The sequence below is a fragment of the Barbus barbus genome, assembly GCF_936440315.1.
Source record: "Barbus barbus genome assembly, chromosome: 23".
Taxonomy (NCBI): Eukaryota; Metazoa; Chordata; class Actinopteri; order Cypriniformes; family Cyprinidae; genus Barbus; species Barbus barbus.
In genome coordinates, this window is record NC_136751.1 from 6,448,627 (window position 1) to 6,513,833 (window position 65,207).

Below are 65,207 nucleotides of genomic sequence, written 5' to 3' on the forward strand. Positions count from 1 at the left end.
CCTTTAGTAATAACTATCCCTTTAAGTAACAGTTTTGTCACTTAGGGAAAAGTACTGGCACGGCTTAATTACGTATGCCTTTTAATGCTCTTGTAAATGTTTAGTAGTATTTTAATAAATGCCTTTTTCTGTTTTTTTTTCTTTACTGTTTTTAGGTATGAAGCTGAGGAGTCTGCACAGGCCTAGGAATATCATTTTATCCTGATGTATTCAAGTATTTTTATCTTGTTTTTTTTAATGTTTTGTTTTACCCAATAAAAATGTGATTTAGAGACTGAGTTGAAGTCATTTTCTTCGTAGTTGAAATATTTTATCATGCAATTTAAAATGTATTGAGCACCACATAAAATCTACAGGTCAGGTACAGGTTTCCAAAAAAAAAACAACAAAAAAACAAGAGTTGGAGCGGTTTGAAAGATAATTTTGCATATTAGCACATTAACTTTATCCAGAGGAATTAATAAAGAAATATAAAGGGGGCACAGTTCCGACCCACTGTGGTCCCACAAAAACCCCATATATGGGCCATTTGTGGGTTCAGTGTGGTTACCCATTTGGGTCCCATAAGAGTTCTGTATGTGGCCCAGCTTGGCCCCAATTATTAGAACCCATTTGGGACCCATGTGGGCCCATATAATGAAAATCTACATGGCTCCAAGTAGAGCCGATGGACAAAATTGTATGGGTCCCATTTGGGTTGCCCATGCAGGGCCCAAGTGGCAGCCCATCAAAAACCCACATGGGGCCCACATGGAAATGTTGGCTGGGAAAATGCCTTGTTGATGTCAGAGGTCAGAGGAGAATGGGCAGACTGGTTAGAGATGATAGAAAGGCAACAGTAACTCAAATAACCACTCATACAACCGAGGTATGCAGAATACCATCTCTGAATGCACAACACGTCGAACCCTGAAGCAGATGGGTTACAGCAGCAGAAGACCACACCAGGTGCCGCTCCTGTCAGCTAAGAACAGGAAATGGAGGCTACAATTCGCACAGGCTCACCAAAATTGGACAATAGAAGATTGGAAAAACGTTGCCTGGTCTGATGAGTCTCGATTTCTGCTGCGACATTCAGATGGTAGGGTCAGAATTTGGCGTAAAGAACATGAAAGCATGGATCCATCCTGCCTTGTCTCAACGGTTCAGGCTGGTGGTAGTGGTGGTGTAATGGTGTCGGGGATATTTTCTTGGCACACTTTGGGCCCCTTAGTACCAATTGAGCATCGTATAAACGCCACAGCCTACCTGAGTATTGTTGGTGACCATGTCCATCGCTTTATGACTACAGTGTACCCATCTTCTGATGGCTACTTCCAGCAGGATAATGCACCATGTCACAAAGCTCAGATCATCTCAGACTGGTTTCTTGAACATGACAATGAGTTCACTTTACTCAAATGGCCTCCACAGTCACCAGATCTCAATCCAATAGAGCACCTTTGGGATGTGGTGGAACGGAAGATTCCCATCATGGATGTGCAGCCGACAAATCTGCAGCAACTGCGTGATGCTATCATGCCAATATGGACCAAAATCTCTGAGGAATGTTTCGAACACCTTGTTGAATCTATGCCACGAAGAATTAAGGCAGTTCTGAAGGCAAAAGGGGGTCCAACTAGCAAGTACTAGCAAGTGCTACCTAATAAAGTGGCCAGTGAGTGTATATAAATAATTTAAAAACCGTGCAGTGGAAAGGCCAAAATGATTTTAATTCAGTATGCAAATATTATAATAATTTAATAATTACTTAAAAAGGAAAATAAATATTTCTTAAAAAGGAAAAGATTAAAATACATGTCCTGTGGTATCTGGCACCAAGACATTAGCAATAGCAGCAGATCCTTTAAGTCGTGCAGTGTTGCAAGGTGATTCCTCCATGGATTGGATTTGTTCAGAGTTGTCCAATCCTGCTCCCGGAGGGCCAAAGTCTTGCAGATTTTAGGTCCAACCAGTTCCAACACACTTGCCTAGAAGTTTCCCAATGTGCATACTATCCACCCTATTTGCCCTAAATAGTATTGAAAATTACCACATAGAATTTAGGATGGATAGTATATACATTGGGACGCAGGCAGTGAGTCTGACCTTTATTAGCTAGTTCAGGTGTGTATATTTAGGGCTGTCACTATTCTCTGCAGGACAATGGCCTCCGGGAACAGGTTTGGACACCCCTAGATTTATTGGCCCAGCACATATAGATCAGGGGTCGCCAACCCTGCTCCTAGAGAGCTACCCTCCCACAGATTCAGCTCCAACCCCAATCAAACACACCTGAACCAGCTAATTAAAGTGTTACTTAATAATTAGGCATGCTTGTTGGAGCAGGTTTGGAACTGAAGTCTGTAGGACAGGAGCTCTCCAGGAAAAGTACTGGACATCCCTGTCATGGATGCTCAATCTGAGTGAGATCTGGGAAAATCTGGTGGCCGAGGCAAAATATTGAAATCTCTGTCATGTTCCTCAAACCATTCCTGAACAACTTCTACATTGAGGCAGAGTGAATTATCCTGCTGAAAGAAGCCACTGCCATCAGGTAACACCGCGGACATAAAAGTCAAAGCAACATCCACATGACGCTCACATGCCCATTGTGGGCACTTTTGGTGGTGAACAAGGGCCATCATAATGGCAATCTGGCCTGTAATACACTGTTCAGACACTTTTATATCATGGCCAGCATTTAGTTTTCAGTTTTAGATGTCCTTCGCTCCCCATGTGCATCAGTGTGCCTTGGGCACCTATGACCTTGATTTCCGTTTACCGGTTGTCCTTCCTTGCCACTGTTGGTAGCTACCCAATCACTCTAGCCATCACTATTTTTAGTCGTCATCAAAGTCACTCAGATCTTTTTGCTTGCCCATTTGTTCCACTTCCAACTCGTGAAATTTAAGAACTGACTGTTATTACTTTCTTTAGATTGATGTGCTGTAGTTATGTATGTATAAGTGTACAATTCTCACCAGGAGTCTTTTAACCCCAAAACGTGGAAGCCTGCATCCTACAAGAAACAGTAAAAGCTTCATAAATCCTTATGTTAGATATTTGCAAAGTTAATTTTCAATGACCGTTTTGTGTACACAACATTTAGACACGAGGCCCCTGACGTAGAGGCTCTCAGACAGAGTTGCTCAAGCTTGTCTTTCAGCTTTAAAGATGAGCACCACAAAGTGTTTGATCTTCAAAAGAGGTTGACCAGCGCTGGAAAGACAAGAGAGTGATAATCTCTAGATTTCAAAGAAGATGTGACATTTTCCAGCGACCTCAGCGAAAAAGCAGGTCATTACTGGTGGCATTTTAGCCTTGATCTGCCCAGTAGAATATTACAAAAGAATACTACACCTCTCCTCCAGTGTTTTCAAGCCAAGCACTTCAAATATTAGTTTCTCTCAGGTTTTAGCCCAGTCTCTGTCCTCAGTGGAAAGTCTGGAGTCAGGCTGGCTGAGCGGCGACGTGAGGAAGGGCAATTACCTTCTGCCACCCAATACTTCCAACAAAAACACCAGTGTGTGTAATTAAAGAATGAATGGCGGACCTCGCTCTTTACTCTCTCACCCTTTCATGATCGTCCCCATTACGCGTGGACAGGAGGAGAACTGGGGGCCAGCGCGGGAACGGTTGAGATAAACGTCTTTCAGTCATGAAATAAAAGACGAAGAAAAAAACCTCCAAATTACGACTGCCACACTTTCACCATGACATCTAAGGCCCTGTTCTAAAACATAGCTGCGCTCTTTAAGGAAACTACATACTTACAATCACACTGATGACTGATTTCAATAATTTGACATTAGCATGTTGCTAAGCTAATTACACCTTAAAGTACAATTAATAAATGCACAAATAAATATATATATATATATATATATATATATATATATATATATATATATATATATATATATACACACACATACAATTTTTGATATTAAAAAAAGCGTGTGTATCACAATTTTTGTTGATACTTCTGTTTCATCACAACTTTAACTTTAATATTTTTATGGCTCATCCACCATTATTTAATTTTTCTTTCTACTGAGTCCACTGAAGTCATGGGTTCAGATTTCACAAATTATGCAGTGTACTATAAACTTCAGCGAGAATTTTCTTTCCTGTGAACCTTCCTTAAAGGACACCCATAATTCTTTAAAACAAATGTAGGTTTTGAAATGAAGCCCAACTCTGATGACCCATTAAGATTTTTTTATGGTTCAGGTGAGAGAAACAGGACGGGATTAGAGACTATGACAAATTTGGACATTGTACAATGTTTTATTAAAAAGTAAAGAAATTACACAGAAAAAAAAAAAAAAAGTCGGTCCCCAAATCTTCCTGCTCCTCCCTCCCTCCCTGCCCCTTGCTTTTATATAACAAGATTTAAAAACTGGCAGTGACACTCAAGGGGTCTTTGAAAAAAAGAACAAGAAAAGAAAACACTTCCAGAAAACTGAATGAAGTCTTAGGAAATCTGTGGGTGCAAAAAAAGGTTAAGGATATCCTTAAAGTTTAGTTTCCCTACCAGACCGTGGAGCTATAAATACGAAAACAGCTTTGACCGCCACTACTACCTCCTAACTGAAAGAAAGCATTTACACCTGAGAGACAACTCACTTTCCAAGCCCACCAATCTTAAAGGTACATACCGTTCAGTATGATTTACTGATGGGAAGCAACAGGTCACGTGATGATAACATGCAGTAAAGATTACGAAAATGGTACTAAACAACAAATACAAATAAGGTATAAAAGAAATGTCAAGCCCAAAGAATATTATGAACCAAGACAAGAAAGTTATGATAGTGACCTTGCTTCTGAAGTTTAAAATAAATCTAATCTAGAAGGGGGGTTGGGATTAAAGCAGAAATCTCCATTAAAAAGGAGTTTTAATCCAGAATAAAGCCCTGAACAGCACATCTGCTGTGGACAAACATCTTAAACTGAGACTTCCGTGGCTGCGATCAAAAACCAAAATATAGTCAAAGCTCATTATTTACATATTCATATGAAAAAGGAAATCAGATAATAGAATTTCACTTGAGAAACATCTGACTTTAGGTTCAACTTTAGTGGGGATATAACACTCAAATGTCAGTTCTACACCAAAGGGAGCTGTTCTTTCCAAGACCACTGTAGTAGAGTGCCACCTACTGGTTTCAAGGGAATAAGAGCAGCATGAGGTTTTACAGGAATTGTTAGATGCCAATAAACGGGATCAGTGATCTCCTGCTTTTCAAAAACAGAAGTTGTTTAACCGAACGCAAGGATGACAGCTTTTTTTGTAAAACGGCAAAATAATATATGACAAAAGAAAACAGACAAGTGGTGGCACATTCAAAAATAAAGACTTTTAGTTCAATGTCATACCACCATGGGGGTTTAGTGCCAATTAAACCGCTCTTATGAGAGACAGAAAACACACAAGGTCAGTTTCATTGAAAGAGCCTAGTTCTGGACGGTCACTGGTTAATTCATTTAAAAGGCTGCAAGAAGGTCTCTGCAAAATTCTCCGTTTCATTCTGAATCGCTTTATAACATTTACAGGTCAACTTTTACAGTGAAACCTCTCAAGCCATCGAAATGAGACACGGCTTGGTGGTATCTGCAACCCAATTACAATCTTTTTTGGGATACAAGTGTTTTTATTTTATTTTTGTGATTTGTTTTCCGGTCAAATATCAAATGAAAAAAGTCTTAAGAGCTCAAGATGATGACGACATCTTTTTCAATGCAAATCTTCAGGTTGAAAAACCAAGTGTCGCCATTATTAATCAACTTACAAATATAAATCAGTTTTCTTTAATATTAACAAAAACCTCCAAAAAGTAAAATAAACAGAAACATCTACATCGGGGTGAGCAAAAGTTCCATCCGATATGCAGTGGGTATGGGGCGGCCCGTTTTGCCTTCTGATTAATAAGGAGGGGGTAAAAAAAACAAACAAAAAAAGAATACAAAGAACACAAAGCACCCTGGTCTTCATGAGCGTTTGAGTCTCTTGGAATGTCGCTGGACGCCCGAGTCCTCGTCACTGCTGGCCTCCTTGTCAGTCACACCTCGTGCAGTCCGTCTCAATCCAGTTCTCCTGCTGTCCCTCTCATTGTCGCTGTCCTGCTCCCGATAATCTTTACGATTTGTCCGCTTGCTCTTCCTTCTCACAGACTCGTCCTCCTCCTCCTCATCATCTTCCTCACTTTCGCTGTCATCTTGGATCCGTTGTCCACCGCGCTGTCTGCTCTTCCTCAGTCCAGAGTCTTCCTCATCTTCCTTCTGCCTGGATGAGGCTCTCCCTTGCTTCCCATTTTGGATCTTCTTTCCCCTCTCCTCTTCTTCTTCGTCGTAATCCTCATCGGAGTGAACGGCCAGGCGCTTGCGCAGTCGGCGTCGCAGGTAGCCGATCCTAGGGAGGCTCTTCTGCAGGAGCTCTGTGAATGCCTGCTCTGTGCGTGTCATGCAGGACAGGACGTCGCTGTCGGGCTGGTTGTATTCCTCCGCATTTGAGAAGATGAGCTTCACGTCCTCGAGAAAGTCGCTGGCGCTGTGGTACTGGGAGGATTTGAACTTGTCCTGCATGGTGGTGAAGTCCATCGGGCAGCTGATGATGTCCCGATAATCCTCGGCTTCTTCAGCAGATACAGGTTCCCTGGATGAGAGAAAGAGAAAGCACTTCTTCACTACTCACATTAACTGCGTTAATGATACACAATCACCAAATGGCACATCAAACTATTAGTAGTTAAAGAACACCCTGACAGGTTTCATAATTTTCAATATCACCAAAATAACAAACTAACACGAATTCATTCATTAATAATGAAAAACAAATTCTACATCTAACCTGGATACATACTAGGGCTGGGTATCGGTTCAAATGTCCCGATTCAATACCGATTCACAGTGAAGGATCCTTAGATCCTCGCGTTCAAATTGTGTTGTGTTTTTATTTATTTTTTTAAATTTATGATCATTTACTCAAATCATATGAATGACTGATTATAAAATGATTATTATTTTTATCAGTTATCATTTGAGTATTTTTATTGTTTATTCATTTAGGTTTCTATATTTTTTATTAATTTGTCCTTGCTTATGCATTTTCACCCTCAACTAAGGGTGTTTTCACACCTGGCCCGTTGTTTCGGAACCTGGCACGTTTCCCCCCTTAGCTCGGTTCGTTTGTGCATATGTGAACACGGCAATCGCGCTCGGATCCGCGCCAAAACAATCGGTCCGAGATGGCGAGAATGAGGTGGTCTCGGCTCGACTGAAAAACGAACTGTGCAGCGGTTCGGTTGTAGTGAGAAAGCAATCCGATCGAACGGACGAGGCTATAATCACAGTGTATAATGTGTAATAATCTAGAACACTATCTAACACTTGACGGCTGCTGCTGTGTCAATTCTTCTTCATCAGTTAGGAACCTAGGTGTGCTGTTTGATAGCAATCTTTCATTTGAAAGCCATGTTTCTAGCATCTGTAAAACTGTTTTTTCATCTCAAAAATATATCTAAATTGCGACCTATGCTCTCAACGTCAAATGCAGAAATGCTAATTCATGCGTTTATGACCTCAAGGTTAGACTATTGTAATGCTTTACTGGGTGGTTGTTCTGCACGCTTGATCAACAAACTACAGTTGGTCCAAAATGCAGCAGCTAGAGTCGTTACTAGAGCCAGGAAGTACGACCATATTAGTCCGGTTCTGTCAACACTGCACTGGCTTCCTATCAAACATCGTATAGATTTTAAAATCTTGTTAAATACTTATAAAGCCCTGAATGGCTTAGCTCCTCAGTACTTGAGCGAGCTCTTATCACATTATAGTCCTCCACGTCCGCTGCGATCTCAAAACTCTGGCCGTTTGATAATACCTAGAATATCAAAATCAACTGCGGGCGGCAGATCCTTTTCCTATTTAGCACCCAAACTCTGGAACAATCTACCAAACACTGTTCGGGAGGCAGACACACTCTGTCAGTTTAAATCTAGATTAAAGACACATTTCTTTAACCTGGCTTACACATAACACACTAATACACTTCTATTATTCAAATCAGTTAAAGCATTGTTAGGCTGCATTAATTAGATCAACCAGAACCGGGAACACTCCTCATAACACACAATGTACTCGTTACATCGTAAGAATGGTATCTACGCTAATATTTGTCTGTTTCTTTCTTATTCTGTTTCTCAGTCTGTGTCCGGATCAGATGGTGGATCGGCGCCGGGAGATGATGTCTCCCTGATCGTCAGAGGAGGCCGGACACCTGGATGAGCCCCGGGGACATATCCCCAGTGAAGACCTCGACTTAAATGACACTAAAAATAAAACAAAAACTACTATAAAATACCTAACTACATAATACTATTATTGTTAGAAATTCCAACAATATAAAAATGGCCAGAGGAGAACTGCCTAAAGCTGACTAATTGCGTAAGCTCCGTGAAAAGCAGTGGGTGTGCACGTCTTCGCCATTCAAAATCAAAGTGTGCCTTATCATTTTATAATGCCGTCTTGATGCTCTTTGTAGTAGGTGCATCTTAATGTTTTGCCGACGATTCCTGGACTCCTGCTCAAAATGATAATAAATATATGATCAACTACAAAAAAAACAAGCAGCCCTCAAAGTTGTTGTCGATCCATCCTGACTTGTGTGATTGTGTGTGTGTGTGTGTGAGAGCGAGAGAGAGTTTCTTTCCAAATGAATCATTAATTGTCATTCCAATTCATTCGTTTTTTTTTTTTTAGATAATGTAATCTTGTTAAAACTGATTTCATAAAATTGGTATTGAAAAAAGTATCGTTCAGGAACCGGAATCGAAAAATTTTGAACGATACCCAGCCCTGTGTGTTACATTGAGTCTTAAGACTGCACAATAGCAATATATTTCTGACACAGTTTCTTCATGTTAAACCAAACTTTTATTTTGACAGGTTGCCGTGAAGAACTTGCAGCTGCTGTGTATGTGATATGATGGTAGTTTTCTCAAATTTATGAAGTGTCTCTTAGGGCAGCTGGAGATGATGTGTGACCCTGGACCACAAAACCAGTCTTAAGTCACTGGGGTATATTTGTAGCAATAGCCAAAAAATACATTGTATGGGTCAAAATTATCAATTTTTCTTTTAAGCCAAAAATCATTAGGATATTAATTAAAGATCATGTTCCATGAAGATATTTTGTAAATTTCTTACCGTAAATATATCAAAACTTCATTTTTGTTTAGTAATATGCATTGCTAAGAACTTCATTTGGACAATTTTCATGGCGATTTTCTCAATATTTATATTTTTTTGCACCCTCAGATATTTGTATCTCGGCCAAATATTGTCCTATTATAACAAACCATACATCAATGGAAAGCTTTCAGATGATCTATAAATCTTAATTTTGAAAAATTGACACTTAAGACTGGTTTTGTGGTCCAGGGTCACATATTTGTGTGTTCATGTCGTCATACAGTGAGACGGCAGAGACTGAAAACACTGTGAGCGTCGTCCGCATTTTAGTATGCGTGTAGTAAACAAAACTGCCAATGCCATCTGCCATTCATTTGTGGAATTCATAGTACCTTATGCGTGAAATCTAATGCCTCTGCAGATTTGTAGTATTCACACATATTGCTTTGAATAGATCACGCATACATCACACATAGATCGAGTACATCACACATATTGCATATCACGCATATTGCTTTGATCTTGTCAACAGTATCTCCGCCATAAGCACTGAATGAATGACAGGCTTTCTGTTGTAACAGCACGCAAGGTAAATAAGAGGGTGATATCTAGTGGAGAAGACTAATGATAAGATTCACATAATCAGATCTTGTGTTAAATGTTTGCTTAAATACTGGAAGAGATTGAGAATCGATATTGAATCAACGTCATGAAAAAAAGAAAAAATTCCCATTAACTATATTATTCACCCTTGCGATATATTAAGGTTGAATATATAGTACATGCTTGACATGAGTATACTTTATGTATGCAGGTAAAGCAATATATTACATAGCAATAATATTCTAGATTTTTACTTCACCACAAAATGTGAATCATATATACATATGAAGCTGGATATTAAAGTACATCAAACTTTATCTGCATACATAATACTCGCAGAGGGTGAAAGCAGCAAGCTATACTGCTGCAAAACATAAACTATATTAATCGCCCAGCTCTAATCTGCTAAATTCTACTACCAGGCATAAAGACATTAAGATATAAAAATGAATAAATATTAAAATAATGGCAAGTAGCCTTTAGGTACCTTTTTAAAGTACATGTTATGAGACTAAATGTGATCAAATATACTGGTAAATTAAAAGCCACAAAATCAATCATGAGGTCTTGAGAGGGTGTACCTGAAGGGCCAGCTGTATCGGTATTTCATCAGCTTCTGAAGAATCTCCTCACATTTCTCTACCTCAATAGCTTGTTTCTTCGATAGAGGCTTGGAGCTCTGTCGCACCTGCACACAATCAACAACACTTAAAGATGTAGTATGTAAGATTGACAGCTAGTGGTTGAAATGGGTACTGCAAAAACGAAGGCATTCCGCCCCGGAACGCACATTACAGAGTAGAATTAATGGCTATAGCAGGCTTGGCGAACATCGGTCCTGGATAGCCACAGCCCTGCAGAGTTTTGCTTCAACTAAATCAAACACACCTGGACAAGCTAATCAAGGTCTGAAGGATTACTAGAAAGCTACATGCAGGGGAGTTTTAGGGTGTACTCACACTAGGCACGGTTGCCTTGAACCGAGCGCGATTATCTCACCTCCTCACTCTGGCCAGCACTCACACTAAACTTTCCAGGCCGGAGCACGCTTACGTCATGTGCGAGATAACAGAAACCCACTTGTGTTAATATTCTGCCGAATAATTAAATTAATTCATAATTTATGCCGTGCAGTGTTTTTCACTTTTGATGTATGAGAATTATTATGGAGGCAGCTGATGTTAATTAAATAATTTGCAGCTTTACTCGCAAACTACATTTCCTGTTCATCAATAAGGTGAGAACCAGAGCCATTATAAACCTAAATAAAACTTGATTTAATTAAATTAATTGAAAAGTGTAGTGTAGTATGCTAGTAGTAATAGAATTTGTTTGCTGTCGTAATGACAGTAGCGCCCAAAAAAAAAAAAAACACAGTATCTGTTCTGTTCTCCGGCGCGGTTAGCGCTCACACTCCAGGCGTACCGCGTCCGAGCCCAACCGAACCGCGCTCTGACCCACCTCTTCCAACCGGGCCAGGGACGGCTAAACGAACCGCACCCGAGCACAGCACGGAGCAGTCACACTAATCAAACAAACAAACACACTCAGGCACGGTTCAAAACGCCTAGTGTGAGTACACCCTTAATTAGGGTTGGAGCTGAACTCTGCAGGGCTGAGGCTCTCCAGGACCGGAGTTCGCCACACCTGGGCAATAGCATTATTTTTCAGAGAAACAGCTATGTAAACACAACATGATTCCTTGGGGCAGATCATACAGATTAAAGGTGCAGTATGTAATATTGCAAGCTAGCGGTTGAAATGGGTACTGCAATTCCAGCCTGGAATCTGTCCGAAACGCACATTTCAGAGTAGAAATACTGGCTAGAGCATTATTAAAAAAAATAAAATAAATTAAAAAAAAAGCCATGCAAACATGTTTCCTAAATATCTACAAACATATGTAACTTATATACAGCACATTTAAGAAACATGTATATGGTGCCTACAAATACTTTTCCCTTCACTCATTTTTTCATTTACGTGTTTTTTTGCTTCAGCACACTCTGTGCTACTGCTTAATGACAGCGTTCGTACAAAAACTGCAAAATGAAATTCCAGGTCTTTCAAGGATCTCACAAGAGATCTCACTTATCAAACAATATTGTTTCAAATTCTAATAAAACAAAATGGTACAAATAAAGTGCAGCACAAAAGCATGCAATGACTGTGGCCACTTTAGCATTTGAAAGGATGTTATGGCAAAGTTATCGCTTTCCTTATTCAAACTGATTTTTTCTTCATGAATAAATGATTGACCTGAAAAATGAAAGCTGTATCATACACTTGGGAAATTATGAGCTACTCAACACTAGGGTGTGTGACAATACACTTAGTTCACGAGATATACAGATACTTGGGTCACTAGAATGAGACAACATTTTAATCCTATTTTTAAGATTTTTTTTTTTTTTTTAAAATGACAAAATTTGTCTTTTAATAACAAATCGAAACAAAATATTTCAAAGCTCAACTGCATTAACTAATCTAGAGCTGCAACTACTGATTGTGACAATTGAGTAATCTGATATTTTTTAGTAATACAAATAGACCTAAGTGAAAACCAGGCTTTAGTATGACTATTTATATATAAACTAACCATGAGGCAATAATAATTGGTTCAAATAAAGTATCAAAACCAAGTAATTACATGGTTTTATTGAACAACACTGATATAATAGGCCTACATAAATGTAAAATGCCTACACAAAATATGAACATAACCAACTTAAGTATATTATGTATTATAACAAATACCTGCAGAGGGCGCCAACGGCCTCGCACTGCTTCACTTTACAGCGTGATTAAGCGATGTTTAAATCCATGTAATTTTAAAGTGCCCCTATTATGCCTTTTGGAATATTACCTTTCATGCAGTATTATGTGAACAAACCTTCTGCAAAGTTGTGAAGACGACAGTGCACGATAAATAAAGTTATTGCCTATCAAAAAAAAAAAAAAAAAAAAGTCGGCTTGCAATCGCCTAAACGAGTCGCCTTCGATTATGAACACGACATTACCTAGCTTGTCAGTGAATTACGGTTCTGTGTAGTAATTCCCACTCCATTTGAAAGCAGGTGATGGCGATTAACTACTAAATCAAGAAACCGGTTTTACTGACTAGATGCGCATAATAATCGAATTCGATTAATGGCACAGCCCTACGTCAGACTTTATATGCGTTGCCAAATGAAACCCAAACGAGCAGCACATGCAATTAAAGACCGAACAATATAATGCAAGCACCATTAAAGGGTTTACCACAAACACAACTTTATACTAATATTGCGAGACCGCTTTTCACTTCAAGGAGTAATATCGCGACATCTCGTAAAAGCCAGGCGAAACGGCTCTATTTAGATCAGACGCATTGCTTTGTTAATTTTGCGTAAAAAGATTTGTTTTATCCAGGAAAAAAAAAAATAACACTCATTTCATATATACTGCACTTTAAAAGTACCTTCTCAAAAATATGGCTGTTTTCAAAGGGTTTCCAGGACTTCATTTCAAAGTCAAATTCAAGTACCTCAAACACTTAAAGCACCTTGTACGAACCCTGTAATAAACAAACTCTTCTTTATTTGAACAGACTTTTTAATGATTCAGCTGAACCTGTTTGCAAAGCATTTGTAAAATAAATTGCCTTCAAGAATGAGCACAACCGAAAATTAACCCAACATTCATCAAAACCTAAACAACATGGTTAAATAATTCAACTAAAACTAATTTTCTGCAAACAGTACAATGTTGTGCATGAGAACAGTACTAAACACATCACACTTCCACATATCTTGTTTTACTCACCAGCTCATCGCTGTCTGCAGGGTTGCTTGGTGCAGGTCGCGATTTAGGTAATTGTCTGGGAGCAGGTTTAGGATCTGGGTTGGAAACAGATCTGGGAGCAGGTCTAAGATCTGGTCTGGAAGCAGATCTGAGAGCAGGCTTTGGGTCTGGTCTGGAAGTAGATCTGAGTGCTGGTTTTGGATCTGGTCTGGAAGCAGGCCTGAGAGATGGTTTGGCACTAGGAGGCGAATGCTTCTTCTGTGGTGGTTTACTCTGCACTTTGGGCTTCAAAGACGACTTCACCTTCTTCCTAGGTCTCACTGTGGCATCCAAACAAACAGTCAAAAGTAGAGTTAGTATATCATGATTCTACAGTACATTTGATGAACAAGGCAGTTGACCTTTTTTTCTCCTAAAATATTCTTGTGAAGAAAGAAAGAAAAAAAAAAATCCCCCACCCCCTAATGAAAACGTCTATCAGTTTTCAAAGCTCTCAGAGTGGCACTCACAGCTGTGGCCCGTGTCCCTGTATTCTTCTTCTGATTCTTCCTCTTCAGAGTCTTCTTCGTCTTCCTGCTCTGAGTCCTCCTCTTCCTCAGTGTCCTCATTATAGTTTCTGCAATCAGAAATGTGTAAATGAATTATGAGGGACTTTGAGCATATATATATATATATATATATATATATATATATATATATATATATATATATATATATATATATAAATATAAATAAATTTACAAAAATTCAATGAAGGAGGCCCAATGCGTGCGTGTTCTTACCTGCCCCTGGAACTGCGTCGGGCGGTAGTTGGCTGACAGGCTGGGCAGAGCCACTCACCCGCCGGTATACGGTATAGTGCCGGCCGCAGACAGAACAGATGGAAGGCTTTATTACACTCATCACAGAGAATCAATTTATCATCCTCTCCTACAGAGAAAGACAATCATAAACCAGATCAATTACATGTTAAATCTTCCTGTTACGACGCAGTACTTCCTTTTGTGTGCCGCTCGCATTACGGCAACAGGTGCCGTTTAAATCTCAGACATTCTCTCTTTGATGGTTGTTCAGTCCCTTGTGTGTTTCACTCTATATTTCATATTCTAAAGGTCTAAAGTAACTTCTCTCCGAGTCTGAAGGTCATGTGTTTCCCATGTTTTTACGAGACTATGGTAGGTGGACCTTGGCATAAATTTTTGTACATTTTGACGTTTAATGCATCAATCTGAGAGACTGAGACATGTATAATTTCAATTATGAAACTGTGGAAGGCCGCTACAGTCTAGGCAATTAATGTGAATCACTCAACATTACCTAACAAAGTTAGAACACACTTGAGATGTTTTATAGAGCAATACAAACTGTGCCTTCTTAAAATTAAAAATAATTAATAGAGGAGGAAAAGCAGTCATCAAGTGTCCAGCACACATGTGAACTTGCTCAATATGGTATAAAAATCATCCTAGGACGCAGCCCAAAAAGTGGGTTGAATGAATGTCCAGAGCGCGCACAGTTGGAATCTAGACAAAGGGTGGCAACTCTGAAAATGACTAAATATAAATTTTTTGGTCACTACATAATACAAAGTGTCATAGTTTTGCAGACTTTATGATGTCCAGACTTTTGCCACTGTATAAAACACACTTTAAAGCTTCTAAAATGCACACATCAAATAACGCTTCACAGCTTTTGAGGTTGAACTTCAGGTATCTCACCTTTCCTGCGGCACACTTTACAGCGAGCGTTCTCTGCAGACATATCCCACTTGATGCAGGCGTCCAGCATGCCGAGCAGAACGTGCATACGAGAGAAAGTCTGAGCTTCGCGGACGGCAGTTTTCCACTTCTCCACCGCGGTTGCTACCTAGAAATTCAATATGCAGAAGTTTAGTCTTGCGTGAGAATGTGAATCCACACATACACTACCCTTCAAAAGTCAGGGCTCAAAGAAATTACTACTTTTATTCAACAAGTATGTGAGCATAGGCATACTCCTTTCTCAATAATATAGCTTAACACCAGATTTCCTTTCAAAAGTGAGCTAAACAATCAGTTAATAGCCCTATATATTTTTTCTTAGTGTTAGCATTCTAATAAACTACATTGAAGCTTTTTTTCTAGAACTGTGTATTTTTTCTTCTTGTGAGTGCATGTTCTTGACAGAACTTGTGATATTTCATAGATACTGACATACTTTTAGAGTGAAGTGAAGGCGAAGCAGCGTTTCTGTTAACAAGGGAGAAGTGAGCGGGAAATGGTCAGCAGAGAGGAGTGATTATTGAATGCTTGGAGAGCGTAAAGGAAATTGTTGCCGATCCACTACACTCACTTTCTCTGGCAAGGACGCACAGATTTTTTTGTAAAAATTTATCTTTGATCAATTTAAATAAATGCTGTTCTTTTGAATTTTCTATTCAAAGAATCCTGAAAAATATACATCACAATTTCCAAAAAACATAACGAGTGTTTTTGATCATAATAGTTTCTTTGCAATAAATTAAATGCAGCCTTGGTGTCTGTTTTCTCATCTCGTTTCTCCCTCTCATGTTTTTGCTAGTACTAATGAAGACAAATTTGTTTCTTATCCCTTTGTTCATTCAGTGCCTACAATGCTACAATGTTCACCTCACTAGGACATGAAGAATGCATGCCATTGTTTTAGTTTGTTATTATTTAGTCACATTTATATATTTTCCCCATATTTTACCTATATTATATATTTTTGGCTATGGTATTGAGAATCATGAAATAAGCTACTACAATGTTAGTATCTTGAAACCCCACTGATCACACACACACTCACCCTAGCCTCTTCAGCCAGTCTCTTCTGATCATCCACTTCCTCCGCCGTCGTGCTCTCCTCTCCCCCGGTCTTCTTTTTCTTCTTCTGTTTGGGTGCCATGAAGCCCTGCAGAAACTTCTTGATCACGCTCTCTTGCAGGGTGATCACACACTCTCCAAAGTCCTGTAGCTTCTCCAAGTCACGCACCTAAAAACACAAGTGAGAGTTCAGGTAGGTTCAAAGTGACGGAGATATCCATGCAGCTGGCCGGCGAGTAACATGTACCATTACCAAACCGTGCAAAAAGATATTGGTTATAGTGCCCACCCCATGCAGTCTTAATATCTCTCACCCTTTCTTCAAATTCAGATGTGTCCTCCATGTACCCAAGGCCTCCTTTCTGCAGACGAGATGCTACCTCGATAATGTCACTGCACAAGAATTTGAGCAGCTCCTGGTATCCGTCACAGGTCTTCAGGCCTGGGTTACCTTTTTTCGTCAGATGGATGGAATGCAAGATGTCCTGGTAACTAAAAGACAACATCTTATTAATCCATTTTCCTGGGATTGAAAGCAAGTAAGGCGTGAAAAGATCCGTTTTCAGGAAAGGAGGAGATGAGTGTGTGTGTATGCTCACTTAATCTGGAGCCTGAGTTTCAGTTCACTCTCTCTTACTCCCTGAGGGTGAAGACTTTCTATTAGTTCATCGAGGTCTTTTTGTGAATCACACACAAACCTGGGAAAACAATTTAAGAACAAGCATTTGTGTTGCTGCCCAATACCGATGTCCAGACAGATGTCATGCCATGTCCTGATCCATGGGACTGTAAATCTTCATTACAACTCATTTTAGTCCATTTTTCTTTTCGTAATTCTTTGCAACAAAACAATGCATAGTCTCATACAAAAAGAGCTCGGAGCCACAAATTACTTAAAGGCTGATTTCCCAGACACCAACGATACAACTGGGAATTTGCAAGAACACTTACCAGAGGTTTTGGCCTTGTTTGGGCACAGTGGTCTCAATACAGGACTCGGGCACTGGTGCCCCCTGCTGGCCATTTTCATTAGAAGTGCTGACTATGCTGCCCTCGTCCTCTTTCTCTCCGTCCTCTTTCTCTCCATCTGAACGGATACATTCAAACATTTTTTTTTTTTTTTTTCTGTAAATAACAGCATTTTTCTGTATATTCTATATTACACTGGTTAAATAAAAGCTTAAATACCAAGCTGGTTAAATACCAAGAACCAAAAAGTGTTTGTACCAGCAAAAAAAAAAAAAAAAAAAAAAAAAAAAAATAATAAAAAAAAAAACTTACGAACAAAATCTGTGAACAACAGATTTATTACTTTAGCAGAAAAGTTAGCATAGCAAATTTATTTCATGTGGCCAATATTTACACTCTTCCAAGAAGTATTGTAATCATCTTATACCTGTTAATTTTGCCCTACAACTACAAAACAAAGGTAGACTAACCTTCCGCCTCCTCCTCTTTGTCTTCCTCTGTCAACACTGGCTCCTCTTCAGGAGGAAGAGTGAATGTGTAGTCTATACTCTCATGAACCCATCCCTTCTCAATATACAGGCCGGGAACCACATCAGAGAACAGCCAGTACCGGTTGTGATTGCGGTCGGTACCCAGTGGTGTTCTCCTCAGCACAAGCTTCGCTTTAGTGACGGCATCCTGTAAGGCTTTCTCTGCTGCGGCTTTCTGCCTCCTGATTCGCTCCTCCTCCGCTTCCTTCTCCATACGCTCTGCAGCAGAGGCATATACAACAGCATATTAGAAAAAAAAAACACAGTAAAAACTGTAGTACTCAAACAATTAAAAAAAAAACAAATTTTTCTATTATACTTTAAAATAACTTATAAATTCCTGTAAGGGCAAACCTACATTTTCAGCAGCCGTTATTCCAGTCTTCAGTGTCATATGATCATAAATCATTCTAATATTCTGATTTGGTGCTCAAAAAACATTATCTTACAATCAGTTGTGCTGTAAAACATTTTTCAGGATTCTTTTATGGGTAGAAAGTTCAATCCATTTGCTCAATTTATCAGCTTTGCTCAATTTAATGTGCCTTCCCTGAATAAATGTACTTGATTTTAAAAGTGTAAATGTTAAAGCGCAGCATGAAACTACTTTCACAACCCATTTTACTCCAAAATGAGGAAAGAGTCAGGTTATTTTCAAAGAGGGAGGGGGGGGGGGGGGCATTTCACATTTTAAGTGCTGCTTTGAGACTGTCTTCATTTTCTCCTTACCCAACTTTTCTCTAGTGCTGCTGGTTTTATTTCTTTCTTAATTTTTCTTTTACACGTCTCTCACCTTTATTTTGCCGCTCCTGCTCTTCCTTTTCCTTCTTGGCCTGAATGGACATAAGGCGTCTGCTTTTCACTGTGCTGATCATGTCCTCCGGCTCTGGTTCCACTTTGGCAGGGACCTTAGGCGTCTCTTTTTTCACATTAGAATCTTTCCTCTTATCTGCCCTATTTAGTACCTCTCCGCTAGCATCGGTTTTTGCCTCCATCTGCTCTTTGCGTTTCTGCTTCTCTGCCTTTTTGCGTTCATTGACTTCTTTAAGCGTGGCAAGCCGCTCCCGCCACAGCTCGGCCGAACGCTGATGAATGGCCTCCACGTGATCTTCCACAGAATAGGTCATGAGGATACGATGACACAGCGCCACCAGCAGGCTGACCTTCTCCTGAGAGTTCAGTTCAAACACCTCCGACGTCTCCAGCTTTTCCAAGAACTCACTGCTCACCACGTCATCGTAGCCCACACCGGGCTGCCAGTCATCCGAGCCGCGTCCGCTCTCTTCCTCGTGAGCATCCGATGGCCGCAAACACAAGCGCACCAGCTCGGATACGGAGTGCATGGTCAGAGGAATCTCGGATAACGGCATGTCCAGTTCACTGTAACCTTCTGCCAGCTCATCTTGCAGAAGTGTTTGCAGCAGCACCACCAGCACACGGTTCAAGTAGAGGAAACCCGCCTTCTCTCCAGCTAAAGCCTCCATCAGAGCAATAGAGGTGATAGGATACTGGTCATCAGGCATCAGGAGGCCAGAGAAGCAATGAAGGAACTCGACTACCATGGCTATGTCGCCAAAGAGGGTGTTGGGAAGCCCCTCGGGCATGTCGAACAAACGGAACGTAGGCAAATTCTTGCCTTCGAGATCCTGGTCTTCATAACGGCGTGACATCTCCCGTCTCATCTGCAGCTCTTTCTCTCGCCGCTCTTTGGCTTTCTCACGAAGCTTCTGCTTGATTTCCTGGCGCTTCTGCCGCAGAACATCCTGTTTCTCCTCCTCGGTCATAAGGGCCCATCGGCGTTTCTGCTCAAGCAGTTCCCAGCGTTTTTGCACCAGCTCTCTCAGCTCCTCAGGAAGCCGGCCACGATCTTCTGCAGACAGTGTTTTTGCCGCCTTAGACACCAGTGAAGATAGAGTGGTCTTTTTGTCTTCTTTGCCTTTATTCTCTTTGTAAAACCGAAGGAGATGTAAGGCCATGGGCGGCAAAGGTTTGCCCAGCTTAGTAGAGCCAGTACTTGAACTTCGGCCTCGCTTTTTGGGGCTAGCTGCAGCAGGTGGGCTTTTGGCAAGATCCAAAAGGGTCATCTGCTTCATTTTAGGTTTCTTGGCGCTTCCAGCGCTTTTATCCTCCTTTTTGGAGAGCTTCTGGCTATTGGGAGTCTTGGTGATCCCACTCTTGCGGTTCTTTTTGGGGTCAGTGGATTTTTTGTCTCCCTGCTTCTTATTTGATTTTGGGGTGCTGAGGATGTTTTCCCCATCACATTTCTTAGATGTACCTGAGTTTTTCATTTTTAAGGGAGATCCATTAACTTTCTTCACCTGAGCAAAAAAATACAGAAAAATAAATCCAACAAATATTTAAGGAATAAATAATATTTATATCTCTTGAAAATCCCATTAAAGAACATAAGATTTACGTTTTCCAATTACAAGTCACCTTAAAGACAAACAACTGACAAAAAAATACATTTCCAAATATTATTTATACTGCAAATGTTAGTTTATCCTATATTGTCTTCCTTAGGAAAAATTAGTCTTGAGCAATCAAGAGGCCAGGTCAACAAGTCAAAGTGTTTCCATACAAAGTGAATCTAATTATTAGCACCAATTGATTGATCATTATCACCCCTACTATGTAGACAGCATCTTAAGACATCATAGTCTTGTACTTGCAATAAATTCTGTTCCAAACAGTAAACAGCAACATTATGATACCCTGTTTAGGTTAATATTATTTATCAGTATAATTGTGTGCCATGCATTTTTACACTTAGAGTATCCCATTGAAAAATGTAAATGTGCAGTATTTCTGAAAAAAAGAATACTTTAATATAACATCAATTAATTGGAGATGCTTTTTATTATTAAAATGTAATGGAACAATTAAAATGGAATCCAGAAAATAATGGAAACCAATGTAAAACTCAATTAATTGGATAATAACATTTAAAAACTGAATTTGGAAATAAAACTGATTTCATAGGGCCCTATAATTATAATATTTTTTTGATGGTAATAAATGTATTTAAGTGAACAATAGCTTTTAAAATGACTTAAAATACACATATAATAGCAATGATGCAATAATAATTAGTTCAATTGAAGTATCAAAAGCAAGAAATCATATGGTTTTATTGAACAAACTGTTAAAATACATAATGTATTATAAACAATAGAGCTAATGTAGATTATGCATTACAACAAAGGCCTACAGGGGCGCCGACGGCCACATTACTGTTTAATATTGACCAAGCACCATTTAATTCAAACGTACACTTAAACTTTAATATTTGGCCATTTCTTTAGGACAGCCGCTGTAATTACATGAATAGGTGGACATCAAACCATGTAAACTCAGAGTGAGGGTTTGAGCTTTTATTTTGAAATCGCAATGTATTCTCCTGTGTTTGTGTGGATTTATAAATGATTTACCTTACAAATCTGATGAAAAGGCACGCGTTGCGTTCCCAGATGAACGCTATAATAAACACAAACTCACAAAAACATGCAGAGATGGAGTATGAGATGCTAACTCATACTCCATGTAAATGTATGTAAATGATAACAGTTTCTGTGGAGCTACTGTGAACGGAGCCGTTGAGAGACACACGTACTTAACCTACACGCATGGAAATAATTAAAGAGCATATACTGTGTGAACTGCATCACACAATTAAATCACAGCGTTTGTGAATTCACAATTATGCTTTTTAAATGGGTTTAATATATCATGCAGCCTTGGAAAATAGTCTAAAAATGTGTTTTATGGATTCTCGTACGTGAAATGCGCCACTTCCGGTATTTTGCCGGTTAGTCGACGTGAGCAAAATGACGTCGAGCTCATTCGGAATTACGGGAGCGTCGGTGATGTTAAAGAGAAAACCGATTTTCATTCAAACAAATCTACGTAAACTACACATTCGAGTTAATCGATAAAATCGATTTACCGCCCAGCCCTAAATGTATTAGAATCCTTTTTTTGGAAGACTAACAGAATCGAGTGATTTATGAAGAGTGCTTTTATGCTTTGGTTAGTATTATACCTGCATATGACCCCAGAGAGTTGGGCTGAGAGGCATGTTCTGGGAATCTTTTTTCTTCTTCTTTTCCCCTTTTACTTTGACTCCCTCACTGTCTTTTCCTGTCTCCGCAGTCTTCAGCTTCTTGGGTTTACCTTCTGGTGAGCTCAGGCTTTTCCTCTTAGCTGATGGGTTTTCTGCCAAAAACTAAACAGAGAGAGGAAAATCTAATATAATAAAAAAAAATTCCACAAAAAACACTTTTTTTTCCCCTGAAGCTTCACATTTATGTAACCCACCTTGTGAGGGTCCAGTAAAAAGTCACTGAATTTGCTTGGCAGGTTGTACTTTTTCACCAACTCATCCTCCACCACCCAGGGGGCGCTCTCTCCCGAGCCCAACCTCAGAGCGTAGTGTCTGATGAAGTAGCGCATTATTTCTTTGTTGGGAGGCCGCTCAGTTCTGAACAGGCTGTCTGCAGGGACATCACTGATAACTTTGTCCTCATTGAGAAGTTTGACATCATACTTGTGTGGCAGAAATTTGGGCATAACCCATTTCTTCTTCTCTTCTTTCATACTAGTTGGGAGTTTTCTGGGCGAGCGCCGGGCCCTATCAGCTACAGACCCAAAACAAAACAAAAAACACAGTAAAGCAAAAAATATAAAATTTTAACTCAAAGAAATTCATGTTATACTTCAATGTAAAAGTATAAAAGATTACAACTGGGCTACTAATCATTTGAATATGAAACAACAATTATATTGTTATAATATATGGTGAAGAGGATGGCCATGAAGAACAGCTAAGACTCACAGAGACTCTCTCTCCTGCTGTCCTCCTCTTTGGGCTGTGGCTCCTTCTTCAGGTTCTCCTGACTAGCATTCTCTTTATCACTGGATGGAGAATCACAAGCACCTTCCATCTTTTTCTCCACATTTTCTTCTGGAGGATTCTCCAGCGGATGAATCTTTATCACTTTCACCTGCAACGTCTTATCCTTGCCAACCTTCCAGAGAGAGAGACAGAATTACTTTTTCCCATCCATAAAGAGCAAACAGAAGAATCGGAAGATGGGAACTGACCTCGCCTTTTCCATTAGTTACTCTTACATAGATAATACTTTTACCATTGTAGCTTTGATCTAAGCAAATACTTTGAACTGAGCATAAGTAGACAGAAGAGGAAAAATGCCAGTTATAGAGTAACTTTAAAAATTCCTTGACATTTGCATGTTTTCCAGGACAATGGTAACCCACTTTCTTGGATTTTAAACAAATTCTAATTGACAAAATTCCCACCGTACATAGTTTTATTCCAAATATTAAATCGAAGTACATACCAAGAAGTCACACTCCTCATCCACAGCATACTTGGTGAGAATCTCCAACCAGACCAGATCCACTAGCTTATCAAGGGATACTGTGTTATGGTGCACAATCTCTAGAACAGGCTTCTCAAACCACACTGGGTACTCTTCCTGAAGCCTGCCATAAATCAGACCAAACAATGGCAACATGAGTTTAAAACAAAGTTACTGTGACATTTGAATTATGATAATATGCCACCACAATTGATAAAAAAAATGATCTTGTCTGTAATGATATAATAGAGCATGTAGTGTATGTGACAGCCAACGATTTTAAACAAGTTATGGTTAACCAGTGCTGGGCTTGACAATAAGGACTGCCTGATGGGCAGCGTGAAAGACGCTCAGTTTCCCCCATACATAACAAAACAGTGTTGTTTTATGAAAACAGAACATATGTAAATGTTAACAGTTTTATTGGGCATTCAGTTGTATTAAAGCATGTGACATTTTAGAAAGCCAAAACTTGCCTGAACACAAACCCGGTGCAATGACATCATAAATATGTTAATTAATGCGTGACGTCACCTGCCGCTACAAGTCTCACAAAATCCTGTGGGAAACACTGGATGCTCAAGAAAACAATTATAACTGGGCCAATTTCTTCCCTGAAGCCTACCCGAAAACTAAAGGCACTGTTTATTGCATCTTTGCTCCACTGTATTCATTAGTGCTATTGTTTCTAATTTGTTTTTATTTTATAACCGATTCTTTACTTGTCTTTAATAATGTTTGAACTTTGTATTATTCAGGCTACAAATTTCGCTTGGAATCAAGAACTGTGATATTTCAATGGTATCTAAAATATTAATGTTATGACAGTCTTACTAACCATATTAGAAAACAAGGTTACCATTTATGTCATGAATATGTTTGTTCCAATTTCCCACCAGAAAATAAAGTGCAAAACTTGAATGTAAATTTCTTCTAAAAGTGAATAGTAATATGTACTTAAAAAAAAAAAAAAAAACCTGGTCACAAAACCCAAACGTACTTGAAGGACAAAAAAAAAAAAAAAAAATCATTGGCATTTGATAAGGTCTCTTGTTTATATGGCCTTCCTTTATTTGGGAAGGATTCATATCTGGTCAAGCTCATATGAAAACAAAATTACTTAATACACTTCATTACCAGCAGAGGGAGAGAAGAATGAACTGTAAAAATAGCTTCAAAAACACACTGACCCTTACAGCAGCATCATGCTCTATATGGTCTGTACAAGCGTCTGGTTACATAAGCAGCTTATGAGACTAAACCGTTTTCAATCTGTCACTCACATAGAAAGCTGTTTGTACATCAGTTGAGCAGGTCACATTTTTACTTGAAATTGTTTTACGAAGTAAAAACGCAAAGCATTTATCTACCCTGCTTGCTGATGACTATCAATAATACACTCTCTTATTAGATTGGAAGGGGTTGAAGGCAAAAGTGCACCAATGAGAGAGCAGAGGTTTGGTCATATGGCATTCCTCAACACAACAGCCTGACAATAGTTTAGTTTACAAGCTCTCTGCTGTATACAAGCAGACTAGCAGGAAATTAAAGGGTTCCCACACCCAGTGAATTTCCGGGCCTTTAAATAGTTACTAATTATTACTCTTTTTTTTTTTTTTTTTTAATTGCAAAAAAATTAAGCCAATAACATATTTCAGAGCTGGCTATAGCTATTTAAAAAAAAAAAAATACTGGATGAAAAATAGGATACAATATAAAATGTGTTAAGGCAGGTGAGACAAATGACTGATTCAAATGTCAGTAGCAAAAACAGTGTTGGCACCAGTTGGTAAGACATTTCTTTGAATCAGTTCAAACCGCCTGTCGCACTGAATCAATTCTTCTATGACTGAAGATTTGTGATTTTTTGTGACTGATATTTCCAGGTAGGTCTGGGCGGTTTGACGGTATATATTATTACCGCAAAATATACATGAGTGGGCGTGGTTAACTAACCACATGAGACTGAGACGCTGCCAATGCCATGTGTCAAAGAAACAAGGAGAAAGACTAAAGAGCAGATCAGGAGGATCCACAAAGGATTCAATTTTCTAAACAAAGGTTTGTTAATAACGTAATATTGTCGGAACAAAGGTGCAACACCCGGAAAGTTTAGAGGAGCGCACAGGCTAACAATGAAGGATGCATTATGAATCTTGACTACAACAGTTCAATTATCAATGTCGTAACGGATAGAAATAGCCTTAATGTATCGGCATCTTTCCACCGGTTATGCATACAGTTTATTTTTACACAAGAGCATCGTATTCTACGTGGACGTGCAAACGGTTGCCGTGGTAATGAACAACCTGCTTGTTAAAGCAAATCTATGCTGTATCGGAGGCAAAATTACTAAATATTGAGAAAGCAACAGCCTGTATTATATTTTTCGAACTCCAAACGATTGAACACTAATAGTATCCAGCTGATAACAACCTCTTCCGATTCGATACGTCTCTCAACTTGATGATGATGCAAATAATGATGCGGTTATAGGCGTGTTCTTAGTCAGCATTAACAGTAGCTGATGTTCAGTTTGCATACTTCTGAACTCTTCCCTCTCTTGATTAAAGCTCCAGGTGAGGGGTTGCCAGATATTACAAAAAGCTAAACAAGCCTCTTAAAATGTATTATAATAAGCAGACATCAGGAAACAGATTTAAACAACTATTAATAGTACTATACAAAATTAAAAGGAAATTTAATTTATTATTAATAAAATATTGTAATATAAAGTATTTATATTATAAACTGAAGTAAAACAATAACATGAGTTGTAAAAATTATTTAAGGTTTAATTGTACCTAAAAGTAGCATTTAATATCAATAAGCTGGGGGCAGTTAATGTACAAGTTGAATGCTTTTACTAAAATAATTGACCAAATAAAAGAAAAATTCAAACAAGGTCAAGTATTTCTAAAGTATTTGAGTTTATTTATCATATAAATCCTTTTGTCTGTTCAGAATAACTACATATATAAATAACTATATCATGAAATACACTAGTCAACATCTGAAGTGGATCAAAACCTTTCAAAGTTGTCCTAAAACCAAAACAATACCCGCTCTTGTCTTAGGACAACTTTGATTAACTTTTTTGATCCACTTCAAATGCTGACTACTGTACTGTTACCATGAAATAAAATAAGTCATACCGAGAAACTGAATTTGTCATACCGCCCAACCCTATTTCCAGGTATTCTCAAAACTGCATTATTTTACGATCACTGCAACACAAAGTTTTTATTACTATTCTGAACAAGACTATTTTTCCCCCCTATTTTCTGTTTTATTTTATTAGTCAAATTTTAGGGTACCTACTCAGTATTTCTGTAGTTCGGACACCCAAAAATGCTAGGTTAGGCACTGATGGCTTGAGACACAACCAAAAAACGGCTCAGTAAATCTCTGAATATTGATGCATCCAGACTCAGAGACACTTTGAAAACAACTGACAACTAAATGATGCTGTTGATGCTTTTGTTCATTCATTCACTCGTTTTTGTTACTTACAGCTCTGTGACCTCCTGCTCTTCTTCCCATGCCTCCTTGTGTGTGAGCTGGCTGCTGCCGGTGCTTTTACACGTCCATATCCGCTCTGCATACCTGCGCAGTCGAGCTTCATACTCTCTGAACAACAGTGTTAAGGACGCTTCCAACTCTTCTGAAATCTCAAGCAGTACTTCCAAAGCAGAGCAAGTGATGTTAGCTCCACTGTCCGTCCTCTGAGAGATACTCATTCATAATTAATGCAGGAGTGTAGCACAGCAGCAGATACCGCATGAACACATTTTAATAATTACACTGCAATTAAAAAATAGTTACCAAAAATACAACAGCCTCATGGGCTTTAACGCTCAATGTCAGTATATCTAGAAACCTGGGTGTTTAATGACAGCAAACGAGATTTAGACACAATTACTACACAATTATTTTTTACTATGAAATAGCTGATTTTACAACTGACAGCAAAATGATGCTTCTCAGATGGTGTCACACTTTTAATCAGACAAGCAAAACTTAATAGCAGATAGAGAATCTCAAAACGGCCAAATATCTGATTAACCAATATATTATCCGATGTATTATTCAATCATTACATGTATAATTTAAAGCAATATGACACCTCAAAACTTGATTCAAACACTAAATTTGGCAGGTCTAAATTATGGGAAAATCGTCTACTTTTAGGTGCTGACTTAAATGGATCTAAAAGCAGGCCTAAAGTTTAATCACGTGGTTAAATCTTGACGAACGAGTCAGACAGTTTTGATAACCCGCAAACTCAATCGTTTTGCAATCTGAACAAAACTTGCCTGCATCCTTTCAGCAGCACGCCTTCACTCTAAAGGCCCGCCCTCCGCAAACACGGCAGCCAATCAGATGCCTCAAACCCCGAACGCGCAGAGTGATTGACAGACAGCGAGAGTTTCTGATTAGCTAGTTTTTTGATTCCGTAACACATGCGGGTCACTTTCCTTTTCTCTGGAAACTTAGTGCGGCGATATCTGTCAGATAAAGACTGTGTGTGGGATAAATAAAAACACGCTTAAATAGCAATTCAATTTTAATCTGTCTAGAGCAAGGATATAGTTAGTTACAAAAAAGTTTAACAAATGTCACACCAGAGAAGTAATATATTGGTTGCTAACGCCCTGAAGTTCATCTGTACACATCCTGTCAATTCACTCGACCTCGCGCAGCTGCACATAAACCTGTGTACACAATCATAATCACACTCTCCCAGCATATACATAACTATTACAGTCTCACTCAACAGATGGTTGGCTGTTCAGGAGCATCAATATTATGTCTCTGCCTGTAAAGAAGCGCGGGCTCGTGTGTGTGTTACACAAGATCGAGTCACTGCAGCTTGGATGAGAAACTGTTCAGCCAGACGTCACACACACTGTGCGTCCTCAAGCTAGCTCGCTAGCACTAGCTCGCTCTAAAATATATATACACAGGACAACAACACCAAGTAACCCATCATGCTTCAGTACTCAAAATCAGACACATTTAGCCCTATCTTAAGAGTTAAGCCCCAGCTGATGTAAACGTCATGGTCACCTTTAGCCGGTTAGCGTTACAATGAGATGCAGCGCGCAAGATGAAAACAATAATAAACGCATAAAAGCAAACCCCGCGCTCGCACACGCTCAGACTCCACGAGGCGCGTGGAAACAACGGATCGAGACTCTTGCGAGCACGTGTTTGGATGTCTAGTGCTTGCAAGTGTATGGTGGAGACAGCGAGAAAGGATACTCTTTGTTCCTGAAGGCCTCTTTAGTGTGCTCGATGATGAACACCTCCTCTCCTGGGCCCGGCGGCTCCGACAGCGGCTTAACCAAAGGGTACGGCTTCCGGCCTAGTAACGGTGCCATGGCGGGCTCGCTGCGGTCCTGGATATGTCTTCAAAGTGAAATACTGAACTAACCCCCGCTCAATCTCAGCTTCAACTGAATATGCCGTGAATCCGCGCGTCTCAGCGGCGTAGCATCGGGCTAGGCTAGCGCGCGCTGCTTTACTTACTTTTAGGAAAACAAAACCCAAATAGAAGTACTAAGTTGTCGATCAGTTACATCTCCCGTGTTAAATCCGCTGGTTTGAGGGAGCCGGTGGGGTCATGGTGAGGAGTGAGCGGAAGCTCCTGGGTGCCGGGGATCGAAGCGCGAAAGGCGGCCCGTCAGAGCTGGTATGGCGGGCTTTCTTATGCCGCTCAGGTCCGTGATGTAACGTAGTCGATTCTCCAGGCCAAAGCGACGTACCAATCCCCCGTCCGCAGCGACTGCAGACCGCGTAGATGCTGTTTTAAGGGACTTGCTGATTACATAAACAAACAAGAGGGTTTATAGCTGATTGAAAAATGGCGGGAGTTCCTGCTACACCGGCAACATTCCGTACAACCTCAAAACTCCGTTACCCCGGTAGCAAGCGGCGACGCAAGAATAAGTCCCACCCATCCTCTCCAACGATTGGTTACTAAGAAACTACGACACAGACTGAGATATTTGATTGGCCGATTCAACTGTCAGTTATACCTACTCCACCTTTTGTCAAAGCAACACCCCTCCAATCACAAATACAAGGGGTGTTTGGAAGCGTGGCTAGAGGTCAGTTTATGGTAAATTCATAGATAATTTCAAAATGACAGTATGCAGGTTGACTCATACACTTTAGTATTAATAACGGGCATTTTATTTTTATTATAACATAGTTGATATAGCCAAATGCTTAGAGTTTAGCTGAAAGGGGCAGCGGTTGTAGAATTTAAAATGAGACAATAGAGCATGCACACGACACTTTTGATCCAATTAAAGAGACAGTCTTGATTAATGTTAATACCAGTCTTAGCAGTGGAGACGGTCCACACCAAATACCTGTTTCGCAGCCACATATTAAATAATAAAGCTCTGTCTAAAGCATATAAACAACGCTAAATTATTAAATGTATAAAAACTAATTTAAACATTGTAACGTTATAGGAATCATAATATTATGAATCGCCCTTAAAATCATTTCATACGTACAATAGTGTTATATCTACCATACAGATGATGCAATCAGAGGAAAGCCGCATAAATCCAAAGTGGTTTTATTTCCATCTGTCTAGTGAAAATGTTTACATTGTTACCAGGCAACACTACATGGATCGTACACAAATATTTCTTTTTTATTATTATTTGAAAAATACTTCAAAGACCATGGAAAGTGGAAGTCTTCATATTTAAAATACAAATATGTGAGTGACCTTACCATTTATAAAAGATAGGCATTCCTTCTTTTTTAATAAAAAGTTTGGTAATTGGATGCAGTACACTGAACAATAATAAACAAATCAAGAAACCGATAACACGGATGTTATTTAAACCTGCACTAAATGCATGTATTTAAGAATTTTTACAATAAAACAGGCCAATAAAACTTATTTGTATAATCTTTAGAAATGCCACAATCACAAAACAAGCAAACAGTTTAAAATTAAACTGTTTTGCATACTGTATGCCAATCATTACTCTAGGCAGTCACATGTATTATGCTAGTCCTTTAACAATTGAGAAACATGCAATATAACTGTTGATTTTTAAGATGCAATACAAACTGCTTTACATTCATAAGAAAATACCTGACAAGATCTAAGATGATCTTTTTAATGTCCAAAAAAAAATTCAAGCTTTTTTTTTTCTTGATCATATACTGTAAAGGTGAATTTCAGGCATTTGGCAGGTTGTAAAAAGTCTCTTAAATGTCCAGTTCAGTCTCTTTCAGAAATACTTCTATACTTTTGACCTGCAATGTTCAGAATAGTGGTGCTAACTGAGAGTTGAATTCTGCTCAGTGCAAACTCTTTTAAGCGGTGGGGCTCCAATCACTTCCTCTTCCTCCTGTGATTAAACAATAATGTCACACATGAAAAAAATCAGGTTTGCTTAGTATTTGCAACATATATTTTAATTCCCATAATGCATTAGGTGAACATCTCTTTGAAGACTATTGGACGCTACCTGAGTAGAGAGAGACAACACATCTTCTTTAATTAGAGTCGGGGGCTCATCCGTCACCTCACTGCTGGTTGTTGATGCCTCTAAATATGGGGTTTGATCATCAAAAATAAAATGTGCAAATACATGTATGCATGTGAAATGAAGGATGCACCATCATTACGGTTATCTTACATACTTGGGTGTATCTAACAAAACATGTCAAGAACATGCATACAATAAATCATAATTCACCCCCCCCCAAAAAAATAATTAAATTAATTAAATAATGGCCCGGTTTCATAGACACGGCTTAGACTAAACCATAATTAGGCCATAGTTCAATTAGGACATTTAAGTAATTTTTATAAATGTGCTTAAAAAAAACATTACTGGGGTGCATCTTGAGACAAAACAAAGGCACTGATATATTTTAAGATCAGTCCTTTTCTTTCAGTTGAAACAGCTCTGACTTACATTTTAGTCTAGGACTAGGCTTAAGCCTTGTCTGTGAAACCGGGGGGAAATGTATTAAATACATTTTTAAAAAGTATTAAATATTAAATTCAATGGTCTATATAGATTTGTTGTGTTATGGCATTACTTTATGACAGTTCAGCACAATTATACCCTAAATTATCATTTCAGAATTTCATTATTGTAATATGGGGATTTTGTTTATATACATACATTATATACAAATTACAGTAATAAGAATCACTATAAGGATAATGGATATTAAAAATTAAATCCAGGATAAAGGATATTGAAAAAAACTCAAATGGTTATATATATGTATATGTATGTACATGTATACTTAGAATAAATAAGGTTTATAATGTATTAAAAGAAGTCTCTTCTGTCACCAACATTGCATTTATTGATCAAAAATACAGTAAAATCATAAATTGTGAATTTTGAGTCTTCAGTTTCACATGATCCTTCAGAAATTATTCTAATATGCTATTTTGCAGGTCAATTAATATTGGTACTCAATTATTAATATAAATGTTGAAAACAGTTTTTACTGCTTAATATCGTACCCCATCAATACACTATATGTTATTTAGATTATAATACTAATTTGCATTTGCTTTGAAGACCAATATTTTGTATCCGTCTTGTCAGTTAGATAAATAATCTTTTTACTGAATGTGTTTTCACTGGTCTGTCTCACCTCTCTCGGCATCCATGGTCTCCTGTCCCAGGGTGGGCGGCTGGGAATCCTCTGTACGGAAGTAGGGTGCATGGGAAGGGCTCACTGCTTCACTCACATGCTGTGGACTGGAGTTGCTGCTGCTGTCCACTTTGGTATTAGACTGATAGGCATCTGATAGGAAACTCTGGTTACTGTTGTCATCTGTGTAGGAGAGTGAATTAATGAAACATATTTGTTTAAAGTCTCCTGAAGAAATATGTCAATGATGTTTAAGTACTTTAGCACACTGTAATGTAACAGTACATACTATGCTAAAATAAATATGCAAACCACACTGTCAAGGTGCAAGGTAATTTATGTAACTAGAGCATAACAACACAAACCAGTGTTGCTATATATATATATATATATATATATATATATATATATATATATATATATATATATATATATATATATATATATATATATATTAGAGAGAGAGAGAGAGAGAGAGAATGTTCTGAATTGTTTACAGAGGAAATATCAAGTTTCCAAGTCCTGTATTACCCTGAAAATCCAGTAGCACGGAGCGGGCGTTTTCCAACACTACATCTGTAGGAAAGCCCTTCAGTTCCCTCATTGCAGTCCCTGACACTTTAGGCTTGTATATCTACAAGAAAGAAAAAAATGACATTTTGAAAATGAACACTGTATGTATATATCTGAGAAGTGCTTGAGATGACATAATATACTGTACACACCTGTTTAGTCTCTGTAACCGGGACCCATTTGAATATCCGTAATGACGTGTCTCCCACCGTAACCCACTTTTTTTCCCTAAGAGGACAAACATGTTTCACTACAAATGGCTTTATTAAAAAAAAATTATTTCTTTTTACATTTTGAGTACTGTTATGCAGCTGTATGTTTTTTTTTCTTTTGAGGCTTTTTGCCATTTGTGTTATTTTCAGTTCAGTGGTACTTATATAATTTAGTATTGTATTGCGGTATAAGACTTCATTTATATTGAAAACCTACCACAGAATTTGTGAGATTCACTTATATACGTTACAAGGATGTTCAACAGAGACTAACTAAAATGAATATATAAAACTGCTAATTTTTACATTTCAGACATTCCAAGCAGAAATATATATGACAAAATCACTTCACCCCATTACAGACCACCAACAGATTGTTCAATCCCAAGACACGCCCACATACTGTATACAGTGAGGCCCATTGGTTGCCCTGCTTGTCTGTCATGTGACTGAATGACGTCACCCTCCCCGCCACTCTGAAGTTTATTTTTGTAACGCAGAAGAAAAGAAACTTGTCTCCCTCTTCAAACAAGCAACTTACCACCGACGGACCCTATCAATTGCCGCCATCACTTTTTTGATATCATCTTTTGCACGGCTGCGCGTCTCCGCTCGCACGGACCTTCCCGACATTTTAATGGCTTTTATTAGTTTATCAAGATCTCCCTCTTTTTCTTGCCTTCCTCCGTCTGCGACTTGATCTCGCCTTGTCTTCGTCTCGGTCTCGCGAGACTTCATAACGCGCCACTGGCACTGCCTCTTTGCATTTTTTTAAATTTTTTTACATTAGCCCCATTTAATTTATTTGTACATTTATTTTCATTATTAAACATTCTTTAGATTCTGTTATCTAATAACCACAATATGAGTGTGTATCACATTATAAGAAGCTGTCACGTGCCTATAATGCCCTCATCACACCACCAGATGGCAGCGGTTTTCACTTAAAAATACTTTCTGTACTTCATGTTTATCATGTTAATATTTGATAATTATGTGACAAACGTGTTGGACGAAATATTACATTGTTATTTAGCAGACGCTTTTATCCAAATGAGGACAACAAAAGAGCATTTTAAATATGTAAATATTTTTAAATTATGTTCTATATAAATAAAAACTGAACATAGGATTTAACTTTAAACTATTTTGTCCCCAGTTTAAACTCACTTCTAACACTATGCAAAAGTCTAAATTGTTATTTGTTCATTATATCAAAATGTTTTAATATTTACTTCATTTTTTAAGTTTAAGTACTACATAACAGAAATGTTGTAAAAATCTCATAAAATATATTTGCCATCTCACTTTATCAGTTATTTGAAATGGCTGTGATGTTCAAACTGAGTGCCACTGGCAACTAATATTAAAAAATAAACTAAAGACCAAACACAATTCATAATTTTTTTTTAAATAGATTTTATTGATACTCTCCCTCTGCATGTTGACAGTCAAACTAAATTCAGTCGTTCAGAAATTATCAAACAACCTTCACACACACTTTACACTGAATCTTTTGATTATCAAACAAACTCTAGTTGTGTTGTTACACCATAGAACTCCACTGCAGCGATGAATAAACCACATCACCCTCCACACTCTCACTGAGGCTCCGTGGAGAGCAAAGCAATACTGTTTTCTTCACATTAGAGCCCAGACGAGCTGTAGCTAGAATATCACAGAGACGTAGCTCTCCATCCATGGAGATGCATAATGCAATGAAATGAGCATGAAAACGCAGAGGATCACCTGCAAAATGTCAAAATAAAGATCTCAAATGTTAAGCTGCACCGAAAAGACATTTTATATATCTGTAATCAATGAAAACAATAGGCCTTTTGATATTTCTGGTCGACACAAACATACCTGGATAAACCAGGAAATCTCCTCCAAACTTCCCTGCAGAGGTCAGGTAGAAGCCTTTGTTTCTCAGATCTCTGTATACACACAATCTAGTGTTCAGGCGTTCATCTCTAGGCATTGGCCAATCAGTGGAATGGAAACTGCGTTCCTCCGGACAGTGGCTGAAGCCGGCGCGGGCAGTGCAGAGCTGGACCGCCATGGCCGACCACGGGAAGCGGAAAGCCTGGTCCAGTGCGTTAAGACGGTCTCTAATTGCATTTCCAGAGTCATCAGTGCCTGTGGGATCAAATACAGTATATTACTGCTCTAATTGCAACAGACAAAAACATGCAAAATTATTTCAAAGCACCCATCTTGCCAATTAGCCTCATAAACACAGTCAGTACCGACTAAAGTGAACCTAAACAGTTGAGAGAAAATCGGATACGAGGATATATCTGAGCATAAGGTATACGTGGCAACAGCCTAATAAACCTGCTGCTGTCTGTGCCATTAACGTTATCAAACAACAAAAGTCACTCCTTGATCCTTGCTGTCCATGGAGAGTCTTAGCTCTCAGATTCCATCAAAAACATCTTAATTTGTGTTCTGAAGATGAACTCTTCATCTTCTGAAGAAGATGAAGACTTCCAAACCCAAGTCTTATGGGTTTGGAACAACATGAGGGTGTGTAATTAATGACAGAATTTTCATTTTTAGGTGAACTATCCCTTTAAGATTTCACTTTGGATGTGAGGTTTGGGCAGCTAAGAAATAAAGAAATTGGGCAGTTACATTTTTTTTTTTTTTTCATAAATAGGCCAAGAGCATTATTTGGGAGGTGGATATTGCCACTGACCTGTTTTCAGTAAAAGGATTGAACAAATTTCAAATTATTATACGTGAATTGTAGACTTGTAATATATGTGAAAAAACAGGTATAATAATATTTATTCTAACCTCTCAATCAACTGTAAAATCAGCAGAATGCCACATTTTTTCAGCAAATCTGACAATTAAACCTGGAACAATATGATGTATTGTGATACAAATATGGTTAATACATTTTTGTATGAAATTCAAGAAATTCCAAAAATCTTTTCTGGAATTCAAGTCTTTTTTTAGTGTAAATGTTCATATACTATTGGCACAAAAGTCACTAATGCCAAAAGAAAATAAGCATCTGAATACGTAAATAGGAGAAATGAAAAATAATTTGGCTTAATGTCTTCTATTTATGATTGGACCAGACCCTCTCTCACCGTTCTCCTTCTCATTCATGATTCTCGTCAGCACTGTCTTCTTGTCCTCAAGGGCCAGAGCACGCTGCTCCTTATAACTGCTCTCCAGACCGGCCTCATACTGTCTCACCGCCTCCGAATGCCTCTCCTCATCTCCACAATCCTGACCAAAATAATAATAATATACAGTCATTCTTGAGAAGTGGGATAAAACAGGGTGCAAAATTTAAAAAATAAAACCTTGTACTCAGTCAAATGAAACTACATTTATGTATCTTATATGTACTAAGCTACTGAGCTATGCTTTGATGCAACCTCCCAACTTTTCTCTTTTTTTAACAAAATGTGCTTTTTACCTTGGACTGTGTAATAGAATTTCAACTTTAACAGCATTCAAGATGTTTTTAACATTTCAAAACACATTCTCATGTTAGCAACAGATTACACTTTCACATGTGACCAACAATTCCTCAACAAATATAAAATATCTTAATGAAGTATCAAAATATTCATCTGACGGTGGTGGCGAAAACCTGAATTTGGATTCTTTTTTACTATCAAATACAATGAATAAATCAATTACCGTATTAAAACAAACACAACAAACAGCGAGTATGTTATTGTTCATAAAGCTTTTATTCAAGAGTCACTTTTAAGTATTTTGATATATTATTGGAACGGTGGTCACATCTGACGGTGTTAAAATAAAGTTCATGTAGTAGCCATTTAGTTTTTTCTGTTGATGCTAGATGCTAATGGAACCTGCTTAAGGAGAATAAAATTATCTAAATATTTCAAATAATTTCTTCAGAAATAGGAAGATGGTGTTGACATATCATGGTTGTGACCAGGAAATATTAACATTAGGATTTAAAATATTATAAAATTTACCAGAGCCTGTCTGACACTGTGGCAAGGGGTTCGTTTAGAGTGACAGCTGCCCCTGATATTCCCTGATTTTATTACATTTTTATAAATGTCTGACGGTGTTGACAAAACGTGGGGACGCAACTTTGAAACCTTATGAAACATGCATGTGTCACTGAAAAACAACCTTGCTTTTTATACGAGACATTATTAAGTGTTGCTTTTCATAAAACAAGGTATTTTTCCATCATTAAAAAAATAAATAAAAAAAAAATCCATTTTATAGCATATGAATGATTGAACCCTTCTCTGTGCACACTGTTTTAGATGTAGTGAGAAGACAAGTGTCAGATTTCACATAATAATGATACATTTAAATTGAAGGGGATAATTGTGTTAAATTATATTAATAATCCCCATAACATTTACAATTGAAAATATATTTTTTAAAACTAATAGCAGTTACAAATGCTGGACATGTTTTGTTCCATGTCTCACAAAGTGATAGATAGATGGATAGATAGATAGGAGTGCACCTGAGGTTGCAGTGATGCAGCAGCAGAGCTCGTCTCCTCCAGCAGCAGCGCCTCCTCCTGCAGGAGCTCCAGCGGTCTGCCCAGCCGCACGTTCTGCCGAGGCTGACGGGCCAGAGAGCCCACCAGAGCACCGATCACACCCGCAGATCTGCACCTTTTCATGTCCGACACCTTCCACAACAGAGGAGTGGATCCGCAAAAGCGGATGTCAATCAAAGCATCTTTTGATGGCTGATGCTCACTTTCACTTTTTGTATCCATATCCTCATTCACTTCCACGCTTGATGACTGTTGTGATATATTCATTCCTGCTTGATCCCCATCCATCACGTCTCCAAAACACACACCTGGGTGTCTCAACATGTGACTATCGACTTTTAAGCTGTGCTTCCGCTCTATAATGCATTTGCCGAGACTTTATGTATCGGTACTAAATAGGATAATAGTAAATACGTGGCGATCATACGAAATGTATAATTATAACAGTTACAAGAAGCAAATTTAAGTAAGATGATTGCGCTGATGGCACAGATAGCCTGTTTGAAAAACAACTCATGGTTACGTTCACCTCGCGCTGCCTAATTACAAAGAAATAGAACACAAATCACATTTCGATTTAAACACGTGTGTTCTACACAAGTTACTTCCCTTGAAAAGCACACCACGTGACCATGATCTCTGAATAACTCTACTGATCCCATAAATGTTACACCTTCGGTTAGCTTTACATGCACGTTTTTTTTAAAGGCCTCACATGGCAAAACATTGGGAATGTTGTATAACTAATATATTTTAATAATTCAAAAAGTCTCGTTATCTCCCTCGAAAGATCCAGAACACGTTATTATCATGTGATAGCTGTTACTTTTGTCATCGCTGTTTGGGATGAACCAATCACATAACTGGATAGTATTTCAATTTGAATGCTTTTAATGTGTTTAAAACCCTACTGCATAATGAACAAACGTCTCCTCCAAACTGAAGAGAGATGCCGGGTTCAGTCTTCTGAGACATCCATTAACCGAATTTAGTCAAAACGGAGTATAAACAAATATTAAAAATGATCAAAAATCAAAATGTATCAAAGTACATCCTTGATGATATGTACATATTTAGTTATTGGATAGTTTCAGTATAAAACATACACTGAAAATTAGCGTAAACATCAGTGGAATTAATAAATTGGCACAAAATCATATGAAGAAAGATGAAAGCCTAAAGAAAAAATGAGAGAGAGAGAGAAATCAAATACAGAACTCTAGTTCCGCCCATATTACAAGAGTTTTAACATCTACATTTAAAAAGTGATTTCATTCATTAATACAGCAGTCTACTACACACACCCCAAAACAGGCAAACACTGTTTAACACCAACAGGCCCTCTTGACAGCGTGTGTTTTTATTGGTCGATGACTGGCGAATATCTGCAAGTGAAATTTTCCATTTCCTCCATAACTCTTAGCCGAGGGCTGTGGGAATAGAGAGACCCATGGGGCAGTGAGAGAGGGCTGGACATCCAGTCTGCACCAGCAGACACACTGCCTTCAGTGCAAACCTTCATTAATGCCATCTCACACACACCAAGGCCTCGCATCACACACCTAGAGGGAAAAGATAGAAGTGTGATGCATGTGGTTCAAACCCAACTGTAAAGCTCTGAATGTACAGTTTTCAGAATATTCTTCAAATCCCAATGCATCTGGACCAGGGTTTCTGCAGGTTTTAGGAAGGTACATTTAAGACCAAGTAAAGAAGATTTAAGGAAAAAGAAACTCATACATGTTTGGAACAACATGAGGGTGAGAAAATTATGACAGAATTTGCATTTTTGGGTGAACTATCCCTTTAAGACCTTTTAACACTCGCAGAACCCCTGTGGACACATACAATATCTTTACATGGTTGCATAAAAACTACTAGACTACCCACAAGCCACAGCCAGTCGGTTTAGTTCCTACATCTCTACTAAGCCCGTCGGTGTGGGAGAGAGTCCATGTGTGCACTCAGCTTCATCTCATTCTCTAGAATCTGCACCAGCTGCTGCATGGAGGGCAGGTGTCCCGACTGCAGCTTTGACCATACAGGCATATCTGTGAACACATAAACATACACACGCAGAGGAAAAATCACTAATATTAAGGAGCTTAAACATCATGTAGTTTTAACAGCATGAAATCACTGCGCTGCAATATTTTGATCTGTAATTAATCATCAGTCTTACCATTAAGTGTGATTTCAAAGGCACCAGTGGACATACACTGGTTTTCTATCATGTTGCTGAGGAAGAACACCATCATGCAGGCATATATCTTAACAAAAACACAACAAACTGAGGTCACAAACACATCTAGTACGCAACTCAAACATTTGAAATGTGCACTGTAATTTCTGAAGATAGCTATCGGTTGAGCAAGCACGGTCAAATCAATCAGCGACTTAAAAGCTCAAAGGTTCTTACAGGAAAAGACTGAGTCTCATTCACTAAACTGTGTACAAACATTTTCAACAAACAAACTGTACTTTAGTACTAAAATGTATTCTACGTTTACTAAAGAAAAAAATGAAGGAACAACTGAAAGCACAGATATATTCTCCAAATTCATTAACATTAGAATGACTTTAAGAATAATAGAAATTCATGCAGTCATTAATTTGTGACCCTGGACCACAAAACCAGTCATAAGGGTCAATTTTTCAAAACTGAGACTTATAGATAGACTTATAGGTTTGTTAGGATATGACAATATTTGGCCGGGATACAACTATTTGAAAATCTGGATTCTGAGGGTGCAAACAAAATCTAAATATTGAGAAAATACAGGGTAATTCACATAAATTTAAAAGCAAAAATGCATAAAATAGTTTTAAAACTGAATAAGTTAACAAAAAAGTAACAATTGATAATAAATGTATTTATGTAATTTATGTACCCCTCAAGGAATTAAAAATTAATGATTAAAAGGAGGGATATCAAAAGCAGACGCAGAGAAATTACACAGCTACACAATTATGAATGGATGAGACCCACTATGAATTACATAACCCAAAATATAACATGACATTTTTGAACAGAAGTAGATATGCACTACTTTTCCAGACCTCTCAGTAGATTTTTTTACTTAATTGGCCCTCGCTGACCTTATTCTCTTGTGCCCAAAGCCAGATTCCTGGAGTCTCCATGTTGAAATATGTGAAAGGGTGCTTGCCCAGGATAATTAAAGCAATCGCTGCAAGCTTGAAGACAGAGAGGAAGGAAGCTACGTGTCTAAAAATAAATGAATAAAGATCTTAATTTCAGTTTCAGTTCATGAATTAAAATCACTACTATTTTAATAAGAACTGTCCATAAATCAATATGGTCTACAATACAAAAGTTCTTGATGAAATGAGAAATGCACGAGAAAGGCACCTGTATAAAGGCTGTGGCAGGAAGTTTTCTCCCTCAATGCGGATGTCTGGGTACCTCTGGCTGAGAACCCGGGTGTACTCTTCAAACACCCGCCTGTAGCCTCAGGATACACTGCAAACAGAGAGGTGTTGTGTTTAGCAGGAGACCCACAGAGTGCTAGCTGCTAGCAAGAAAAACTGCATTCATAATAGCAATATTGTACACGAAGACTGTTTGCATATGCAAAACAAAAGTGCACTTGGGCACTATACTATACTAGTATCTCTTTAATAATACTAAATAATATTAATTCAGTAAACGTCATGAAACACTATGGTATATCGCATTGTTTATATATGATTCTTGCGCACTGATGCTTAGGCCAGTGTACTCGCCTAACTTAGATGAAGAAAACGAATAGGAATTGTACATAACTCCCTTTTAATGAATTTACTGAATGTGGATAGTTAAGATTAAATCAGCTGCTTTATCGACACCGACCAGCTCGCGCACTGACAGGAAACGGAAAGACATAACGATTACTCACCACATCTGAAACTTCAGCAGTGGCATTCCTGTATATTGCATTTTCATCTTTTTAACGCTGCCATTGTCGGCTGTGGCATGACTCAGTGACAGCACACAGACCAGCAAAAGACATAAACACCGCGTTTCCATCCCGCACAGTCCGCTCGCGGAAGCCCTGCTCAGTGCTCTGACTCCACCCGGAAATACACGCGGAGTATATACAGCCTGTCAAAATAAAAGCCCCCCGAGTCTGAGTGATGACGGGATGTTATAATGTGCGTACCTCTCTGTAAAATAAAACCGTCATATTGACTACATGCACATGTTCGTGTTAACAGCAATTCAACTAAATTATATTCATTTATCGTACCGTGCATTAGTTTTGGTTTGAACAGGTCTGGATATTTTTTCAGGGACCCCACTAGACAGCGACACTGAGTGAAACATTTAACCCAGATTCATTCGTGAAGCAAATAACACCACCACACTGTCTTCAGGATCCTGCCCAAAGTAAATACACTGAGTGCATTATGATCGAGGCTGATGTAGAAGAGCTATTAACGGTGGAGGTTTATTGTAGTTTAAAGCTGGAAAGATGGCGGATAGAAACCACATAATCACTATAAATGGGGGCCTATTTCTACAGGGGCCCAATGGAATACTGCACAAATGGCCCAGAAAACCTACTGAAGAACACCACTGGGTATTTGTTTTTCTTGTTTATTTACCATATCCATTTGTTGAGATGGGTAACTAACATTTAAAGTGGATCAAAACCTTTCATCAAAGTCTACATAAAAGAGAGAGAACATTTAAGATTGGAGGCAATTCTCTAGAATTAATCAAACTTTTTAATGCTACATCTCTGTTTCTACTGTTGTGATATTTTTGTGATAATGTGGGTAAACATCAAGGGATTTTAATGAAGTCAGAGCAAGAAATTATTTTTAATTCATAAATCCAAGTTCCATAGAGTACAAAAACAACAATTGACAGTAGGAATAAGTCACTTTTTATTGAGTAAAAATCAGACATGAAGACGTGCAGACTGAAAACCAGTGTAACAAAGTCACCATGATCAAAAAAAAAAAAAGTCTGCATCCAGTTGTAAAAAAATATGATCTATTTTCAGAGAAACCAATTTTCTTCTGCCTGTAGAGCATCTTTTTTTTTATTTTTTTTTCTATAGCTGTGCAAAGTATTGGTGTCTTTCCTGAAAACATTTTCCATGTAACTAGTAATTTTCCCACCTTCTGAAAAAGGTTGCTTTTATAAATCAAAGCATTTCCCATATTACATCAACACTGAACCCATCTTTACACTGTAAATATGTAGTTTCATATCCTTTCAACATTTAAAACTAAACCGCCAAAATAACAAGAGAAAAAAAAATTAAACAGACAACTAGGTCAACACTGACCACTTTAAATCAAACACAAACTCACTCACACAGACGTGACGTAACTGGAAAACACTCAGCGTCTGTGACGGCTGTGGCTTGAATGGCTGCTGCTGTGGTGTTTGCTTTTATGAGAGCGTTCATATGAGCGCGAGCGTTCCCGCCGGTCGCGATGATGGCCTCCACTGCTACGCTCGTGCTTGTGCTTCTTCGTTAAGTCTGAGGAACCTCGGTCCCGGTCGCGCTCTCTCTCCCGCTCACGGGGCTTGCTGGTGGAACGAGAGCGGCTGCGTGAGCGTTTCCTCTTGTGTCCGTGTCTGCTGTGCTGGTGCAGGTCGTCTGAGCGCTGCTTTGACTTCAAGTGTGGCAGGAGGGGAGATGGAGGGCCGTGGTTGGCGTGTCGTCGTGGGGATGGGCTGCGGCTATGAGAGCGGCTCTGGGACCGTGAGCTGTAGGTGCCTGAGTGACTGCGCCTGTTATTGTAACTACAAGAAAAAAAAACGGTTGAGTATAGACACCAACATTATAGAGCATAGAGCAGTGCATTGCAAGAGGTACTTACTGTCGTCTGGGAGAGCGCGATCTGGACCGGGATCTCGTTCTGGAACGACTCGCACTTCTACTGTTCCGACCTAACTTACTATCTTTCCTGAGTCTAAAGAAAGGACAAGGAAGATTCTTAATTAGTGGGTATTAATTAAACAAAACAAGTACTTGATGAAAGTCAAGCCAGTCAAACACTCACCCGTTGTGTGGGCTCTTAGAGCCCTGAGGCCGATCTTCTGGTTCTTTCTTCATGGCCTTAAGCATTTGAGGGTTAGGAGACTTCTCATCTGCTTTCATTATATTAGGTGAACCTAACAGGAAGAATCCAATTTGATGAGGACAAGTTTAGCAGAATGTTCCTGCTGCTCTTTTCCAAAAGTCAAGCTCCAACAATCAAGAGGTATTAAAACAGTCCACACGACTCCTGTGCTAAGTCTTCTGAAGCCATACAATAGCTTTATGGAGGAACACAAATGCATTCCCATAAAAACTTTGGGTTTTACGTGAATTGTATAGAAAAGAGCAGCCTGGACTAACTACTTCTTTTGTGTCATAGAAAGAAAAAAGTTGTGTGTTTGGAACAACAAGGGTAAACAATGCTTAAAAGTAAAGCGAAGGCAAAGACCAAGATGGTTTTATCTTTTAAAAAAAGGTTAGACTGCACAGTAGGCAGTGGAAGTGACAACTTACATGGTTTGGATCCAGGAGAGAATCCACCCAATGTGGAGAGAGCAGGAGTGCCATCTGGATTCAGTCCTTTGGCCTTCAGTTTGGCTTCCTGTAGAGCCACCTTCCGCTTGTCCACTTCCTTCTCCAGCAATTCATAATTTGGCTACAAGTCAAAAAGGAAACAAATTAGAAACAGACTCGATATAACACACGTGAAGACCAGCTAACTCTAAAACGGGAGCGAGGGCAAACGAGTCTAACCTTTTTTCTTGTGTACAACTTCAAAGTGGTTACACATATATCTTTGATCTCCTCCTCTGTGACACCAAACAGCAGGTACCATTGCGGCCGAGAGGGTAAAGATATCTGAGAGAAAGAATGATTGAAAAAGATCATTAAAAGGCATTAAAAAAAAAACTGAGCTTAGAGTAAACGGAGGTGGAGATGAAGATGGCCAGGCAATGGTTTTGTACCTGTAGCACTCGTGCAGCGAGGTAAATGCAGGCACAGGCGATGGTTTCAGCTTGAAATCTCACAAATACATTAGTGCGAAGGCTGTCGTTCATATAGTTCCTGCAACACAAAAGGTGAACCACAAAATTGCCATTTCCCTGCATGGGTTGTTCATCTATAAGTTTATGTACGAGGTTTGTCACATGATGCAAATAAAAAGATCAAATATAAATGGAGGCTTGAGTTTAACTTTGCCCTTTCCCTCTCTGCCTCACGTTCCTCTGTTGTTCAACAAACGTGTAAAGGCAAGCATGCAGTGTGGACAGACACATGTTCAGTGCACATGTGCACAGACAAGCTCATGGGAGCAGGTTTGTCAAAAATAGAACTGGTTCCACTAGTTTGCATGCAACAAATTACTACAACTCCATTTCTTGAAAACGTCAGAAATAACAGATTAACTTTCCATAAAATAAGCAGATGAGAGAATGGGGGTGTAGCACTGCATGCGACTCATAACACTAAACGGCATGCATGGTGACTAGGAGTCAAAGCGGGACTGAGAGCAGCTGCTCTGGGAATGAACAAATACACATCTCAGACTAGATGGCTAAATGGAGACTTGCAGACAGACAAAATCTTTAACTTCTGAATGACGGCCAGATATGGGATGCAAACAGGCAGATGGACACTGTGGACCCAGCTCTGTGGGAAATACTACACTGATGTGCATTGTGCTGGAACGGAAACAATAAAGAGTTTATGCTACAGGCCATTGGATTTATGTGGAAAAGCTGAGCTTCAAACAAGTCATTCAAGCATAAACTGAGGAAGAGAGAGTTCCCGTAAGACAACGCCTCGCACCAAATTATTGATAACAATCGCATATTTAAAGGAATGGTTCAACAAAAATGAAAATGGTCATTTATTCACCATGTCATTCTAAACCTAAACTTTCCACAGTGGAACACAAAAAAGGAGAAATATTTAACAAGATCAAGATTTAAGATCCTCCATATAATGGATGCAAAGTGAATATAAAAGCACGAAGAAGCACATTGTGCATCATATTACAAGTCTTCTCAAGCCATATGATACCTTTAAATGTGAAGTTGTTATACCATTTGGTTACACGTTATTTATTATGCAAACTTATCAAAATAAGCACATCAAAATAAGACAAGACCAAATTTGAATATGCATAGCTTAAATTTTTTGTTCAGAAGACTTGGAATAAAGAGAATCTTTGATCTGGACACTATATGCTTTCAATTTAAGGGAATGAGTAATGTGAACTTTTTCCATTGCTATTCTACGAAGAAAAAAAATCATATAGGTTTGAGAAGACATCACGGTGATTTTCATTTTTGGGTAGTTTACCCTTTAAACTGGATTATATTTAGAAAACAAAAGACAAGACTACTTACACCCCCTAAATATAGTAGTTGAGGTTTAATAATGAATTCAAATATTCAGGCTTTAAAACTACCTTTAAAAAAAAAAAAAAAAAAAAAAGAAATCTTGAGACTTGAAGCAAAAACCAAAATACAAATCCTTTTGGACAACCGCAAGAAAACAAGATGCTGCTGGCAGCTGGAAAAGGCCCCCTTCAGTGATTCTCGGGCAGAGAGCTCTCACTGGATTGGCTGTCACGAGAAGGGCAGCCAATGGGGGGAGATTCCTGAGGTCATGTGGTTGGAGGAGCAGAGTTCAGAGGTTCTTTATGACACTTACCATCATGGACTACCCTTTAATCAAAGAGTAGAAAGAAAGGACAAAGTTAAACTAAGCTCTCCACTTTCTTTTAATTACAGCCATGAACAAGAGATTTAAAACAGAAGACACACCAACACACGAGTCACAAATACACCAATCCATCAGATGAGAGGACAGAAAAATTACATAAAGGAGGCAGAGGGGTTAATTACTGGTTACACCTCAGTGTCTAGACACCCAATGCAGGATTGTTTATTTACTCACCAGGCTGTCTGGACCAACGTTTGGTTCTTCTCACATTCAAGGACTTGCAGGTACATGACGATAATCTACAAGGCCGATGAAACTGCATGTTAAAGTTATTCCTTTTCATTCTACTAAAAGTTTAAACTCTAAAAACAAAACGGCAAGAGCAGGAACTGAATGGTACGTACCTTGTGTGGGTGTTTGACGTGGACGCAGAAGCCCAGCTCCTTCAGCACACGCCGTTCAGCTTTAATCACCTGGTTTTTGGTGTTTATGTAGTTCTGATCAAGTATCAATGGACTTGGATTCCTGATTTGTGAAGGAACGAAAGGAAAATCGTTTCCCCTGACTCAAATATTATTCAAGACAATGAAAAAAAATGCTTTTTTTTGTTTGCTTGCTTCATTTTAAATTCAAATCATTCTGTTTCCCTTCCAACCAACTAAAGGCAACAGGTCCAGTTTTGTGACTCCTGTAATTTCAGTGTAAGACTTTCAGCACTGCCACAAGTGACCGTCAGAGACGAAGAAAAAAAAAAAGCTCACCTCTCACCACATCATAGCTTCGACAGAAAGAAAGAAAAAAAAAGTTCTGCTAAAAACAACCAATATCACAATACACTAACCAGATAAATCTTGGGGACCAAAAGCACCAAAAATCTCAACACAGTATACACAGACTCAGTTTAACAATCAAAAAACGTAGAAGAGACGTAGTGAGCTCTTCATCATAAACACTGCTGAGTCATGATCTGACAATAGCATGAATGAGCCTTCAGGTGTGTCAGGTAATCATCTTTCAACCACATTATCTAAATATGCTATTCAAAATTAAGAAATACTCCCTAACTGCAAGACATTCTTTTACTCCTTTAACTATTGAAATACTATAACTGTCCAGTTATGATAAAAACAAACACTTCAAATGTAATTTTTGACTAAAACCAAGTTGTATACCTAATATTCCAAAACAAAATATTACCAGTCTAGTCTTTATTTTACTAAACTAACCAAATTTAAATATTTCTCTCTGATTTAACCATTTTTTTTTTTTCACAGATCTTATCTGAAATTTATTTTCACTGCACCCATCCACAAGTGCGTGAATATTTCATAAAGCACAAATACAATCTCTTTAGTTTTATGTTTTCACACAATTACATCTAAATTCATAATCATAAAACATCTAAATCATCTACACTAAACATCTTGGTTAGTTATTTCTAAGAGTGAACACACACAATGATCTCAAAAATGAAATGCCAATGACAATTCATGACTGTTCTACATATAACGTAACATTTCATTGTGAATTTTAGACAATAAATTGTCAAAGACACCCAATCTAAACAATGCTTACATTGTGCTTTTTTTATTTTTTTATATTCTCATTATGCAACCCTCACGGCTCCCATCATGTGAATATTTAAGAGATTTTAAAATCGCATGTGAAGCATGAAATATTTCTGTGGAAGCTATGACGTTTGGTGAGGTGTCTTTTTTAAAAATGAAATGAAAATTAAGATCGTCACCTGTGCTGGCAGAGACAATAAGCTTAAACTGAGATACAGGAGTCACCCAGACGCTTCGGACCAGCGGCCAACCTGTCGATCCCCGATATCCCAGTGACCGCTTTCAGACCACTGGCTTCTCCCAGGGGAGGGGGGGAAGCGACACCTCGCTCACTGTTGCCATGCCGACTGCTTCATCTCTACGTACCATTCCACATCACCCAGGCATTGGTAAATGTAGCTGGTCGCTGTTAGTTGGTTGCAAGGGAAAAAAGAATTCAAGTTAATACCGCATCCTTGATTTCAGATGAACAATTTTTCCTTTTTAAATTGTTCTCTACTTCATTCTGGAATTCAAATTATACTAGCCAGTAATCAGCCACAATACAGCTCAATTGGAAAATCCCTTGCTCAAGTTTACACTTTTGAGCCGTCTGAATGTTTTTACTTGCTCAGGTAATCAGAATATCCTGCTGTTACTACCAATTATGACTGATGAAGGAACTGAAAAGCTTTAAAATGGTTTAGAATAAAGCAAACAAAATCAAGACATCATATCAAAGACAAACAGAAGTGCACAGACTACTCACAATTAACATGTTAAAGTATACCTGAATCGTTTACAATTTGAGGTGATGACATTAAATGTTATCCAAAGAAAAATAAATCGGTTAAGGTGGGAGGTTGCTTGCACAGGTAACGGACAGAGGAAACGGTGTGACAGAAACTCTGCGAGAATGTGCCATGCTTACCTTTTGCCTCGGAGCTGCCTCAAATGATGAAACACGTTGATGACGTCCCTAATTCGTCGAGGGGCTTCTTCGATCTTTGAAGCCAAGTTAACACAGGCCATGGCCACAATCTAGAGAGAGAGAACAGATGACAGAAAGAGCGGTCAAAAACACTATTACAGAGCATTTATTAGTTAATAGACTGATAAATATATCAACTTGTTAGCAGACAATACCATTTTCTGATGATAAATGGCTAAAATATGCAAATGTTTGTGTAACATGCATTTAATTTGTATGGAAAAAAACAACAAAGGTCTACTACAACTATATACAAAATGTACAATCTTAATTGTATAATTATAACGAGAGTATGTATGTATTATGTACACACACACACACACATATATATATATATATATATATATATATATATATATATACATAACTGTCTAGCTAAACAGTTAGCCTGTAATGCCCCAAAATATCGTCTAGTTAGGCAGTTCTCTGGTATTTGAAAAACAAAACGCCCATTATAACTATCCTGTTATGACGACAGCGTTTAAAATATAATATTTACACACCATGGCGCAATAATCCGGTTGAATGTCATTTACAGAAACGTTAACTCAAACAACATGGCTGCCATCCGCATTGCTTGTAAACACGGCTTCAGTCTCTTACCTCAAAACTGTGTTTCACGAAGGACTTCGAGTAGAAGAATCGCTGAAAAAGCACTTGTCCGGTCGCCATGGCCACCTGAAACATAATTACGAATAAACAAAATTTAATATAAACGGCCCTGTTTCGTTTCAAAAGCAGCGTCCGCCATTTTGTTTTTGTCTAGCCGACGGACGCCGCTCGCGAAAGCCGTTCAAACTCATTTAGATTACACACATTATATACACTAAATATCTAATTAAATTGGGAATGGGTTGTTTAGTCCGCTGACATATCTGGTGTGTTTTGTTTTGTTCATGATTTACCTGCGGCAGTCGCAGCAGGATCCCGGCGGCCTGGATGAGCTCGCAGCCCAGGATCCGCAGGTCCGTCTCGGTGTACAGGTCGAGGCCATCCTGCATAGACGGGGTCGGGGAGAGATTTTCCTCTGGAATCAAAGAATTATCGATGGTGAGGAAGACTAGGGAATATACTTTATCCCCTATTAATATGCCCTCGCTATTAGCAGGCGCGTTTGCGGCGGGACCGGTGGCCATCGACGCCTCCATGATCGCTGTCGTCGGTACCTGCCGAGGACGCTTCACTCTAGAACCCAGAGCGGAAAACAGCACCGGACAGCTCGCTGATTGGTGCAGAGATGTGTCACGTGACCTCAACAAACCAATCGCTGTCAGATGGCTGTTACTTTATTCAACGCTGTAACCCACCGTATTACTTTAAAGTACGTTTTTGTGCCCATAAATAATTATACGTTTTAAATATATTCCTGGTATGAATTGCGAGGGCTCTCAAACAGGTAGAAATTATTACACGAATTAATTTTTTTGTTGTGTGTTATTTACAACACCAAATTCCTAACACTGTGCCTAGATTTGAAGTCTTCCTTGCTGAGATTTCCCATCAAACTCATAACAAATTCCCTTAATCTATTGTTTACTTTCTTTTTTGTGCATTTTTCCTTAATATTTCGTGTTACATTATTGTAATTCAATGCTGTGCTGTTTCTTAAAAAAATTATAATAAAAAATAAAATAAATATGCATTATAGGTTTTATATGAGTCTATTCAACATCAACGCATTATGAAAAATAAATAGTAACGTACACTTAGTGGACTATATACTTGTCTCCTTGGAGAAAGTAAGCTATAGGCTATTATGTAATATGTGGATTTTACTAAAAAAAATAAAATAAAAAAAAAATACTACATTTTTAACAAAATAAAATAATCTGCACAACTGGGACCCTTTTGTCGTATTGTATTCCATAAAACTGAGGAAGTAACCATGCTAATGTATTTTCTATCAGTGCAATCAGATTTTCTTTGGGAGAATATGAGTGGTTCAGTGTGATTGAGAGTAACTAGTTACATGTAACGGAATTACATGATTAAATTACTAAATAAATGTAACTAATCTGTTACAGTTACTGAGAAAAATGTATAATTAAATTACAGTTACTTATGAAAATGTTAACGATCGCAAAGGGGTTTACACCTGAATATTTTCACACGCATACAGATTTGATTGATTTCTTCCTAAATTGCATTGACTGCTCTATGTTTCAGGAGTTTAGGACACATTTGTTTGTTAACTGTTGTATTTCCAATCTGGATTTATGTATATGCTTTATTTTTTTAAGATTAACTCCTTGTTTTTCCAAAGCATTAGATGCCAGTGTTTTCATAGCTAGTCATAGCTATGCAAAGATTTGATTTTCATTTTTTTAAATATCATAGCTATTATCGTCATATGATTTTAAATCTGTAAAAATGATCTCAACGTGAAAAGAGATGTTAATGTCTGATTATGTGGTGGTTGTGAAATTTTTGTCATCTTATGTGATGATAAAAGTGATGAAGGATTTTGAGAAGTCTAACAGTAATCACACTAAAAATGCTGGGTTAAAAACAACCCAGCGCTGGGTGAAATGTGGACAAAACAGTGATTAGCTTGTTTTGACCCAGTGGTTAGGTTAAATGGTTAACCCAACCTTCTGAGTATTTTTCTATTGCTTAAAAATTACTATTTCTTGCTTAAAATGCACCCAAAATAGGTTGAAAATTCAATAAATATGTCCACTAATGCACATTTATGCTCTGAGTGTGTGTGTTCATGGTTTGTGTGTGTGTGTGTTCACTTGGATGGGTGAAACGCAGAGCACAAATTCTGAGTATGGGACACCATACTTGGCTACACATCATCCTTTCATTTCCTTTAATGCTTCACCTGTTTTATTAGAAATTGTCACCCAGCCTAGTGTCTGAATTTTAAAGGTGATTTTATTCCATAGAGACCCTTAAAAATATAACACACTTTACAACAAAATACTATAGGCACTACAGTTATTACCAGAGTATTTATCCACCATCCAAAAAATAAATAAATAAGCGTCCCATGATTTGTAGCAATGGCTCTAGTCATAATTATGGTATATACAGCTCTCACAGAAGTCACTTTCAAACCAAGGAGCTTTCTGTTGATCAGTAAATGTGTGTGACCACCTTGAACCCGAGCAAAATCTCCAATCTTTTGAATGAATTGTTTACATGAATTACTATTACATTTGCCAAACAATGGTAAATGTGACCATACCCATAATATAAATATTCTTGGAATATTATTAATTATTATTATTATAAACTGTTAGGGCCCGTTCACACTAAGACGGTAACTATAAAGATAACTATAACAGCAACTTGAGGCCTTTAAAGTCTTCTTGGATTTGGATTGGCTGTCAATGTTTTTATCATCCATCAGCTGGAAAGGAACATTATTCACCAACGTCATTAAAGTTAGAATTAGAATGATTAATAAAACATTATAGTTATCATTCTAGTTTTAATCCTCAGTGTGAACAGGCCTTAATTCACGGTTGTTATTTTTTTTCTCTCTCCACACTGTCCTGAGCTTGATCTCTCATCCTGACCGCCTGGTGTTGCTGCAGGAGCTGGACTACACCTAGCTGATTGTGTGTCCTTGCAACATCTTCTGCTGTTTCTCTCCAGCTGCTCCTTATAGCGGGATCAGCCCCTTTGTCTAGCAGAACCTTGAGGACCTGTGGATTGAATCACAAGTGTAGTGAGAAAGGAAAGACACAGGTAAACATTTATAAAGACACTGATTTCCTACATTTTCCTGTATGAAAGCGGAATCACATCATCTCAATTGTTTTTAATATTTCATAACATTACAGTTTTTACTGTATTTTTAATCAAATAAATGCAGCCTTGGTGAGCATAAGAGGCTTTTTCCAATTCAAATTATCTCAATTATTACAAACTTTGGATTGGTAGTGTATGAACTCATGGAAACCATAAAAATGAGAGCGAATCAACACACCTTGCAGTGACCCCTCTCAGAGGCCAAGTGCAAAGGTGTCTGTCCGAGCCTCTCCACTGCATTCTCATCTGCCCCATAGTGCAGCAACAGTTTGGCAGCCTCAGCATTGTCCCTGAGTGTTGAGTAGTGCAGTGGTGTCATTTTGAGGTTGTCCCTGTCCTCAAGTCCTGCTCCATTCAGAATCAACAAGTGCACCACAGCCCTAGAGCCACTGCGGGCAGCCAGATGCAGCGGAGACGCCACATCTCCATCCCTGACATCAACCTTAGCCCCTACTGTTAACAGCTGCTGGAGGATCTATGGGGAAGGGGATGATATGGTTTAGATGAGACAGATGAAAATTATAGAGTAAAAGAAAGATCAAATGGTGCTAAGGAGACAGGAACAGAACACTGCCCTTCACCCACACAAATGCCATCTGTTTCACAGCACGCAGTTGGCGTGACTCTGACAGAACACAGCCAAAAGGGCAGCAAGACCTTGAATTCACAGTCTTGGCAAATGCAAGCTATGCTGCGGTATTAGGGTTGATTGGAAACAAATGCATCGAGGTGTTTATAAGACACTTCATGTATACAGATTTTTTTTGGGGGGGAGAAGATTACATGATCAGTGCTGGATAACATTGGATAGCATAACATTAGTATTATTACAGTAGCTGTAAAGTAACTAAGATGTCACACTGCCAATTTTCTGTATCATTTTTCTGTGTCATCAAGCTGCATTTAATATAGTGTCCCACTAGCCAATGTTCCAGCCACAAACGTCATTTACACAGTCTCTGGTGTTTTTCTGGTGATTTCCCTCAAAACAGTTGGTAGATGTGATGTTTTGCCCATCAATTTTATGGGCAACAGTGGTATTTTCAGTTGTATGCATCTCTAAATATTCTACATTAAATTAATAAACAGTAGTAATATTTAACTGAAAAAAGTAGCTCATAATTAACTCAAAGGAGGCACCACCCATCATTTGTTAAATTTGACCAATTAAATATATATATATATTGATTATAAACACCATATATACGTCTTTAGACACAAGCCAAAATGTTTCTTACTGTAGGAAAATCTAATATTTTGGGGGGATTTTTACAATTCAATTAGCTATTGTATGAAGCTAGAATTTTAACTTAAGAAAAAACTTTAAACATTTTGTTAGTCAATGTTTCATTTAGTTTACTTAACATGAATAAAGACTTCAAAAGACTTGAATATTAAAAAATTTTTCCATGGGAAGTGTTATTTGCAAACTGAACAGAACAGGTTTAAACCAGAAACCATGATTTTCAATTACCGTACACAGACTATCCTCTATTATTATTTGACTATTATTATTATTATCAGTGCATATTGCACATTTGAAACCATTTGTGAAAAACCTCTTTAAACCAGGTTGACATTAGGAGCCATTCTTAGAATGAACTAGTAGCAGGACTTGTCAGGTTAATGAAATAAAATCTTTGAAAGACCAAACAAACGATGGTTTGCACATAGTCAATCACCTTCTTGTCTCCAGAGCAGGCACAAAGGTGCATGGCTGTGCGGCCGTTAGGACCCCTCATATTGGCATCTGCACCTCGGTGGAGCAGTAACCTCACCCCCGCCTCATTCCCCACCAACACCGCCAGCTGCAGGGGACTCATGCCCACACCCTTTCCTCCCTCCACGTCTGCCCCATTATCCAGCAGGAGCTCCGCCATGTCGCCCCAGCCTCCAAAAACTGCCCAGTGCAGAGGTGTCCACTTATGAAAGTCCTGGTGGTTCGGTGAGGCCAAATGCTGGAGCAGAACCCGAGCCGTGCCCAGGTGTCCGTTGGCTGCAGCCAGGTGAAGGGGCGTCTGGCCGGAGCAGGACCTAGCTGAATGTGACGCCCCCTTCTGCAGGAGAAAGCCTGTGGTCTCAGGGTTTCCTCCACTGCAGGAGCGGTGCAGGGGCGTGCAGCTGAAGAAGTCCTGGCTATTTACCTCCACCTGGCCGGTTTGCAACAGGAACTTGATCAGCATGAGATGACCCTTGAAAGAGGCGTGGTGGACAGCTGTCCAACCATACGGGTCCCTGGAAGTACAAAATGGCCCAGTCAGCAAAAAATATAGCTATATATTTATTTTGGGAATAGCACAACAAGCTTTTTTATGGTATTAGACGTTACTATTTTTACACTGGTACCTTTTGTTACTAACGTGTGTGACACTGTAATAATACTTATTTCAAAGGGACATATCATGGAAAGCATGACATAAACAACATTATAGCAAAAAATACTGTCGATATAGTAAAAAAAATTTATATTATAAGTTAAAATATTTTCTCTTAATTCATAGTTGACCGAAATATGAAAATTCTGTCAGGCTCATGTCATTTCAAACCCATAAAACCTAAACCACAAATTAAGATTTTTTTTTTTTTTTTTTTAAACCTGAGAGGTTTATGTTCCCCCATTGAACGTCTAGGTAACACAACGTATCCAAAGAGGGAATAAAGGCATCATAAAATAAATCCATATGAATGGAGCTAAATTGATCCACGTCCTGTGAAGAGATACTATCTCTTCATATGACGAACGTGTTTATTTTAAGGCTTTAAACATAGTTTAATGATAACTTCTAAACCGTTAAAGACAGACCTACTGTGAGCTACAAGGTTTTTAATTGATGGTATATGCTTTTGTTGAATCCTCCAGCTTGCATTTATATTTTTTTAAGTAATAGTTTAACTGCAGGAAGTCTGGTGAGAAACTTACATTAACCACGATTCTGCAAATCAGAGAAATCTCCAGCACTTTTACACTCTATATGAGAGCAAAAACTTAACATGGAAAACTTAGCTTATATCATTTGTCATTTTCTCAGCTACAAAATCAGATCATTAAAAAATGTACAATATGGCCCCTTTACCAGGTTAAACATGTAGTTCACATAAAAAATGGCATCATTTGGAATTACATGAAAATATTGGCAATTATTTTGGATGAACTATTCCTTTAAGGTTCTAGATCACTAACTGGCAGTTAGCAGGCACGCCACGTTCCAGCATGGCCTTGACTTGGTCCAGACATCCATCCCAAGCAGCGTAGTGCAGCCTGCGCTCATCCAGAAAGGAGTGTCTGGGTTTGGGTCGACGGTGGATCCTCCACTGTCTGGTCCCTGCAGCCGTCCGGACCTTCCTCTCCACAGACCCCATAGACACCGAGTCGTGGAGCTCCAACCACCTCCAGTGCACCTCTGGGCCTGTGTGGGCCATGGCAGGAGGATAGTCTGTGGAGGAAATTGATTTACAAGGTTTAGTAAAATAGATTATACTCTACTAAAAGAGTATGGACAGTTATACAAATTAGTTTCTGGATAACTACACTAATTCCACCAGGGGGAGGTAAAAGTTTACTGCAGTTAGATTCTCAGCCAGTTTGGTTGCATCATTAATAATCATTAATAATTTTAAGAGTGTGTAAATCACTGAAGCAGTTGCTTAACCTATAAAGTCACTGTCCCAATGGCTTTAGAAATTCTATATTGATCTTTCAGTGAATGGTTTCAAATACTCTTCTGATCTGTCTTTCTGCTGTAATTCCATCTGGAGTCACAGTTGTCATGGTAACAATGGCTGCAATTTTACTATTTTCGAACTTTACTGGCAGTCTGTCGTATAGAGGAGAAACAACACATGGATAACATTTTAGTGATATTATTAGAATTTCATCGTAAGTCTATAAAAATATTTTTGCTCATATTATTGCTCACTTGTCCTCTTGCAGTACTTATCATGTTCATTTTGCTTATTGGGATCTTTCACAATTCAATGCATTTTTAATGTTCGGAGTCAGTATATCAGGGTTGTGCACCATGCAGAAATTAATTGAGAAATGCCTTTTAACTTCAAATTCAATTCCCCAGTATGAAATGAGATAGCAAATTGAATGCATCATTTAAATCAAATTAAATTCTAAAAGTCTAAAATTCTAAATCTCTCCACAACGAGCCGCACAATCTGAGATATCATGCATGTCTGTAACACAAAAGTTTAATACAAATTGCACGAGCAATAGTTTTAGTAAGGCATGCCTCAACTTTGTTTTAAATGAAAGTGACTTTTTTTGTTGTTAGTTAGTTTACCGAAAAATCATAAATTAATTTCATTCCAAACCTGTATGACTTTCTTTAATTTGTGGATTTCTGAAGAATGTTGGTAGTGCTGGTTTTGGTGACCATTGACATCCATTGTATGGGGCAAAAAAAGACATTTCTCTAAATATCATCTTTTATGTTCAACGTCATGCAGATTTGGAACGACACAAGGCTGAGTAAAATAATGACCGAATTTTAATTTTTGGGTGAACTATGTGCATCATACAGACAGATGAAAAGTTTAATTATAGTTGAAGTGTTCTTCTTAATGTGAACGTGTGTTCCACATCAAGCTATGAGCCACAGGAGATCTGGAGGCGTGTACGGCCTGTCATGTCGTGGGAGTTCGGGATTATGTGGGCGGACAACTGGCTCCTGCCCATGCCTCCTGCCTTGCCATTTATCAAGGCAAAATATCTTTTAAAAACATGCTAATGCACACATACACTGCTGCTGAGGAAGATTAACAATTAGCCATCAAGATGACGCTATTTTGTATCATTTTCAGTGAAATTATTTGAGTAATATTTCTTAGTAATGGCTATTAAACTCCTATTTTAATGGTACCCCAAACAATTCTCAGATCATAAGACAACCTGCATCTTGTAAAATTCAAATTAGCATTCACTTAAATACACATAACCAGAAATTCCAAATGAGTTGACTGGAAACGAGACATAAGTTACCTGTGAGTGCCAGTTACTCCATGCTTCTCTCCAGTGTGCTGTTGAACAGATTTCTCAGGGTGACATAACATGTAAGTCCAGTCTTTCCACCCCTTCTGATATCGTTCATCAAGTGTTTTATGTTCATCTGAGGTTGCTATGGTGAGAATGGGCTTTAGAGCACTGTTATTGTATGATGGCACAGACGAGAGAGAGAGACAGAGAGAGAGAGAGAGGGAGATTTGAGGCAGTGCATGCCTGATGGTTGCTGTGGCACAATTACATACACACTGCATGCAATTATCTCTTTTATTGTATTCTATGTAAAACACTTTGAATTACCATTGTATTCGAAATGTGCTATAAATCTACTCATCTTGTTTGATCACTTTGGTTATTGTGATATTTCACAATTTTTTTATTTCTGAAATGAGTATACTCATGCAAAATGTAAAAATAGTACCATTTGTTTCCAGCAAGGTTGTGCACAATGCAAAAATGAACCAAGAAATGCCTTTTAACGTCAAATTCAATTCCTGAAAATGAATTGAGGTAGCAGGATTTAAGCAGAATTTCAATAGAATTAAATGAATGTAATTGCAGGATATTGGTGGCAAAAATAATTGGTCTGACAGAACTGGACTTCACAACACATCTGTTCTACATATCATGGAATAATTTTTTGTATTTCTGCATAATTAATTATACAATTATTCATGACTTTTAACACATGTTGGACTAATGAAATTCCTTTGCTGCATGACATTGTCAAATTGCATTGAATCATAATTTAATAAATTCCCGTTTGTGGCCAGTTCAATTCAATTTCCCATTCATGAATCAAAAGACCCCCTCAGGTTTTGATGAAGTGTCATAAATCAATGCAAACATAGCATCTCTTAGACATGGTATTTATTTAATTTTGTATGTCTATAATACTGAAATTAAGTGTGAAATAACAGCATAAATGTAGACAGCAATGATACAATTTGGAATCCTGGCTGATCTTTTTATTTATTTTTTGAAAGAGACTGGTTTGATACACACTAGTGGCCAAAATTGTTAGAGCACTTGGTATATTTAAGAGCTTTCAGTTGTTTTTGTTGAATTGGCCATTACAATACCCATAAAACGAACTATTGCTGGAACTAACTGTGATGGAATGAATCTGCTGAAACAATGAAAATGATTGGCCGGATCTCAAAGTTGGAAAATATACTGGACAGATCTATTGTACATTCAAAGGAAAGCCTTTGTCTTGAGTTGCAGAAGGCATAGGATAACATGCTGAAGCTCTTAGGAAATATATTGACACTACGCCAGAGAGATGTGCTGCTGTAATTGCTGTAAAAGGTGGACATACCAAATATTACAGTTAAAAGTGGCTAAAAACAGTACAACTTACTTCATCTGATACTTGCGCTCAGAGCAACCCTTTGCATGTTTCATGAATATTATGAAATGAAATTATGTTTTGGAGGCAAAAAAGGTCAATATTTTCAGATCTGTCAGGTGTTCTAAGAATTTTGGCCACCACTGTATGTGTGTGTGTGTATGTATATACTATATATATATATATATATATATATAATTTGCATACAAATATGTATGAAGGGGTGTTTGCGTCATTTTATTGTTGCTGAAATGTTGTTTTCAGATGGAGTTCTCTTTTACTTATCAACTTGAACAGATATTTCTCCTAAAATTCATTGGAAGAAATAAAAAGAAACACATCTAATGTTAATACAGTAATATAAAATGAATGTAGATCATGTGGCATTTGAAGAATTTGATTAAATGTTTCAGTCTGAGAACTTTTGATGGCAGACAGTGGTATTTTGGCAGCTCAGAGCAAAGTTTGAGAATCATTGAGTATACTGAGGTCTTCCTTATTATTTGACAAATGTCACCTTTGAAGTTGCTAAACAACAGCATATCATACACTCTAAAAAATGCTGGGTTCAGCCTGTTGGGTCATTTTATTGGGTTATTTTAATATATTTTAACTCAGGTGCTGGGTAGTTTTTCTGTAACTAAGTGGCTGGGTCATTATTAATGCTGGGTTGTTATTTTGTTCTAGCCAATCGCTGGGTTGAGCCTGTCTCCGACAAATCAACCCAGCTGCTGAGTTACAGTCAGAGCGAGGGCTTTTTGTGTCCTCTACAGGAGAGAGCAGTTTGGTGCACTTCTTCAGCGAAATAAAGGTTTTTATACATTTGATTTAATTTATAAAGTTAACTGTGCTGTAAACTGTATTATTTTGCACAACGCAACATAAGGATGAGCTGTCAGTCAGCTGCATCAGCAGCGGTCGCTTCGCATGATGGAAATGCCTTTTGCCTTGCATAACATAAATGGATTTTATTCGTTATAATACTGAGTTTAATTTGACGGTAAAGTATGTTCTCTAATCTCATGGGCAGGTTACAGAGTCAAAAAAATAATTACAGACAACAACTGAATACACGTAAATTAAATGCTACTTTTAAATGTTACATTTTTATGTCTAAAATGCTTGTTAAACAAGTTTAAATATATGTAATATTATGCTGTATTCACCCAAATAAATTCAGCTTGTCTTGTATTTTGTCCATGTGTTCTTGCTTAATAATAAATGCTCATGTTATGATTATTGCTGTTGCTTCTAGTAATTCTTTGTGTGATTTTTAATGTCCAGTCCATTTTATATAATCATTTATAAACAATAGTTGACATCTTGGTCAAAATAACCCAGCATGCGTTCTGTCCAATATTTACCCATCGCTGGGTTGCCAGATACCCCAAGTTGAGTTGTTTTTAACCCAGCATTTTTTTTTTCAGTGTAGATACTCGGGTAAAGTTTGCGTAATGAAATCAAATGGTCTTGTCTTGCTCAGTTTGTAATGGAGTTCACATTTCCATGTCAGAAAGGCCTTATTTAAGACTTCCTGTTGTTTAGTGGCAAACCAGCAACCATACAAACAATTTCTTGAAATCTAAGACATGAATATGACATAATCTTTCCAGCAGTTTATTTAGCTTTGAGCATTGAATCTGAATGTTGTGCTAATAGTGGGTGGTGGAGGAAGGGCCGTTTTTTATGGGCCTCATAGGGGCGTCACTTCAAGAGCACATCATGTTTGTTTGGTTTTCCAGCAGGTTTCTGCCATTGACCTTCATCAAAGTACATGCACTGACCCACAAGAGGGCAATGTCTGTCTAGCAAAGATTATTACACTGAAACACTAGAGGTGCTGTTTTAAACATTCATTAGCCTGCTTGTCCAGCAGCCAGTCTTATATTTGAAGACATCAGTGAACCGAGACCTCAGCAGGTCCAGTGTGTCATAATGTGATATAATGTCGGTCCAGTGTGTCATAATGTTGTGATATAATGTCATCTATGTGCACAGTTCCAACCGACCACACCTGTTTTGCACTGTTCAACTTCTGAGACGTGACATTTCTGTGTCTTACGCACTAATTGTTTTAGTAAATCTTTGAGGAAAAGTAGTTTGAACATTTAAAGGTATCAATCTATTCAATTCAAAATCTCCATGACTTTCGTTTTGCTTTGAAGCACAAAGGTATTTTGAAGAACGTCCATGCTGCTCTTTTCCTTACAACAAAAGCTCCAAAAGGGATCACAAACACTTTAAAAGTATCACAGTTCTTCTGTTTTATAAGAAACAAGGCTAACACTTAACTAGAAACCTAAAAGTATTTTGCATTAATTTCATTCTTCATATAACATCATATGATCTCATGAAATATTTTAAACACAGTTATAATACATTATAATGTTATTGTTCTGCCGTTAGAACAAGTACTGCATTAGAACACATGACAAGGAATAACAAATATTATAATGCATTTTAACTTTGGCTACAATTATTAATGAAAATATACTATAATGCATTACAGCATAATAAATTAATACCTTTATAGTGCATTATACATTTAGAATTCAAAGAAAGTGTAAAAAATCTAAGCAAAAACTGATATGAATAAGTCAAAAAACATTAACTAGACATACATATTAACTCCCATGGTTATAAGTGAGTGCAATATTCAGTCATTTATGAGTTATTCATGACTTCACTTATTCATTACTAAAAGGTTAGTCTATATGGATGGATACAACTCCCAGATTCCCTAGTCACTGATTATGACATCCATATGAAGCAGATAAAAAACCATCCCAGTCATTGAGCAAGGTTTTCTCTTTTAATATATACGGAGATACCATAATCCATGTTCATAAACTGATTCATAAACCAAACTCTGAAACTGGCTTGCAGGGGTTCTGCTCCTAAAATCTGCCAAAGCTCTCACAGAATGTCGCGTTCATGTTATTTAACCCTTTCACTGACACAGCAATTACCGTTAAGAGCTCTAACAGATGGATTGAGTCAATGGCTGGATGATAATTCAAACATCATATTCTAAAAGCACGGAATGTTCAGGTTACTGAAGGGACATGTATATGTGTAGAGAACTGCATGTTTATGTATAGTTTAGAGAGGAATATGCATCTTTCATAAATCAAATGACAAACGTGCCTTGATGAAGTTGTTTATGATACTAATGAGCAGTGTGGGAATTACACAATGGCTTTCAAGGGGGTCGACTTTAGAAATAGAACATTTAGGGCACAAACCACAGTCCAAAAAAGTTTTTGTGATTTGTAAATTTAGTGATAAATGACTGTATTAACAACACAATCTTATGGAAATTCAAAACTATTTTAAGCTAATGCCCCAGTGGTAATTATGCTTTGGAGCTGACCTTAATGGTTACTTATATTTCAAAAAATTAATTGTAAAATAGTTATGTTTTTCACTGAGATCGTGTTGATATTCATGTCAATATTCTGGAAAATGCTCAAGGATAATACTGTTGCTATGGTTACCTCCTCAAATGAACATTAATAAAATAATAGGTACTAGAGACTTTTTTCATCTCATAATTCAGACATTTTTTCTTGCGATTCTGAGTTTATAACTTTTGACTTTTTTTTGCAATTCTGAGAAAGCTATAAATAAGAAAGCTAGATATAAATGTGCAATTCTGAAAACAAAAGTTGAAATTACATTTTTTAATAAAAACAATTGAATTGCAGGTAGAACCCTGCACAGGCCTCAGAATTATCAGAATTCTCGGCCCGAGCCTGTCTTTTTTACCCCTTCTCCCAAAACAGCTCATAGGCCTACTACTGTTTCAGCTGTTAAAACAGTTCAGTTTTTGTATGTAATGATAAATTGATTATATTTCAATATCGCACCAGCGCGATGTGGAAGCAACTTCAAATACGCCGTCATTTTTTATCATAAAGGTAAGAGTAATACATCATTCAGAACTGTAAAGGGTCTACTTTTATTCACAATACCAACAAAACAAGGAAAGAAAACAAACAGTATGAACTTTCTGCCATCTTGGTCTTGAACAGGAGCGCTTCACAACAGGCCTGTAGCCAGTTATGAGGTCACTGAGATCCGGACCTCGGTAAAATGTGCAAGAATGTTTAGCATCCGTGGTAGGCCAAGATGTTGCTTCAGGAGTTTTTGGGATTGTGAGCTACCTGTACTTAATGCTCATATCACATTCCTGCATACTCCTGAGTTACAGCAGTATGTGTCGGCTTTGCTTTGTTATTTAATTGAAATGTTACATTCAAGTCAAAAATCAGCCTCTCCGGTGCCAGGAGTCCAATCAGGTAGAGTCAACGCTCTACAGAAAAGCTTATTAAAGCAACATTTGAGGTAATTAAGACACATATGGGACCCCACAGGGCCTCTAAGCAAATCACAGCCAGAAGACCCAATTGAAAACACACACTGCCTCTCTTTGTGTACGCCGACTCATTCTGTTTCTTCATCGCTTCACTTTTGTCCCACTCAAGGATTTTGACATTGTTTTCTAATGCAATTTCTAAATCTTTTATATTTTATTATTAAGTCTTTTGTTTCTCTAGTCTTCGGGGAACCTCTGAACAACAGTTGATTCTGGAATTTAATGAGGAGACTGTGCATAACTGACTTAAACAAACAAAGATGTAGCATCCGTGGAGAGAAGATTTTCTGCAAGTGACTGATTTCGATTCACTGTGGTTTTAAACCCAAGACGTGTCTTGGCACCACAGATGTCCAAAAACAACCCCTCACAGAGTGGGGTATGTGTCTCTGAGGGAGAGAAAATATCTGGAATTCAATTGCACATTGTTATTAATACTTTGAAGCACACCGTGCTGTGTAAGTGTCAAAACATCTTAAAAGAAGAGGATCATATTGTAGACACTGTTTTTATTTAGACGGTTGTATATAAGCTTGTACAGTTTGTGCAGCATAAGGTATCTTTACACTGCTTAGTTAAGGCTGCTCTGTGCCTGCTTAAAATTCTGTGTGAAGACATAATGTCACATAAAAGCCACCTCAGCCCCAGTATCAAAGTATATACACTTGAAATTGCTGTGCAAATGCATTTATGCCATTAAACACTCTGTGCTTCTGTGCCACCTTTGCAGTGTATATTAAGGCATCTTTATACAGCTGAGTGCCTGTGCCTGTTCAAAATTCAGTTTGAAGACACAATAATGCATAAAAGCCACACTAAATTAATATTAGTGTCTGAGCAGGCTTAAAGCATATGTAAAGTGTAAATGCATTTATGCCACTTCTACGAAGCATTAAGCATTCTGTGTAAAGAATGTTTCAGAAGCACTTCTTTGCTACTTTTGTGTAAGTTTGACATTAGATTAGACGAGCACCCAAGCAAAATAGAATGAACAAATACATATTTTTGGGCAGAAACATCTGCAAACGCACTGTCCCGTTGTACATACTTAAAGTCAACAGGAAACATTTTTACTTCCCTCATCTGCGTGAAGCAGCATATTCTACAGGAAAAATATAAAGCTGGCTATGAATTTACAGGAGAGCATGGTGCTGTCAAGGGCAATGTAATGGGTTTGATTCCCAGGGTATACATAAACTGATCAAATGTTTACCTTGAAGTGACTTTGCATTAAAGCTACTGCCATTTTCATCCATCAGGTATTGATTGGATTTTGAAAAGCAAGTGTTTCATACCAGAATTGAGCTGGGAAGGACCGAAACTACGAAAGCTGAAAAGGAAAGTCATTTGAGATATGCCTATTAAACAGGACATGTTACAGGTTTAAAGCCACTTGCACGGCACTCTTTTGTCACTTAATATTTTATTTTGGTGTGTGAATCTACTAGAATATTTAGTAAATGAAACCATGATCTGCACTCACCAAAATAAATTAAACTCTCATCGTACTCATCAATTAAATAAAAAATTACTTCTCAAATTAGTTTTTACTGTAACACATTCTTATAATTGTTTAAGGAGTGCAGGAGATAAATAGAATTTTGTCGAATCCCGTCTTGATGGAAGTTAGTAATGCTGTTGGTTTCCTATGTAGGCAGAAGACATAGTGAGGCAACTCGCTATGGACCAGTATTGGAGCAGAGCCATAGATTACATTTGGCAAGCAGACTGTTTTCAAAGTCCAAAACTGTTAGCTAAAGTTGTATATCAATGTCTGGTTGTTTTTAAAGCTGGACTGTGTGTGCTCGTCACGTGTGTGAAACTCTGGACATTTGTGCTCCCATGACCGCATGTGAGCCATTAACTAATTTCATGAATCTATAAGAGATTTATAAATGAGAATTAGACATGAGCCCAATCTGTAGGAAAGATCTGTGATTACTGGCCGTCTGGGCATTGTGGATTCACAGATGAGGTGATGACTGGAGACTACCATCTCTTCTGAAAATATCATCTTGAGGCCAAAGCAAGCACAAGCAAAGGTCGTCTTGTAAATAAATAAACTTCCAAAGGAAATGACAGCGAGAGGTTGAGAAGGATTATTTATATATTGGAAGATCAGCGTCTATAATAGTTGTGACAGTAATAGTAATAATTGTGACAGTTCAGGCAAACCTACCTTCATCCTAACCATCATGAAACCTTAACAATTTGGAAATTTTCCAAAACACAAATATGAATAAAATA

The 65,207-nt window shown here is 38.1% G+C and overlaps 6 protein-coding genes across 10 annotated transcripts; all 6 read right to left on the reverse strand.

The window, feature by feature from the left end:
• Positions 1–4,187: 4,187 nt before the first annotated feature.
• baz1b (bromodomain adjacent to zinc finger domain, 1B) lies at positions 4,188–29,910 on the reverse strand. Of its 2 annotated transcripts, XM_079374646.1 has the most exons (19): positions 29,796–29,910; positions 28,531–29,088; positions 26,779–26,895; positions 23,245–23,389; positions 22,719–22,911; positions 22,202–22,521; positions 21,927–22,109; positions 18,678–20,202; positions 17,825–18,103; positions 17,337–17,472; positions 16,985–17,083; positions 16,700–16,877; positions 16,369–16,554; positions 15,282–15,429; positions 14,346–14,493; positions 14,073–14,179; positions 13,585–13,883; positions 10,362–10,468; positions 4,188–6,640 (listed from the first exon to the last, which is right to left on the reverse strand). In XM_079374646.1, exons 2-19 carry the CDS (start codon positions 28,647–28,649, stop codon positions 5,977–5,979), a joined length of 4,953 nt encoding a protein of 1,650 aa, XP_079230772.1. In that variant the 5' UTR covers positions 28,650–29,088; positions 29,796–29,910; the 3' UTR covers positions 4,188–5,976. The 2 variants fall into 2 exon arrangements, with proteins under 2 accessions (XP_079230772.1, XP_079230771.1); XM_079374645.1 differs by lacking the exon at positions 29,796–29,910 and having other exon boundaries at positions 28,531–29,235.
• bcl7bb (BAF chromatin remodeling complex subunit BCL7B b) lies at positions 29,796–33,430 on the reverse strand. The gene is made up of 6 exons (XM_079374647.1): positions 33,250–33,430; positions 32,649–32,724; positions 32,455–32,557; positions 31,924–32,106; positions 30,771–30,850; positions 29,796–30,650 (listed from the first exon to the last, which is right to left on the reverse strand). The coding sequence occupies exons 1-6, from the start codon at positions 33,339–33,341 to the stop codon at positions 30,579–30,581; spliced, it is 606 nt and encodes a 201-aa protein (XP_079230773.1). The 5' UTR covers positions 33,342–33,430; the 3' UTR covers positions 29,796–30,578.
• A 689-nt stretch (positions 33,431–34,119) lies between these two features.
• tsen34 (TSEN34 tRNA splicing endonuclease subunit) lies at positions 34,120–38,602 on the reverse strand. The gene is made up of 5 exons (XM_079373790.1): positions 38,538–38,602; positions 37,195–38,409; positions 35,813–35,954; positions 34,575–34,847; positions 34,120–34,457 (listed from the first exon to the last, which is right to left on the reverse strand). The coding sequence occupies exons 2-5, from the start codon at positions 37,555–37,557 to the stop codon at positions 34,255–34,257; spliced, it is 981 nt and encodes a 326-aa protein (XP_079229916.1). The 5' UTR covers positions 37,558–38,409; positions 38,538–38,602; the 3' UTR covers positions 34,120–34,254.
• Positions 37,971–41,324, reverse strand: selenot1b (selenoprotein T, 1b). Of its 4 annotated transcripts, none has more exons than XR_013781780.1 (7): positions 41,130–41,324; positions 40,604–40,714; positions 40,333–40,459; positions 39,416–39,503; positions 39,124–39,284; positions 38,538–38,795; positions 38,103–38,409 (listed from the first exon to the last, which is right to left on the reverse strand). XR_013781780.1 is itself a non-coding variant. In XM_079373791.1 (6 exons), exons 1-5 carry the CDS (start codon positions 41,258–41,260, stop codon positions 39,160–39,162), a joined length of 582 nt encoding a protein of 193 aa, XP_079229917.1. In that variant the 5' UTR covers positions 41,261–41,324; the 3' UTR covers positions 37,971–38,795; positions 39,124–39,159. The 4 variants fall into 4 exon arrangements, 2 of the variants coding, with proteins under 2 accessions (XP_079229917.1, XP_079229918.1); XR_013781781.1 differs by having other exon boundaries at positions 39,153–39,284; positions 41,130–41,315; XM_079373791.1 differs by having other exon boundaries at positions 37,971–38,795.
• A 775-nt stretch (positions 41,325–42,099) lies between these two features.
• Positions 42,100–49,693, reverse strand: ccnl1a (cyclin L1a). The gene is made up of 11 exons (XM_079374700.1): positions 49,367–49,693; positions 49,065–49,139; positions 48,402–48,511; positions 46,328–46,448; positions 46,158–46,222; positions 44,198–44,297; positions 43,986–44,090; positions 43,746–43,887; positions 43,255–43,366; positions 43,072–43,164; positions 42,100–42,994 (listed from the first exon to the last, which is right to left on the reverse strand). The coding sequence occupies exons 1-11, from the start codon at positions 49,607–49,609 to the stop codon at positions 42,586–42,588; spliced, it is 1,575 nt and encodes a 524-aa protein (XP_079230826.1). The 5' UTR covers positions 49,610–49,693; the 3' UTR covers positions 42,100–42,585.
• Positions 49,694–51,324: 1,631 nt separating this feature from the next.
• On the reverse strand, positions 51,325–57,359 carry LOC306842947 (uncharacterized protein). Its single transcript, XM_079374163.1, has 5 exons — positions 57,211–57,359; positions 55,405–55,657; positions 53,906–54,458; positions 52,402–52,698; positions 51,325–52,117 (listed from the first exon to the last, which is right to left on the reverse strand). The coding sequence occupies exons 2-5, from the start codon at positions 55,641–55,643 to the stop codon at positions 51,938–51,940; spliced, it is 1,269 nt and encodes a 422-aa protein (XP_079230289.1). The 5' UTR covers positions 55,644–55,657; positions 57,211–57,359; the 3' UTR covers positions 51,325–51,937.
• Positions 57,360–65,207: the final 7,848 nt, after the last annotated feature.

Coding starts and splice junctions, on each gene's coding strand:
- LOC306842947 (XM_079374163.1), bottom strand. CDS start 55,643: ATGGCCCACACAGGCCCAGAGGTGCACTGGAGGTGGTTGGAGCTCCAC. Junction 54,459..55,404: donor GGCGTGCCTGCTAACTGCCA/GTTAGTGATCTA, acceptor TTGTACTTCCAG/GGACCCGTATGGTTGGACAG. Junction 52,699..53,905: donor CCTGCTCTGGAGACAAGAAG/GTGATTGACTAT, acceptor CCTTCCCCATAG/ATCCTCCAGCAGCTGTTAAC.
- ccnl1a (XM_079374700.1), bottom strand. CDS start 49,609: ATGGAGGCGTCGATGGCCACCGGTCCCGCCGCAAACGCGCCTGCTAAT. Junction 49,140..49,366: donor TCCTGCTGCGACTGCCGCAG/GTAAATCATGAA, acceptor ATTATGTTTCAG/GTGGCCATGGCGACCGGACA. Junction 43,888..43,985: donor AGTTGTACACAAGAAAAAAG/GTTAGACTCGTT, acceptor TTTGACTTGTAG/CCAAATTATGAATTGCTGGA.
- bcl7bb (XM_079374647.1), bottom strand. CDS start 33,341: ATGTCGGGAAGGTCCGTGCGAGCGGAGACGCGCAGCCGTGCAAAAGAT. Junction 32,725..33,249: donor ATTGATAGGGTCCGTCGGTG/GTAAGTTGCTTG, acceptor TTGTCCTCTTAG/GGAAAAAAAGTGGGTTACGG. Junction 32,107..32,454: donor CGTGCTACTGGATTTTCAGG/GTAATACAGGAC, acceptor TCTCCTACACAG/ATGACAACAGTAACCAGAGT.
- tsen34 (XM_079373790.1), bottom strand. CDS start 37,557: ATGTTGAGACACCCAGGTGTGTGTTTTGGAGACGTGATGGATGGGGAT. Junction 35,955..37,194: donor CTGCATCACTGCAACCTCAG/GTGCACTCCTAT, acceptor TATTTTGGTCAG/GATTGTGGAGATGAGGAGAG. Junction 34,848..35,812: donor CATGAATGAGAAGGAGAACG/GTGAGAGAGGGT, acceptor TTGATCCCACAG/GCACTGATGACTCTGGAAAT.
- baz1b (XM_079374646.1), bottom strand. CDS start 28,649: ATGGCACCGTTACTAGGCCGGAAGCCGTACCCTTTGGTTAAGCCGCTG. Junction 22,522..22,718: donor CAGCAGGAGAGAGAGTCTCT/GTGAGTCTTAGC, acceptor TTGGGTCTGTAG/CTGATAGGGCCCGGCGCTCG. Junction 14,494..15,281: donor TAAAGTGTGCCGCAGGAAAG/GTGAGATACCTG, acceptor CTTTCTCTGTAG/GAGAGGATGATAAATTGATT.